Raw genomic sequence first — 72,089 nt, 5'->3', positions numbered from 1 at the left:
TCTTTTATGCATCTTATTTTTCTTAGTACGGTGGTAGCATTATAAGATGATCCCTCACTAAATTTCAAGGTATAAGTGTTCTCCCTAAGTATGCACCGCTGTTACAGTTTGTTGGGCCAAGACACGACATGATGATCGGGTGTGATAAGCTCTACGTTCACATACAACGGGTGCAAGCTAGTTTTGCACATGCAGAATACTCAGGTTAAACTTGACGAGCCTAGCATATGCAGATATGGCCTCGGAACACTTAGACCGAAAGGTCGAACATGAATCATATAGTAGATATGATCAACATAGTGATGTTCACCATTGAAAACTACTCCATCTCACGTGATGATCGGACATGGTTTAGTTGATATGGATCACGTGATCATTTAGATGACTAGAGGGATGTCTATCTAAGTGGGAGCTCTTAAGTAATATGATTAATTGAACTTTAAACTTAGTACCTGATAGTTTTTTGCATGTCTATGTTGTTGTAGATCAATGGCCCATGCTACCGTTCCTTTGAATTTTAATGCGTTCCTAGAGAAAGCTAAGTTGAAAGAGGATGGTAGCAACTACACGGACTGGGTTCGTAACTTGAGGATTATTCTCATTGTTTCACAAAAGAATTACGTCCTGGAAGCACCGCTAGGTGCAAGACCCACTGCAGGAGCAATTCCGGATGCTATGAACGTCTGGCAGTGCAAAGCTGATGACTACTCGATAGTTCAGTGTGCCATGCTTTACGGCTTAGAATCCGGACTTCAAAGACGTTTCGAACGTCATGGAGCATATGAGATGTTCCAGGAGTTGAAGTTAATATTTCAAGCAAATGCCCGAGCTGAGAGATATGAAATCTCCAACAAGTTCTATAGCTGCAAAATGGAGGAGAATAGTTCTGACAGTGAACACATACTCAGAATGTCTGGGTACCACAACCACTTGACTCAGCTGGGAGTTAATCTTCCTAATGATAGTGTCATTGACAGAGTTCATCAATCACTGCCACCATGGTATAAAGGCTTCGTGATGAACTATAATATTGAAGGGACAGAAAAGACAATTCCCGAGCTCTTCGCGGTGCTAAAGGCTGCGGAGGTAGAAATCAAGAAGGAGCATCAAGTGTTGATGGTTAACAAGACCACTAGTTTCAAAAAAAAGGGCAAAGGGAAGAAGGGGAACTTCAAGAAGAACGACAAGCAAGTTGCTGCTCAAGTGAAGAAACCCAAGTCTGGACCTAAGCCTGAAACTGAGTGCTTCTACTGCAAAGTGACTGGCCACTGGAAGCGGAATTGCCCCAAGTATTTGGCGGATAAGAAGGATGGCAAAGTGAAAGGTATATTTGATATACATGTTACTGATGTGTACCTTACTAATGCCCGTAGTAGCGCCTGGGTATTTGATACTGGTTCTGTTGCTCATATTTGCAACTCGAAACAGGGACTACGGATTAAATGAAGATTGGCTAAGGACAAAGTGACGATGCATGTGGGAAATGGTTCCAAAGTCAATTTGATCGCTGTTGGCATGCTACCTCTACATCTACCGTCGGGATTAGTTTTAGACCTAAATAATTGTTATTTGGTGCCAGCGTTGAGCATGAACATTATATCTGGATCTTGTTTAATGTGAAACGGTTATTCATTTAAATCAGAGAATAATGGTTGTTCTATTTATATGAGTAATATCTTTTATGGTCATGCACCCTTGATGAGTGATCTATTTTTGCTGAATCTCGATTGTAGTAATTCACATATTCATAATATTGAAGCCAAAAGATGCAAGGTTAATAATGATAGTGCAACTTATCTGTGGCACTGCCGTTTAGGTCATATTGGTGTAAAGCGCATGAAGAAACTCCATGCTGATAGGCTTTTGGAATCACTTGATTATGAATCACTTGATGCTTGTGAACCATGCCTCATGGGCAAGATGACTAAGACTCTGTTCTCTGGAACAATGGAGCGAGCAACTGACTTATTGGAAATAATACATACTGATGTATGCGGTCCGATGAGTGTTGAGGCTCGCGGCGGGTAGCGTTATTTTTTTTCCTTCACGGATAATTTGAGCAGATATGGGTATATCTACTTGATGAAACATAAGTCTGAAACATTTGAAAAGTTCAAAGAATTTCATAGTGAAGTAGAAAATTATCGTAACAAGAAAATAAAGGTTCTACGATCTAATCATGGAGGTGAATATTTGAGTTATGAGTTTGGTCTTCATTTGAAACAATGTGGAATAGTTTCACAACTCACGCCACCTGGAGCACCACAACGTAATGGTGTGTCCGAACATCGTAACCATACTTTATTAGATATGGTGTGATCTATGATGTCTCTTACTGATTTACCACTATCGTTTTGGGGTTATGCTTTAGAGATTGTTGGATTCAAGTTAAATAGGGCACCATCTGAATCCGTTGAGACGACACCATATGAACTATGGTTTGGCAAGAAACCTAAGATATTGTTTCTTAATGTTTGGGGCTGGGATGCTTGTGTGAAAAAGCTTCAACCTGATAAGCTCGAACCCAAATCGGAGAAATGTGTCTTCATAGGATACCCAAAAGAGACTGTTGGGTACACCTTCTATTACAGATCTGAAGGCGAGATATTTGTTGCTAAGAATGGATCCTTTCTAGAGAAGGAGTTTCTCTCGAAAGAAGTGAGTGGGAGGAAACTAGAACTTGATGAGGTAATTGTACCTTCTCCCGAATTGGAAAGTAGTTCGTCACAGAAATCAGTTCTAGTGATTCTTACACCAATTAGTGAGGAAGCTAATGATGATGATCATGAAACTCCGGATCAAGTTACTACCGAACCTCGTAGGTCAACCAGAGTACGGTCCGCACCAGAGTGGTACGGTAACCCTGTTCTGGAGGTCATGTTACTTGACCATGACAAACGGACGAACTATGAGGAAGCGATGATGAACCAAGATTCCGCGAAATGGCTTGAGGCCATGAAATCTGAGATGGGATCCATGTATGAGAACAAAGTGTGGACCTTTGTTGACTTGCTTGATGATCGGCAAGACATAGAAAATAAATGGACCGGCAAGACATAGAAAATAAATGGATCTTCAAGAAGAAGACTCGCGCTCGCGGTAATGTTACTGTCTAGAAAGCTCGACTTGTTGCAAAAGTTTTTTGACAAGTTCAAGGAGTTGAATACGATGAGACCTTCTTATCCGTAGCGATGCTTAAGTCTGTCCGAATCATGGTAGCAATTGCCGCATTTTATGATTATGAAATTTGGCAAATGGATGTCAAAACTGCATTCCTTAATGGATATCTTAAAGAAGAGTTGTATATGATGCAACCGGAAGGTTTTGTCGATCCTAAAGGTGCTAAAAAGTGTGCAAGATCCAGCGATCCATTTATGGACTGGTGCAAGCCTCTCGGAGTTGAATATACGCTTTGATAGTGTGATCAAAGCATATGGTTTTATACAGACTTTTGGAGAAGCTTGTATTTACAAGAAAGTGAGTGGGAGCTCTAGAGCATTTCTAATATTATATGGGGATGACATATTGTTGATTGGAAATAATACAAAATTTCTGGATAGCATAAAAGGATACTTGAATAAGAATTTTTTAGTGAAAGACCTCGGTGAAGCTGCCTATATATTGGACATCAAGATCTATAGAGATAGATCAAGACGCTTAATTGGACTTTCCCAAAGCACATACCTTGATAAATCTTGAAGAAGTTCAAAATGGATCAGTCAAAGAAAGGGTTCTTTCCTGTGTTACAAGGTGTGAGGTTGAGTCAGACTCAATGCCCGACCACTGCAGAAGATAGAGAGAAAATGAAAGTCATTCCCTATGCCTCAGCCATAGGTTCTATCATGTATGCAATGCTATGTACCAGACCTGATGTGTGCCTTGCTTTAAGTTAAGCATGGAGGTACCAAAGTAATCCAGGAGTGGATCACTGGACAACGGTCAAGAACATCCTGAAATACCTGAAAAGGACTAAGGATATGTTTCTCGTTTATGGAGGTGACAAAGAGCTTGTCGTAAATGGTTACATCGATGCAAGCTTTGACACTGATCTGGATGACTCTAAGTCACAAACCGGATACATATTTATATTGAATGATGGAGCTGTCAGTTGGTGCAGTTCCAAGTAGAGCGTCATGGCGGGATCTACGTGTGAAGCGGAGTACATAGCTGCTTCAAAAGCAGCAAATGAAGGAGTCTCGATGAAGGAGTTCATATCCAATATAGGTGTAATACCTAGTGCATCGGGTCCAATGAAAATCTTTTGTGACAATACTGGAGCAATTGCCTTGGCGAAGGAATCCTGATTTCACAAGAGAACCAAACACATCAAGAGACGCTTCAATTCCATCCGCAATCAAGTCAAGGAGGGAGACATAGAGATTTGCAAGATACATACAGATCTGAATGTTGCAGACCCGTTGACTAAGCCTCTCTCATGAGCAAAACATGACCAGCACCAAGACTCCATTGGTGTTAGAATCATTACTATGTAATCTAGATTATTGACTCTAGTGCAAGTGGGAGACAAAAGGAAATTTGCCCTGGAGGCAATAATAAAGCTGTTATTTATATTTCCTTATATCATGATAAATGTTTATTATTCATGCTAGAACTGTATTAACCGGAAACTTAGTACATGTGTGAATACATAGACAAATAGAGTGTCCCTTGTATGCCTCTACTTGACTAGCTCGTTAATCAAAGATGGTTAAGTTTCCTGACCATAGACATGTGTTGACATTTGATGAATGGTATCACATCATTAGAGAATGATGTGACGGACAAGACCCATCCGTTATCTTAGCATTATGATCGTTTAGTTTTATTGCTATTGCTTTCTTCATGACTTATACATATTCCTCTCACTATGAGATTATGCAACTCCCAAATACCAGAGGAACACCTTGTGTGCTATCAAACGTCACAACGTAACTGGGTGATTATAAATATGCTCTACAGGTGTTTCCGAAGGTGTTTGTTGAGTTGGCATAGATCGAGATTAGGATTTGTCACTCCGAGTATCAGAGAGGTATCTCTGGGCCCTCTCGTTAATGCACATCACTATAAGCCTTGCAAGCAATGTGACTAATGAGTTAGTTGCGGGATGATGCATTACGGAACGAGTAAAGAGATTTGCCGGTAACGAGATTGAACTAGGTATGATGATACCGACGATCGAATCTCGGGCAAGTAACATACCAATGACAAAGGGAATAATGTATGTTGTTATGCGGTTTGACCGATAAAGATCTTCGTAGAATATGTAGGAGCCAATATGAGCATCTAGGTTCCGCTATTGGTTATTGACCGGAGATGTGACTCGGTCATGTCTACATAATTCTCGAACACGTAGGGTCTGCACACTTAACGTTCGATGACTATTTGTATTATGGGTTATGTGTTTTGGTGACCGAAGTTGTTCGGAGTCCCGACTGAGATCACGGACATGACGAGGAGTCGCAAAATGGTCAAGAGGTAAAGATTGATATATTGGACGAAGGTATTCGGACACCGGAAAGGTTTCGGGATGTTTTGGATATTTACTGGGGAACCGAGGGGTTACCGAAACCCCCCAGAGGAGTTATGGGCCTTAATGGCCATAAGGGAGTAGGAGAGGGCAGGCCACAAGGTGGCTCCCCCCTCCCAAGGTAGTCTGAATTGGACTAGGGGGAGGGGGCGCGGCCCCCTCTTTCCTTTCCCTCTCCCTCTCCTTCCCTCCTTCCCCCTCTTGGAATAGGAAAGGGAATCCAACTAGGATTGGGAATCCTAGTTGGACTCCACCCTTGGCGCGCCCTCCTTGGCCGCCGGCCTCTTCCCACTCCTTTATATACGTGGCCAGGGGGCACCCCAAAGGCACAATGGTTGTTTCTTAGCCGTGTGCAGTGCCCCCCTCCACAGTTTACCACCTCGCTCATATTGCCGTAGTGCTTAGGCGAAACCCTACCCAGATCACATCACCAACACCGTCGCCACGCCGTCGTGCTGACAGAAATCTCCCTCAACCCTCTCCTGGATCAAGAGCTCGAGGGACGTCATGCTGAACGTGTGCTGAACACGGAGGTGCCGTACATTCGGTAGTTGGATCGGTTGGATCGTGAAGACGTTCGACTACATCAACCGCGTTACATAACGCTTGCACTTTCGGTCTACGAGGGTACGTTGACACACTCTCCCGTCTCATTGCTATGCTTCTCCTAGATAGGTCTTGCGTGATCGTAGGAATTTTTTTGAATTACTACGTTCCCCAACATAAAATTCACTGCAGGGGTGCACCAACTTACCCAACACGCTTGATTAACTTTGGCCGAACACACTTTTCTAGGTCATGCCCGGCCTCGGCTAATCAACACGTCGTAGTCCTACCTAGGCTCTCGAGATAGGTTACACATAGTCTACATCCTAAATGCGAAGGGGTCATGGGCCAATCATCCTTTGCAATCCTGCGCGTCGCGAGGACGGCCAAGATCAGTGCTGGCTACCACTTTATAGAAGCAGGTCCTTACGTGGACCACCCAGGCGCGTGCCACTCAATTGTGATGTCTGTAGAGCTTTCGGAAGAATCGTATGACGCCGAGTTCCCATACTTATTCCCGTGTGGTGGTTAGTGCCAAAAGCCCAGAGGCCTACTCAGATAACATATCCAAACTCATTAGTGTCTTGGGAGCGTGCAGATATGATCAGTGATCCTGGCCCTTCCCTCTCTAGGGCGGTCTGCCTGCCCGGCTCTGCCTCGTAATTATCTCGCTGGTACCCTCCAGGTCAACCCAACTCACAAGAGACTGTCGGGAACTCAGCTCCACCTCTACCGGGGTAGTATTGCCTGTCCCTTTAGTCCCACAACACCAGTAAAAGGGGCAACAGGTAAAGGTAACAGTGTGTCCGTGTCATCAAGGGGGAAATCCAAGGAATCACCCTCGATGGATTCCCACTCGATGTAACCATGAAGGTGAACTTGTAGGAATCACCCTCGATAGGTTCACACTTGAGGGGCTGCACGATAGAGGCATCATGGAAGGTGGTGAAATAGGAATCACCCTTGGTAACCCACAACCGACTAGCTATGCTATAGACGTATCATCAGGAGTGAGGTAGTGATACGTCTCCATCGTATCTACTTTTCCAAACTCTTTCGTCGTTGTTTTGGACTCTAACTTGCATGATTTGAATGAAACTAACCCGAACTGATGTTGTTTTCAGCATAATTGCCATGGTGTTATTTTTGTGTAGAAATAAAAGTTCTCGGAATGACCTGAAACTTCACGGAGATCAGTTTTGGAATTAATAAAAAATATTGGCGAAAGAATCAAGTGAAGGGGCCCACACCCTAGCCACAAGGGTGGGGGCGTGCGCACCCCCTGGGGCATGGTACCCGTCCTTGTGGGCCCCCTGGACCTCCATCGACCTCAATTCCAACTCCATATATTCACGTTCGGGGAGAAAAAAAATCAGAGAGAAGGATTCATCGTGTTTTACGATACGGAGCCGCCGCCAAGCCTTGTTCTTCCTCGGGAGGGTAGATCTGGAGTCCTTTTGGGGCTCCGAAGAGGGGAATCCGTCTCCATTGTCATCATCAACCATCCTCCATCACCAATTTCATGATGCTCACTGCTACCTCTTAAGCTTGCGTGAAGAGGAAAGGGTGATGCAGCAAAGTAGAGTAAGTATTTCCCTTAGCTTTTGAGAACCAAGGTATCAATCCAGTAGGAGACAACACAACAAGCCACCGAATACCTGCACAAACAAACACAACCATGCACCCAATGCAATAAAGGGGTTGTCAATCCCTTCACGGTTATTTGCAAGGTGAGATATGATATAGATGGATAAACGGTAAAGTACTATTTATGGTATTTTTGGTTTATGGAACGGAAAGTAAAATATTGCAAAGGAAGTAAATATGAAACTAGAATTGTATATCGAAACTTATATGATGGAAAATAGACTCGGGGGCCATAGGTTTCACTAGAGGCTTCTCTCAAGATAGAAATTATTACGGTGGGTGAACAAATTACTGTCGAGCAATTGATAGAAAAGCGCAAAGTTATGACAATGTCTAAGGCAATGATCATGAATATAGGCATCACGTCCGTGTCAAGTAGACCAAAACGATTCTGCATCTACTACTATTACTCCACACATCGACCGCTATCCAGCATGCATCTAGAGTATTATGTTCATAAAGAACAGAGTAACGCCTTAAGCAAGATGACATGATGTAGAGGAATTAACCCAAACAATATGATGAAAACCCCATCTTTTTATCCTCGATGGCAACAATACAATATGTGCCTTGCTGCCCCTACTGTCACTGGGAAAGGACACCGCAAGATTGAACCCAAAGCTAAGCACTTCTCCCATTGCAAGAAAAACCAATCTAGTTGGCCAAACCAAATCGATAGTTCGAAGAGACTTGCAAAGATATCAAACCATGCATATAAGAATTCAGAGGAGATTCAAATAATATTCATATATAAGCTTATCATAAATCCACAATTCATCGGATCTCGGCAAACACACCGCAAAAGAGTATTACATCGAATAGATCTCCAAGAATGTCGAGGAGAACTTTGCATTGAGAATCAAAGAGAGAGAAGAAGCCATCTAGCTACTAACTATGGACTCGTAGGTCTGTGGTAAACTACTTACGCTTCATCAGAGAGGCAATGGTATTGATGTAGAAGCCCTCCATGATTGAATCCCCCTCCGGCAGGACGCCAGAACAGGCCCCTAGATGGGATCTCACGGGTACAGAAGGTTGCAGCGGTGGAAAAGTGGTTTTATGGCTCCCCTGGAGGTTTTGGGGGCAATTGAGAATACATAGAGGAAGATCTAGGTCAGGGGGTCACCGAGGGGCCCACAAGGTCGGGGGTGGGCGCCCTACCCCCCGGCGTGCCCTCCACCCTTGTGGCCGCCTCATGGCTCTTCTGACTTGCACTCCAAGTATCCTGGGTGTCTTCTGGTCCAAGAAAAATCATCGCAAAAGTTTCATTCCGTTTGGTATTCCTTTTCTGCAAAACAGTAAAATAAGGAAAAAAACAGAAACTGTCACAGGGATCTAGGTTAGTAGGTTAGTCCCAAAAATCATATAAAATAGCATTAATGCATATAACATCCAAAACAAATAATATAGTAGCATGGAACAATCAAAAATTATAGATACGTTGGAGACGTATCACTCACCGCCATGCATGAGTAATTCCATTGTAGGCTTGCTGGGCCTTGATGGGTTGGATGAGATTTACCATGTAATCGAGTTAGTTTTGTTAGGGTTTGATCCCTAGTATCCACTATGTTCTAAGATTGATGTTGCTATAACTTTGGTATGCCTAATGCTTGTCACTAGGGCCCGAGTGCCATGATTTCAGATCTGAACCTATTATATTTTCATGAATATATTTGTGTTGTTGGTCCGATATTGCAAGTTATAGTCACCTACTACGTGTTATGGTCCGGCAACCCTGGAGTGACAATAGTCGGGATACTTCCCGGTGATGACCGTAGTTTGAGGAGTTTATGTATTCACTAAGTGCTAATGCTTTGGTCCAGTACTCTATTAAAAGGAGGCTTTAATATTCCTTAGTTTCCAATAGGACCCCGCTGCCACGGGAGGGTAGGACAAAATATGTCATGCATGTTATTTTCCATAAGCACGTACTACTATATTCGGAAATACACACTACTGCAGGATGCTGGTAACGCGACACTATGATCAGAGACCCTTTGACAAAACTGTGTGTGATGCATTAATCACAAACGGGGCTGTAAAAACCTGCCAAAAAGGTGCAAAACGTTTGCGATGGCAGAGCCATCAAACACGGTTCAGATTTTAGTTGCGTGTGTGATTCAGGGCACACGATTAACCCGTTCGAACTGTTTGCGATGAGGCGGAACAACAGAAATGGGCAGCCATATCAATGTGTGTGCGATATATGGCATACAGTTTGCTCTGACGAACTGTTTGCTATTAGGGAGTGCAACAGAAATGGTTAGCCAGATCAAGGTGTGTGTGATATAGGGCATACAGTTCACTTGGACGAACTGTTTTTGATTAGCGAACACAACAGAAATGGTTCAACTTAACTAGATGTGTGTGATACATGGCAAACAGCCGACTCGGATCAACTGTTTGCGATGAGAAATTACAACACAAACGATTAATACAGTTAGTTCGTGTGCGATTCTGTGTGTACAATAAACTTTGAAAAATGCAAATTAGTTGCTTGCGGTGGCTAGGAGTATCGCACACGATGTGTGCGAGTACTCGTCTGCGATGATTAGTAAGTTACACATATGTTTCCTTATGTTAACACTTGTGTGATAAATAACACGTGGCACCGGATACGGTATTCGGGTTGTGTGTGTGCTCCACTTAGTCGTCCCACACTCTAGCGAATGCTTCCCGCGCTCCACATGGGTGAATTGTAAAATCCGCGCCTCTTCCCTCACATGTTTCCCACCACCAGCTAACGGTTTCTGCATATAACCCAGGCGACAATGCACCGCCGCGACACTCTACGCAGATCTAGTCCTCACCCATCTACCATTGGTTATTCCAAGCATGCCAGGCAATGACCAAAGCTTCGACGTCGACGCCTACCTACGTTACATCTTCGACGAGGAGAACGAGCCGGAGCAGATCGGGGAGCAAGAGCTTCATCGGCCGGTGCAGGCACCATGGCCCATCGGCAGCGATATCGGCGTGACAGTCATTGGGAGCACAATCGACATATTGTAGAGGAGGTATGATCAGCAGTTTGCCATCCATCGTGTAGAAGATCCAGAGCTGCTCGGCGGCATGATCGACGACCCACCCGAAGAGCTGCCATCACCAGTGCTCATCAAGAGCCTGATGCCCCGCAAGGAATGGGCAGAGGACCTTTGCGATTCAGTTAAGACAAAGGCAGCCTGCAGCTTCATCATTGCCCGTGTCGGCCATGTCAACCTCGATCCCGATGATGTGGTGGCCAGGCTCGAGCGCATCTTTGGTGGAGTTAACGTCCCCGACGAAGTAGAACATCGCCAACATGATATCTTGAGGATGCAGGTGATGGACGTAATTTGCTACCAGGCCAGAGACATGGAAATGGAGCGGTTCTGCGGAGTTTTCATGCACGCGATTGCACGCTGTCAAGCTCTTCTGGAAGAGGCCCGGCAGCCCCAAGAGCCTCCAAGCGCCAGCAGCTCCGTAGGCGGAGGCGGGTCGAGGCACTTGGAGTGAACGGCCGCAAGGGTGGTATGCTGATCATGGAGTCCGAGAAGACCATCGTCGGAAGGATGTCAGCTCAGCCTTTTAGCTTATATTTTATTATAATTGTATGCATATGTAGGTCATGAGTGTTCTGGGCCTTGCCGCATGTGGCATTTTAAATTATCCGGAATGTGTAAGACAATTATAAAGTGGCCTCAACAGCGAGCAGAGTGCGCGCAGGGATGCCAGAGCGGAGCGCACCGCGGCCGTCTCAACGGCGAGCAACCACGTGGTCAATCTTCTGCCATCAATAAATTTTGACCTTGTTTCTCGTCACATTGCAGATTACAACGCAATAAGTAATTGCAAATCTGCTCACATCTATCAAACTAATATGTGTTCACACTTAGCACCGGGCTATAAAAACTACCCACTTGAAAATTACTTCACAGTTCTCTCCTCATCACCCACAAAACTGGTCTTTCCTGTCAAGTCTTTCTGCCATGACCGGTAGGAGGATTTTAGGGTGTGCATATAACTGTGCAGCAAAGACCAAGGCTGTGGAAGCACTAGAGAGGTTCCGGCGCGAACGAGCTCTCACGGGCACGCGAGGGCTCTCACAAGCGCATTCACGGCGTCGTCCATTGCGACGAGCCGGCGCTCCTGAAGTCCTTAGCCAGCGAGGACGACATTCTTGCTGGCATCAGTATGCAGCAGGAGCTGGTCGACGGCTTGATGAAGCTGCTCAAGATCAGCGATGCCTCGGTTGACAAGGCGACCGGCCTCGTCGAGCAACTCATGGGTGACAATGCGAAGCTCCTCAAGTTTCTCACCGAGAAGGAGGAGGAGGCCGCCGGCTGGAAGATGTTGCATGAGCAGAGCAGTGCCTCAGAGATGACGCTGAAAGCGATCGTCGAGGAACTGATGGGTGGCTTGAGGAAGCTCCAGATCGAGTGTGAGAAGGAGGTGGAGGAATCCATGGCTGCTTTCAAGCAAATTCATGAGGAATTGTAGAAGGAGCTGGAGGATTTCGTCGTCTGGCGATCCATCGACGAGTAGAGATAGTAGCCACCCAGATCGTTGTCTGCAATTTCCTTCTTCTCTTGCCCCCGTGTCTTCCGGGCTTTGCAGCATGTGGCATTTTAAATTATTCGGAATATGTAAGACAATTATTATCTGCGCCATTGTAAATTTGTCATCGTATTATCCATTGCCATTTTATTTGTGGTCGTATTATCTGTTGCACTATGTGGCAATTTAAATTAGGGCAGAATACGAGTTGAAAACACGAACAAAGCAAATGTTGCCATGGGATCACAAGCGAACACCCTTCATCCAGGTGCTTTAATTAACCCATTAATGGAGAAGTTGTGAGCGAGGCGGGCGGCGGCTGGTGCATGGAGGTCAAAGAGCTCGCTTCCCGGTGAGCATGGGCGGCCTTGCTGCTCGCACGTGTCCCGTTGAACCTGCGAGGTGGACAGGATGCACGCGTCCCGTCGAGCCTGCGCGACGGACTGCTCGCACGTGTCCCATCGAGCCTGTATGGCGGACTTCTCGCGCTCGTCCCGTCTAATCAAATAGCTGCACGCATGCCACCGAGTATGGCTAAATTCGACACGATTAATATAATACAACCGTTTGCGATATTAACATGTCAGCTTTTTGTTTCAAAAAGGCCTTCGTTGGCTACTAATGTGTGCGCCTCTTCACAAACTGGACGATTTTTTTACCACGACATATATGTGCCATGTCATGAAACCATGCCAAGTTTCATGTTTTTTGGGTGAATTTTTGATTTACTGGGATTTTAAAACCGAGATTCTCAATGTTTCAGGACGATGACAAGTTTATAATTCATTCTCATTACTTAAATGAGACCTAAACATGCACCCAATGACACATGTACGATTTCCCACCCATTTTGCCTCACTGGAGCAAGTGCTTGTAGTTCCAATTTGAATTATGGACTACATTAAATGCGTATAAAACTTAGTAATTAATAATATATATATATATATATAATGGCCAAACGGACCCTGAAAAGTTTCAAATTTCAGCCCGACACTCCTGTTATTCTATGTTTCCTGTGGAAAACAAAGTTCAAGGCGAGAAGAGGCAACGATTATCATTTCACCCACAAGAGGGGCATGTTTCCCTACTGGAACCACGAGGGTTGCGACAGGCTCCGGTTTGTAAGAGACTTGTAATATAGCTTCGCCCAAATTGGACAATTATATCTACCATGTAGTGGCACCATGCCAAGTTTCATGATTTCCTAGTGAGTTTTGGGTTTACAGATATTTAAAAACCGAGATTCGCAATGTTTGTGACCAAGCCAAGACGGCGAGACGGTTGAATCCGTTCCCATTCGTTCCATGGGACCTAAACATGCACCCCAAGGAAACATGTACGTTTTACTAGCCATTTTGGTGCACTTGAGCATGTATTTATAGTTCGGATTTGAATTATGGACATTAAATTTCCTAGAAAACTCAATTAATGAATAAAAAGGTCAAATGAACCCTGAATAATTTCAAAGTTCAGAGCGAATCTCCCGTTGTTCCATGTCGCGTGTAGAAGAAAATACGAGGCTAAAAGAGGGAGTGATTATCATTTGGCCCACAAGGGGACACGTTTCCCTATCGAAACCATGAAGGTTCTTGCGACAGGCTCCGGTTTGTAAGAGGTTTGTAATAAAGCTTGGCCCAAATTGGTAATGTTTTTAGCACAACATATTTGTGCCGTGACGTGACACCATGCCACCTTTGATGACTTTCTGGTGAGTTTTGGATTAATGGGGACTTAAAAATCGAGATTTGAAATGTTTGAGGACGAGCCAGGACACCGGTACAGTTGTAGTTCGTTCCCATTCCTGGCATGGGACCTAAACATGCACCCAAGGACACATGTATAATTTTTTTAGCCATTTTGGTGAACTGGAGCATGTATTTGTAGTTCAGATTTGAATTATGGACATTAAATGCCTAGGAAACTCAATTAGTGTATATATAAAAAGGCCAAACGAACCCTGAATAAGTTTAAATTTCAGCATGTATATCATGTCGTTCCATGTTGCTCATGGAAGAAAATACAAGGCGAAAAGAGGCATTGATTACGTTTCGCCCACAAGGGGAACATGTTTCCCTATCGGAACCATGAGGCTTCTTTGAGAGAAGCTCCGGTTTTGTAAGAGGTTTCTAATAAATCTTGGCTCAAATTGGACAATTTTTTACCATGACATATATGTGCCTACATGACACCATGCCACCTTTGATAACTTTCTGGTGAGTTTAGGATTTATGAGGATTTAAAAACCAAGATTCCAAATGTTTGAGGACGAGCCAGGACGCGGGTACGGTTGTAATTCGTTCCCATTCCTGGCATGGGACCTAAACATGCACCCAAGGACACATGTATAAATTTTCTAGCCATTTTGGTGAACTGGAGCATGTATTTGAAGTTCAGATTTGAATTATGGACATTAAATGCCTAGGAAATTCAATTCGTGTATAAAAAGGCCAAACGAACCCTGAATAAGTTTAAATTTCAGCACGGATATCCTGTCATTCCATGTTGCCCGTAGAAGAAAATACAAGGAGAAAAGAGGCAGTGATTACGTTACGCCCACAAGGGGGACACCTTTCCCTGTCGAAACCATGAGGCTTCTTTGAGAGAAGCTCCGGTTTGTAAGAGGCTTGTAATAAAACTTGCACCACAATGGACGAAAAATTCCTCGACATATAGGTGCCATGTCATGACACCATGCGAGGTTTCACGATTTTCGGCTTAGTTTGGATTTACGGGGATTTAAAAACTGAGATTCTTCTCACGAAATGTTTTCAAATAGCACGCGGTTCACTCACGAGAGCCAATATTCAATGAAAACTTCATGGAAACCATATTTTAAAGTTTCATAAAAATCTGGAAAAAATGTCGGATGTTAAGAAGGTGATGTTTTATTGCGACACAAAATTTCAAGTTGAAAAACATTACAAGATGTGAACTATGAAAAAGACAATTCGGCCCTGAATAGTGACATTACTATTCGACACTATGCAACGCTAATTTTGTCTTTTTCATAACTCACATCTCGTAATGTGTTTCAACTTGAAATTTTGTGTGGCAATAAAACATCATCCTATTAACATCCCACATTTTTTTCAACTTTTTTTGAACCATTAAAACATCTTTTTCTCATGGTTTTCACCGGTTTCCATCAAATGTTGGTTTCCGTATGATATTCTCCCCCCTGCTGTGCGCGCGATCTGAGTCGTGCGTTCTGATTGGCCAGAACCCAAACCCCATGGATCGTACGTGTGCACCATTGGATGCTCCCGGATCGAACGGCAACCCTGAGCCCTTTCGACATATATAGATGTGTCCCATGCTAGACCAAATAAAGTTTGAGCGCATGCGTGGGACGACCCCCCCCCCCCCCCGCGCGCCACCGCCTCAAAGTTGGGAAACTGACATCATACATATTGAACCAGGCTTGGAGTCGGGTACGGTGTTCGGTTTGTAATGTAGTTGGTGGCCCATCAAAGTTGTGCATTTGGGATTTAAACACATCACACACCACTGTACCCATACATACTTTCGAGCCGCATGCAGTGTATACGGGGTCTTCTGATCGACCATGTCTCCCTTGTGCGATTTTTTGTGACGACACGCATATTTGTGGGCTCCCCGAGTGTATATATATATATATAATCCCTTTGACCGATAATGAGGGGTATGTGTTGGCCATGAATGGATTCCTCCTAGTTCATGTTAGGGCCGGCCACCGTCACATGTTGCTCAAGCAAAGCTCGAGCCCATGCGTTGTCAGGATTCCCTCCCACATGCTCGGCTTGCTGGGTTCGACCTACATCAAACCCTGCGTATCTCGTCCTTAACTACCTTGCCTTCATGGTTGTTGTCTGTATCGAGAGGTAGGCACCACATCTAAATTGTACATTATTCTATATTGAAAACACACATCACCCCTTCCCAACGTACACCATTTTGGGTCGCATGCAAGAGGTGCTGGTTTTGTGGTCCCTGTCGTGCGATTTTTATGATGGTTCAATCTATTGGCCCAAGCGGTTTATCGACAACAACAACTGTCGTTTGACCAAACGATAGATTCATTGGTCCGTCTTATGGTAGGTCATGGCGACATGCATGTATGACCAAAGTATCAATCATTATGTGCATCTGCCCTATCCAAGGGTGCTTTCGGGTTTACGAGGCAGGTGCCACCAAAGTTATGCATTGTGTATTTAAAGTTTTAAACATCCCCAATATTCCTACATATATTTGGCCACTTCCGGGTGGTTCTTGACTTCTGGCCCCTCTCATCAATCTTTGACGACGCGCCCAACCATGGGCCCGCGCGGTCAAAGTTGTGCATTGGAATTTTGAACATCACAGACCATCCTTTTCACTCATATATATTTGGGCCACATGCTGGTGTGGCTGTCTTCTGACCCTCTCTGACGTTATTTTTTGCTGCAAAGACTCTGATGACGCTCAACGGACACGGGTATAATATCTTAACCATGTGCGATACAAGTGCGCTGTGAATCACCACGCCTGCGCAAGCGCGAGCAAAGGTGGAGGTACTGGCTCAACCGTGTGTGATGCAAGTGCGTTGTAAAATCACCACGACCGCGCAAGAGGGATCAAAGGGTGGAGTCGTGGAGGTACTGGCTTAACCGTGTGCGATGCAAGTGGGATGTAAAATCACCACCTGTGCAAGCTAAAGGCGGGTAAGTTTATCTGGAAATTAGGACGAACCGTGTGTGATAGACCAGCTAACTAGAAATATAAAAACAAACTACCCACCTTGAGCATTGCAAAAATCGGTGGTTCCGCGCCACTTTTCCTTATTATCATACACGCATATTGTTATTGGACCGTGCGCGATCTTGGGTACTCCCGCCCCGCATCAACTCCTTTCCCAAATTTTAGTAGCCGTCGTACTTCAACCGTCGCCCACACTCCTCCAGCACTGACCATATAGTAAAATTGTAGTAGCCGAGGCATTTGAACTGTCGCCCTCCCTCGTCCATCACCATCTTCACCCACCATTACTAAAAATTTCAGTATCCACGATGTATCCTCAAACACCAACCCCCACCTCCCTCCACAGTCCCCCACCCGCCCCCTCCCCCCTCGAACCCTAGCTCGCGGCCGCCGCCGGCGCCGCTGCCAACCCCTGTCGGTCTGCCCATTCCTTCTAGCTTAGATAATAAAGTTTAGGTTACCCAGTGATTCCCATACCGTCGCCCACTCCCCTGAGTTTCTAGATGAGGCCTGCGGTGTCCCTCCCCGCCAGATCCACATCCCCTGCTCTAGAATGTCACAGCCTAAGCTCGACCACGTATCCTGGGGAGCCCGACGAGCGTTTGGCGAAGAAGAGGTTTATCATGGCCTCCCTGGCGGACGTTGGCGAGGTGGCCGCCGTTTGCCCTGACCTATCGATCCCGAAGCAATACGTCGATGCGGAAGCCGGCAAAGACGTTGACTATGTTGCCATCCCGAAGGCTTCATGTCAGCGGGCTAGCGTATTACCGTATCTCGGGAAAGCTGGCTATGACATCAAGCTCGTCCACACCGACAGCTTCAGGCGGGCCATGTCACAGGTTAAGTGGTCCATCCCCAACCCCTCTGGTTCAACCGCCATTGATCTCTTCGACGGCCCTTCCGCTGATCTCCTCTGCCAAGCGGTTAAGGATTTGCGATTATACGCCATCGAGCCCATTTTGTCACTTCTGAAGGACATGTTCAACGGCGGCGCTTGGGATCCTCATTTGCAAAGTCAGATCTCATCGACCACGACCATGACCACGAGGAGGGCACCCACGAAGATTCTTCCAAGGTGAAACTGCCCATCTGTGACATCAGAGAGCGCACCATGGGTTCGTGCTCTTCCAACTGGAAGGATCCCGTCCATGAAATGTGAGGCAACATTCTATCAGCAAATCTTACCTTTTCTAGCTTGCCAACTGATACGTCTCCATCGTATCTACTTTTCCAAACACTTTTGCCCTTGTTTTGGACTCTAACTTGCATGATTTGAATGGAACTAACCCGGACTGCCGCTGTTTTCAGCAGAATTGCCATGGTGTTATTTTTGTGCAGAAATAAAAGTTATCGGAATGACTTGAAAATCAACGGATAATATTTTTGGAATATATAAAAAATATTGGCGAAAGAATCAAGGCCAGGGGCCCCACACCCTATCCATGAGGGTGGGGGCGCGCCTACCCCCTGGGCGCACCCCCTGCCTCGTGGGCACCCTGGTGCTCCACCGACCTCAACTCCAACTCTATATATTCATGTTCGGGGAGAAAAAAATCAGAGAGAATGATTCATCACGTTTTACGATACAGAGCCGTTGCCAAGCCCTAATCTCTCTCGGGGGGCTGATCTGGAGTCCGTTCGGGGCTCCGGAGAGGGGAATCCGTTGCCATCATCATCATCAACCTTCCTCCATCACCAATTTCATGATTCTCACTGTCGTGCATGAGTAATTCCATCGTAGGCTTGCTAGACGGTGATGCGTTGGATGAGATTTATCATGTAATCGAGTTAGTTTTCTTAGGGTTTGATTCCTAGCATCCCTTATGTTATGAGATTGATGTTGCTATGACTTTGCTATGCTTAATGCTTGTCACTAGGGCCTGAGTGCCATGATTTCAGATCTGAACCTATTATGTTTTCATGAATATATGTGAGTTCTTGATCCAATCTTGCAAGTCTATAGTTACCTATTATGTGTTATGATCCGTTAACCCCGAAGTGACAATAATCGGCATACTTACCGGTGATGACCGTAGTTTGAGGAGTTCATGTATTCACTAAGTGTTAATGCTTTGGTCCGGTACTCTATTAAAAGGAGGCCTTAATACCCCTTAGTTTCCAATAGGACCTCGCTGCCACGGGAGGGTAGGATAAAAGATGCCATGCAAGTTCTTTTCCATAAGCATGTATGACTATATTCGGAATACATGCCTACATTACATTGATGAACTGGAGCTAGTTCTGTGTCACCCTATGTTATAACCGTTGCATGAGGAATCGCATCCGACATAATTATCCATCACTGATCCATTGCCTATGAGCTTTTCACATATTGATCTTTGCTTAGTTACTTTTCCGTTGCCACTGATACAATTACTACAAAACCAATACTGTTACTTTTGCCACCGTTACAGTAACTTCCATATTACTTTGCTACTAAATACTTTGCTGCAGATATTAAGTTTTCCAGGTGTGGTTGAATTGACAACTCAGCTGCTAATACTTGAGAATATTCTTTGGCTCCCCTTGTGTCGAATCAATAAATTTGGGTTGAATACTCTACCCTCAAAAACTGTTGCGATCCCCTATACTTGTGGGTTATCGAGACTATTTTCTGGCACCATTGCCGGGAAGCATAGCTCTATTCTTTGAGTCACTTGGGATTTATATCTGCTGATCACTATGAGGAACTTGAAAGATGAAAGGACCAAGATTTATCCCTCAACTAGGAGGGGAGGTAAGGAACTGCCATCTAGCTCTGCACTTGATTCACCTTCTGTTATGAGTAAACTTGCGACACCTACTCCTGCTATTCATTCTGATATGTCGCATGTTATTGATGATGACACTTCTACTTTGCATGACACTTATGATGAAACTACTTCTATGCTTGATAATACTGTGCCACTAGGTGAATTTCTTGATGAACAACTTGCTAGGGTTAGAGAGAATGAAATTATTGAAACTGATAATATTGATGAAAGTGATGATGAAGATTCTCCCCCTAGATATGAATTTCCTGATGTGCCTGAGGGCTATGTTATGGATGAAGAAACTGCTAGAGACTTTTTAGCTTGCAATGATAGATATGATCTTAAGAAATTATTAGCTAAGCTGAAAGAAAAGTCTTTGAATGCTAGAATGAAATATGACCATGCTTTTGCTACTTCACCTATCTGTATTTCTGATAAGGATTATGATTTCTCTGTCAATCCTGAGTTAATTACTTTGGTTGAATCTGATCCTTTCTATGGCTATGAATCTGAAACTATTGTGGCACATCTTACTAAATTAAATGACATCGCCACCCTGTTCACTAATGATGAGAAAACTCGCTATTACTTTATCCTTAAGTTATTTCCGTTCTCATTAAAGGGTGATGCTAAAACATGGTTTAATTCTCTTGATCCTGGTTGTGTGCGTAGTCCCCAGGATATGATTTATTACTTCTCTGCTAAATATTTCCCCGCTCATAAGAAACAAGCTGCCTTAAGGGAAATATATAATTTTGTGCAAATTGAAGAAGAGAGTCTCCCACAAGCTTGGGGGAGGCTTCTCCGATTACTTATTGCTTTGCCTCATCATCCTCTCAAGAAAAATGAAATACTTGATATCTTTTATAGTTTACTAACTGATGCTTCCAGAGACCACCTGGATAGTTGTGCTAGTTGTGTTTTCAGGGAAAGAACTATTGATCAAGCTGAATTGCTATGGAATAATATGTTGAGTAATGAAAATGATTGGACACTTCCTGAACCAACTCCTAAGCTAACTTAAAGAAAAGGGGTATTCTATTCCTTAGTCCTAAAGATATGCAAGAGGAAAAGAAATCTATGAAAGAAAAAGGTATTAAAGCTGAAGATGTTAAGAATTTACCACCTATTGAAGAAATACATGGTCTTGATAACCCGACACGGGTAGTAAAGGTAATTTCTCTCTGTAGATTTGATGAAGGTGATATTCCTCGTAATAAGTCTGCTAGCCAATGCTTAGATGAGTTTGATAATTTTATTGTTAAACAAGAAAACTTCAATGCTTATGTTGGTAGACAATTGAAACATAATGCTTATATGATTGAACACTTGAGTGATTATATGTCTAGAGTTAAAGGTTAACTTATACTTATTAGTAAACATGCTTCTATGGTTACCACTCAAGTAGAACAAGTACTTAAGGCTCAAAATGATTTGCTCAATGAATTAAATAATAAGAAAAATGATAATGCTGTTAGAGTTGTGACTAGAGGGGGTAAAATGACTCAGGAACCTTTGTATGCTGAGGGCCACCCTAAGAGAATTGAGCAAGATTCTCAGAGAACTAATGTTGATGTACCTAATTCTTCTAAGAAGAAGGAAAAGAAAAATGATAGGACTTTGCATGCTTCTAGTGAACCTGTTGTAGACACACCTGAGAATCCCAATGATATTTCTATTTTCGATGCTGAAGCACAATCTGGTGATGAACATGAACCTAGTGATAATGTTAATAATGATGTTCATGTTGATGCTCAACCTAGCAATAACAATGATGTAGAGATTGAACCTGATGTTGATCTTGATAACCCACAATCAAAGAATCAACATTTTGATAAGAGAGATTTCGTTGCTAGGAAGCACGGTAAAGAAAGAGAACCATGGGTTCAGAAACCCATGCCTTTTCCTCCTAAACCATCCAAGAAAAAGGATGATGAGGATTTTGAGCGCTTTGCTGAAATGATTAGACCTATCTTTTTGCGTATGCGTTTGACTGATATGCTTAAAATGAACCCTTATGCTAAGTACATGAAGGATATTGTTACTGATAAAAGAAAGATACCGGAATCTGAAATTTCCACCATGCTTGCTAATTACACTTTCAAAGGTGGAATACCAAACAAACTAGGAGATCCAGGAGTACCAACTATACCATGCTCCATTAAGAGAAACTATGTTAAAACTGCTTTATGTGATCTCGGAGCCGGTGTTAGTGTTATGCCTCTCTTTTTATATCGTAGACTTGATTTGAATAAGTAGACACCTACTGAAATATCTTTGCAAATGGCTGATAAATCAACTGCTATACCTGTCGGTATTTGTGAGGATGTGCCTGTTGTGGTTGCAAACGTTACTATTTTAACGGACTTTGTTATTCTTGATATTCCCGAGGACGATAGTATGTCTATTATTCTTGGTTAACCCTTTCTGAACACTGCAAGGGCGGTTATTGATTACAACAAAGGCAATGCCACTTTTCATGTTAATGGTAATGAGCATACGGTACACTTTCCGAGGAAACAACCTCAAGTCCATAGTATCAACTCTATTGGAAAATTTTCAACGATTATTATTGGAGGTTTTGAATTTCCTCTTCCTACTTCAAGAAGAAATATGATATTCTTATTGTTGGGGATGTGCATATCCCCATTGAGGTAACCTAGTGTTATTCGAAAATTCTCCGGTTTCATGCGATTCGGAATGAGTTTGTTAACAAGACTTGATCAACCTTGTTAGTGGATTCCTTTTGATGAGCATGCGATGGATGAAGTTAGAAAACACAACTTTCTGTACCCTCTTTTTACTTTCTGTTATTTAGATTTAATAAAGTAAAAATAGTATTTTCTGTCTGTTTTCTGAATTATCCATGGCATAAAAAAATACCCCTAAAATAAACGTTCTCCAAATGCCTCAAAAATGAAATATGATTTTTTGTACAATATTTAAGAATATTTGGCACTGAGAACACACCAGAGGGGGCAACCACCTGGCCACGAGGGTGCAGGGCGCGCCCTACCCCCCTGGGCGAGCCCCCTGCCTCATGGGCCCCTCATGGCCCCCTCCACTTATTCTTGCACCCACACACTCCTTCTTCCTCAAGAAAAAAATCACCACACAGCTCAAACCCGTGTTCTAGCTCGTTTTGGTGCCATTTTCGATCTCCTTGCTCAAAGCTCCATTCACAAAACTGCTTTGGGGGATTGTTCTTCGGTATGTGACTCCTCCAATGGCCCAATTAGTTTTTGTTCTAGTGCTTTATTTATTGCAAATTTTTGCTGCTTAGGTGACACTATTCTTGAGCTTGCATGTCAAATTTATATGGTCCCAAGTAGTTTTAATGCATGGTATAGTCTCTAGGCACTTGTGGGAGTAGTTGCTATCAAGCTTGTTGAGTTTAGTTCACTTTTATTTTGAGTTACTAAAACTTTCAGAAATTTTTCAGAGGAAGAAATGTATTTAGGAAAATGTACCAAGGTGGTTCCTCAAGGAAGCAAGGACCCAGGCCCGTGATACGTGAGCCGGACTATGAACTACCAAGAGAAGCTCAAGTGCGGCCTTGTGAATGGCCGTCAGAAGATTTTATGGTCCAAGCAGGAATTGAGGAGGAATTTGACGCGTATGTGTGTAATGTTGAACTTGTGGGCTTCATGTCAGATAAGTGCCCCGAATATTATCACCTAACTGATTCCTTTGTGAGAAGGTTTAAATTTACATCATCACAGAATTCTCATGCTGTCCTATTTGATCTCTATGATAAATCTTATACCATGGACTTAGAAGATTTTAATACTGCTTGTAAACTCCCGCAGTGGGGTAATGTTAGTGAACCTCACAAATCTGAATTTAAAGAATTTCTTGCTAGTATCACTGTGGGGGAATCTAGAGAAATAACACAAGCTACCATAAGGAGCATTCATTTTCCTGCCATACATTATTTTTCTCTCTTTATAGGTAGATGCATTAATGGTAAGGATGAGGCATGTCACATTTGTGTTCCCGATCTTAGTGTTCTCAAGAGTGCTATATTAGGAGATAAACAATACAACTTGGGGGCTATTGTTGCACGTAGGTTACATCTTAACGGTTTAAGTGGAGATTTGTTCTGTGGAATTTATGCAACCCGTTTAGCTAATTTTCTTGAGGCAGCCGTACATGAAAATGATATGGAGTTGCCTCCTGCTTATCTAGATTTTAATGCTATGGTTCTCCATCAGTTTATTGAGAGGAATGAACAACCTCTCCAGTATCGACTAATCTTTGACAGGCATCGCACTGTCCATGTTACTCCCCCTGCTCCTAATTTCTTTTACATTCAGGCAAAAGGGAGATATGTCATAACCAGGGAGGAGGCGAACGAGTACGAGAGGAGGACGGAGGCAGCTCGCCTCCAGGCTGCAGCTCGTGAGGCAGTAGCAGCTGCATCTCAGTACGACCCCAGTTACAACTTCGGATATCCGCCAGGCCATCCATGGGCATAGACCAACTTAGGCCAAAAGCCTAAGCTTGGGGGAGTATGTATTTCTCACCGACATTACATTCATGTTCACACACTCAGGCCAGTTGTCGGTGCTCATACTTTTTCATTATATCATCCAGGATAGTTTATTTTCTTTTTAAGCTTTCTTCTTGTGCGTTTGAAAAACCTTAAGAAAAACAAAAAAAATAGTTGTAGCTTTTAGCTAAGTTTACTTTCCATGCCTGTAGTAGTAATAATTAAAGGAAAACCCAAAAAGACTTCTCGTTCTTCTTTTGTTTGTTGGGAGCTTTCCCGTGTAAATAGTTTTATTTCTTTTCTTTGGGGGTCGAGAGGTGAAGACCATAATGAAAATGTTGAGTGGCTCTCATATGCATTATTGTTGATCTAACAAAGAGCCCATATTACCTTGTCTTCTCCCTTGAATTGACTGCTTGCAGATTCCAGCTTAGTCCAATGCACACGCACTATTATTATTATCCACACCGTTCGGTTGTGCAAGTGAAAGGCAATAATGACGATATATGATGAACTGATTGAGATGAGAGAAGCTGGTATGAACTCGACCTATCTTGTTTTTGTAAATATGATTAGTTCATCGTTCCTGATTCAGCCTATTATGAATGAAACATGTTTTCAATGAAATTAGAGATTATAGTTGCTCATGCCATGCTTAATTTGCTAGGAGTTTATAATGGTTTACCTTGTGTGCCAACATGCTATTAAAATGGTTGTGATGTGGTATGATAGGGTGGTATCCTCCTTTGAACGATTCGACTGGCTTGACTTGGCACATGTTCACGCATGTAGTTGAAACAAAATCAACATAGCCTCCATGATATTTATGTTCATGGTGAATTATATCCTACTCATGCTTGCATTCATTGTTGATTAATTTTAATGCATGTTCATGACTGTTGTCGCTCTCTAGCTGGTCGCTTCCCAGTCTCTTTCTAGCCTTCACTTGTACTAAGCGGGAATACTGCTTGTGCATCCACTTCCATAAACCCCAAAAGTTATTCCATATGAGTCTACCATACCTTCCTATATGTGGTATCTACCTGCCGTTCCAAGTAAATTTGTATGTGCCAAACTCTAAACCTTCAAATGAAATTCGGTTTTGTATGTTCGAATAGCTTATGTATCAACTAGGGTTGTCTACATCTTCCATGCTAGGTGAGTTATTCTCAAGAGGAGTGGAACCCGCTCCTCACTCAGGAGAAAATGGCTGGTAACCGGGATGCCCAGTCCCATGCTTAAATAAAATCAAAATAATTACAAACAAAACTCCACCAGGATTGTTGTTAGTTGGAGGCACCCATTGTTTCAGACAAGCCATGGATTGATGTTTGTTGGTGGTAGGGGGAGTATAAACTTTACCATTCTGCTTGGGAACTGCCTATAATGTGTGTAGCATGGAAGATATCAAGATCTCTCAGTTGTTATGTTGACAATGAAAGTATACCGCTCAAAATATTATTTATCTCTCTTTCAAAACCGAGCTCTGGCGCCTCTTCAAATCCCTGCTTCCCTATGCGAAGGGCTTATCTATTTACTTTTATATTGAGTCATCATCCTCTTATTAAAAAGCACCAGTTGGAGAGCACCACTGTCATTTGCATGCATTACTATTAGTTTACATTGAGTATGACTGTGACTGGATCTCTTTTACCATGAATTACAATTTCCAGTCAGCCCTTGATCTTCAGAGGTGATCTGCATTTATGTTTTGCGGTCTCAGAAAGGGCTAGCGAGATACCATCTTGTTATATCATATTATGATTGTTTTGAGAAAGTGTTGTCATCCGAAATTTACTACTATTGTTCGCTAGTTGATTATGTCATTGATATGAGTAAACATGAGACCTAAATGTTATTGTGAATATGGTTAGTTCATAATCTTCGCTGAAAACTTGAATGCTGGCTTTACATATTTACAACAATAAGAGCAAACAGAGTTTGTAAAAGTTTTTCTTTATCACTTTTAGTTTATCAACTGAATTGCTTGAGGACAAGCAAAGGTTTAAGCTTGTGGGAGTTGATACGTCTCCATCGTATCTACTTTTCCAAACACTTTTGCCCTTGTTTTGGACTCTAACTTGCATGATTTGAATGGAACTAACCCGGACCGACGTTGTTTTCAGCAGAATTACCATGGTGTTATTTTTGTGCAGAAATAAAAGTTCTCGGAATGACCTGGAAATCAACGGAGAATATTTTTGGAATATATAAAAAATACTCGCGAAAGAACCAAGGCCGGGGGGCCCACACCCTGTCCACGAGGGTGGGGGCGCGCCTACCCCGTGGGGGCGCGCCTACCCCCTGGGCGCCCCCCAGCCTCGCGGGCCCCCGCTGCTCCACCAACCTCAACTCCAACTCTATATATTCACGTTCGGGGAGAAAAAAATCAGAGAGAAGGATTCATCACGTTTTACGATACGGGGCCACCGCCAAGCCCTAATCTCTCTCGAGAGGGCTGATCTGGAGTCCGTTCGGGGCTCCAGAGAGGGGAATCCGTCGCCATCATCATCATCAACCTTCCTCCATCACCAATTTCATGATGCTCATCGCCGTGCTTGAGTAATTCCATTGTAGGCTTGCTGGACGGTGATGGGTTGGATGAGATTTATCATGTAATCGAGTTAGTTTTGTTAGGGTTTGATCCCTAGTATCCATTATGTTTTGAGATTAATGTTGCTATGACTTTGCCATGCTTAATGCTTGTCACTAGGGCCCGAGTGCCATGATTTCAGATCTAAACCTATTACGTTTTCATGAATATATGTGAGTTCTTGATCCTATCTTGCCAGTCTATAGTTACCTATTATGTTTTATGATCCGTTAACCCCGAAGTGACAATAATCGGGATACTTACCGGTGATGACCGTAGTTTGAGGACTTCATGTATTCACTAAGTGTTAATGCTTTGGTCCGGTACTCTATTAAAAGGAGGCCTTAATATCCCTTAGTTTCCAATAGGACCCCGCTGCCACGGGAGGGTAGGACAAAAGATGTCATGCAAGTTCTTTTCCATAAGCACGTATGACTATATTCGGAATACATGCCTACATTACATTGATGAAGTGGAGCTAGTTCTGTGTCACCCTATGTTATAACCATTGCATGAGGAATTGCATCCGACATAATTATCCATCATTGATCCATTGCCTACGAGCTTTTCACATATTGATCTTTGCTTAGTTACTTTTCCATTGCTACTGTTACAATTACTACAAAACCAATACTGTTACTTTTGCCACCGTTACCATTACTTCCATATTACTTTGCTACTAAATACTTTGCTACAAATATTAAGTTTTCTAGGTGTGGTTGAATTGACAACTCAGCTGCTAATACTTGAGAATATTCTTTGGCTCCCATTGTGTCGAATCAATAAATTTGGGTTTAATACTCTACCCTTGAAAACTGTTGCGATCCCCTATACTAGTTGGTTATCACCAACCCATACCCTTTGTTGTAGTAACATTTGTCGTGTGGTGCTTTAACTGTGTCATGTTTAATTATTTCAGTTATGCAAAAATGTATTTTTCAATAGGTCTATGTGATGTTTAAGTATGAATTGTCCACTTCAGTTTCATGAATGGCTATATTTGGTTGTTTATAGTGAGTAGATGCCTTGTTTATCTGTATTTGGTTGTTAGGTTGGTTGGAGTGAGCATTTTTTTCAGTTATCGAGCACATGCCTTGTTTATCTGTATTTGGTTCTTAGTTTGGTTGTAGTGAGTATTTGTCCAGTTATCAAGCAGATGCCTTTTTATATGTATTTGGTTGTTAGGTTGTTTTTTTAGCATTTTTCCAGTTATCAAGCAGATGCCTTGTGTATCTGTATTTTGTTGTTAGGTTGCTTTTTTAGCATTTGTCCAGTTATCAAGCAGATGCCTTGTTTATCTTTATCTGCTTGTTAGGTTGGTTGCAGTGAGCATTTGTCCAGTTTTCAAGCATACGCCATGTTTATCTGTATTTGCTTGTTAGGTTGGTTGCAGTGAGACTCTGTCCAGTTTTCAATGGCTATATTTGGTTTTTTTTGACAGAAAGACCGTAAGGGAACCCCCTACAGTATAATTGGAGCAACAAACCCAAATTGCAAGTACCATGCCTTGAACCTGGGTGGGTGGGAAGGCATCAGCCCCTTCACACCACTAGGCTATGCCTTAGTCTGCATTGGCTATATTTGGTTGTTATACTGGTCATTTATGCCTTGTCTATTTCAGTCATTCACAATGTGTTGTTCATTATGTGCAAGTCGGAACTGTGCCGCTCGACTACATCAATACCAGTTTGAACAGCTATATTTGGTTCCAGTTATTCCTGGTGTAGTTAGCGCATGTCCTTTATTTCAGTTTTACACATTTATCCAGTGTGATGTTTAAGCATTACCTACGTTCTATTCATTTTCAACAATACCAGTTTGAATTGCAATATTTGATGGCTGTTAAGCCTGTTGTCGGTAACATTACCTTCCATTTTATATCTGCTTTAACAGCATGCTGAAACCAACACATTCAAGCTATCATTTGGAGATGATGTTGTTTACTTTTTCTATATTTGTTTGATGTTAAGATTAATGTACTTATCATGCCTTTCCACCACTTATGCAGGACAACAACGGGAGTGGCCACTATTTTACGCCGAGGTTAGCTTCATCCCTCGGCTTGTACTCCCCCCGTCGTTCCATAATGTAGTGCATATAGATCTAGGTCTGGACACTAGTTTGCTTCTAATATTGACTTGTTGCTTGTAGGTACATATGCCCTTGGCAAGGATCCATGCATCGACCCTTTTTGCGTATGGGGCAATGAGATATTGATGAACAAGCGTCAAGTGAGGAAACTGATAAGGATTATTAGCAAAAAGATACGAATGGTGGCAAGCAAATTATTTGTTTTTGCTCTATCCAACACAACAGTGAGCTGTAGGATGGTAACTACAAACTTCGCAGCCTTCTCTTTTTACTGCCCATAATGAGTTGTTAGACAACAATGTCTGAATCTTTTTCGTTCCTAGTGGTTCCCGAAGCAGTTCACTCAAGATTACCTCGCAAAGTACATGATTGGTGGACACGCAATGAAGGTTAAAGTATTTCATCCAGACTACAATGAGCATCGAGAAGTCGTAATGAAGACAGTGAAGGATGGACAGGCAGCCATCACAAGGGGTTGGCCTAGAGTCGTGCGCGCATTACGCATGGAGGAGGGCACAATATGTGCATTCTGCTCCACCTTCTCCAACAACCAGAATGTCTTTCGCCTCTCTATTTACAGTCGTTAGTACACTTGTGGTTCATCATTCTTTACTTGGTGCTTCTGTAGTTCTTTAGTATATGTACCTGTGCATCGAATTATGCATTTGTGGTTGAACCTATATTTGTAATAAACATGGTTGGATATTAAATAAGTGATTGCCTACTTTCAGATTCAAAACATGTGATTTTAAATTAGGGATTAATTAGGGATTAGACTGCACACGGTTTGCGAAAGCGAAACGTCTGCGATAGACGTGGAGATCAGAAACATTTCTAGGATCCACTACGTGTGTGATCAATCTACACTTCACACAAGACATCCTCTTGAAAACTGTTTGCATCAGGCCACCTTGCGCAAACGTTTATGACATAAAAACTGTGTGTGATGGACAACCTTTGCCACACAGTTTCTTCTACGGACCGTGTATGATGCATTCGATGACGCAAACGATAAAATTATTAATATCGTGTGCAATGGCAACGCTATCACAAACGATTTAACGGGAAAATTGTGTGTGATGTACCTATGAATGGAAACGTTTTCCTTGGAGCGACTATGTGGGATGTACATACGAATGGAAGCGTTTAGCAGGGACAGACTGTGTGGGATGTACTTGCGACCAGAAACAATTTCGCTTGTATAATTGTATTTTTAGCTCTACTTTACGTATCTCCGTATTTGAGCGCTCGCCGGTCGCACACGAACTCATTTTGCCGAGCGTGTGTGCCAGGAGGGCCATATCCCTGATGGTTTCTGGGTCGTGTTGGAAGGACCCCCCTATCGCCCACACTCACTAGGCGGCGGTTCCAAATGCCGTCGCGGAAAGGGGTTTAAAACCTTTTGTATAGCACCGACGCGTACCAGTGACATGCCTACATTATATTGATGAATTGGAGCTAGTTCTGTGTCACCCTATGTTATAACCGTTGCATGATGAATGCCATCTGACATAATTATCCATCATTGATCCATTACCTACGAGCTCATTTCATATTGACCTTTGTTAAGTTACTTTTCCGTTGCCACTGTTACGATTGCTACAATACTGCTACTGTTACTTTTGCCACTACTATCGTTACTTCCATATTACTTTGCTACTAAATACTTTGCTGTAGATATTAAGTCTTTCAGGTGTGGTTGAATTAACAACTCAGCTGCTAATACTTGAGAATATTCTTTGGCTCCCCTTGTGTCGAATCAATAAATTTGGGTTGAATACTCGACCCTCAAAAACTGTTGCGATCCCCCATACTTGTGGGTTATCAAGACCTTTTTCTGGCGCTGTTGCCAGAGAGCATAGCTCTATTCTCTGAGTCACTCGGGATTTATATCTGTTGATCACTATGAGGAATTTGAAAGATCAAAGAACCAAGATATTTCCCTCAACTACGAGGGGAGGTAAGGAACTGCCATCTAGCTCTGCACATGATTCTCCTTCTATTTTGAGTAAACTTGCGACACCTACACCTGCGATTGATTCCGATATGTTGCATGTTATTGATGATGCCACTTCTACTATGCATGCTACTTATGATGAAACTACTTTTCTGATTGATAATACTGTGCCACTAGGTGAATTTCTTGATGAACAACTTGCTAGGGTTAGAGAGAATGAAACTACTGAAACTGATGATTTTATTGAAAGTGAAAATTATGATTCTCCCCCTATATATGAATTGCCTGTTGTACCTGAGGGTTATGTTATGGATGAACAAACTGCTAGAGACTTCTTTGCTTGCAATGATAGGGAGGATCTTAAGACACTGTTAACTGAGCTGGAAGAAAAATCCTTGAATGCTAGAATGAAATATGATCCCAATTTTGCTACTTCACCTATCTTTATTACTGATAAGGATTATGAATTCTCCGTCGATCCTGAGTTAATTACTTTGGTTGAATTTGATCCTTTCTATGGTTATGAATCTGTGGCGCATCTTACTAAATTGAATGATATATCCACCCTATTTGCTCATGAGGAAAAAATTTGCTATTACTATTTTCTTAAGTTGTTTCCTTTCTCATTAAAGGGTGATGCTAAGATGTGGTTTAATTCTCTTGCTCCTGGTTGTGTGTATAGTCCCCAGGATATGGTTTACTACTTCTTTGCAAAACATTTCCCCGCTCATAAGAAACAAGCTGCTTTAAAGGAAATATTTAATTTTGTGCAAATTGAAGAAGAAAGTCTCCCACAAGCTTGGGTGAGGCTTCTCCAATTACTTAATGCTCTGCCTGATCATCCTCTCAAGAAAATGAAATACTTGATATCTTTTATAATGGACTAACCGATGCTTCCAGAGAGCACCTGGATAGTTGTGCTGGTTGTGTTTTCAGGGAAAGAACTATTGAGCATGCTGAATTGCTATTGAATAATATATTGAGTAATCATAATGATTGGACACTTCCTGAACCAACTCCTAAGCCAACTCCGAAGAAAAGGGGCATTCTATTTCTCAGTCCTGAAGATATGCAAGAGGCAAAGAAATCTATGAAAGAAAAAGGTATTAAAGCTGAAGATGTTAAGAATTTACCACCTATTGAAGAAATGCATGGTCTTGATAACCCGACACACGAAACGGGGGCGCCGGTTGATGACGAGCCCGCACATACCCGTGGCGAGGGCGGGGGTGCTCTGTGTAGGCCGGGCGGTGGGTTGATACGTCCATTTTGCATCATGTTTTCTTACTGTTATTTATAATGTTTTTATCCATAATAATGCTTTTTGGAGTAATTCTAATGCCTTTTATCCCATAATATGCAAGGTATACACAAAGAGGGAGAATTCCGGCAGCTGGAAATTTGGACCTGAAAAAGCTACGTCAGGCTACCTATTCTACACAACTCCAAATGATCTGAAACTTCACGAGGATTTTTTATGGAATATTTGAGGATTATTGGAGCAAATAACTACCAGAGGGTACCCACCAGGTGGGCACAACCCACCTGGGCGCGCCAGGGAGCCCAGGCGCGCCCTGGTGGGTTGTGCTCACCCAGGCCCACCTCCGGTGCCCATCTTCTGGTGTATAAGTCATTTTGACCTAGAAAAAATAAGGAAAGGACTTTTGGGACGGAGCGCCGCCGCCTCGAGGCGAAACTTGGGCAGGAGCACTTTTGCCCTCCGGTGGAGCGATTCCGCTGGGGGAACTTCCCTCCCGGAGGGGGAAATCATCGTCGTCATCATCACCAATAACTCTCCCATCTTGGGGAGGGCAATCTCCATCAACATCTTCAACAACACCATCTCATCTCAAACCCTAGTTCATCTCTTGTGTTCAATCTTGTTACCGGAACTATATATTGGTGCTTGTGGGTGACTAGTAGTGTTGATTACATCTTGTAGTTGATTACTATATGGTTTATTTGGTGGAAGATTATATGTTCAGATCCAATATGCTATTTAATACTCCTCTGATCATGAGCATGTTGATCATTTGTGAGTAGTTACTTTTGTTCTTGAGCTCACGGGAGAAATCATGTTGCAAGTAATCATGTGAACTTAATATGTGTTCGATATTTTGATAGTATGTATGTTGTGATTCCCTTAGTGGTGTCATGTGAACGTCAACTGCATGACACTTCACACCATATTTGGGCCTAACGGAACACATTGTGGAGTAGAAATTAGATGATGGGTTACGAGAGTGACAGAAGCTTAAACCCCAGTTTATGCGTTATTCCGTAAGGGACCGATTGGATCCAAAAGTTTAATGCTATGGTTAGAATTTATTCTTAATACTTCTCTCGTAGTTGCGGATGATTGCGGGAGGGTTAATCATAAGTAGGAGGTTTGTTCAAGTAAGAACATCACCTAAGCACCAGTCCAGCCACATATCAAATGATCAAACTAGCGAACACAAATCGAACCAACATGATGAAAGTGACTAGATGAAATTCCCGTGTACCCTCAAGAACACTTTGCTTATCATAAGAGACCATTTTGGCTTGTCCTTTGCCTCAAAAGGATTGGGCTACCTTGCTGCACTTTTGCTACTACTATCGTTACTTGCTCGTTACAAATTATCTTGTCATCAAACTACTCTGCTACTTACAATTTCAGCACTTGCAGACATTACCTTGTTGAAAACCACTTGTCATTTCCTTCTGCTCCTCATTGGGTTCGATACTCTTACTTATCGAAAAGAGCTACAATTGATCCCCTATACTTGTGGGTCATCAAGGCTATTTTCTGGCGCCATTGCCCGGGAGTGAAGCGCTTTTGGTAAGGAAACATTTATATAGTGTGCTGAAATTTATTGTCACTCATTACTATGGAAAACAATCCTTTAAGGTGTTTGTTCAGGGTATCTTCACCTCAATCGGAACCACAATTAGCTACCACTCAACCTACTGCACCTACTGAAAATATTGAATATGAAATTCCTTCGGGTATGATAGAACAACTGCTAGCTAATCCTTATGCAGGAGTTGGAGCCGAACATCCTGATATGCACTTGATATATGTAGAAGAAATTTGTGGATTGTTCAAGCTTGCAGGTTTACCCAGGGATGAAGTTATGAAAAAGGTTTTCCCTTTATCTTTGAAGGGAAAAGCATTGGAATGGTATAGGCTATGCGATGATATTGGATCTTGGAATTGGAATCATTTGAAATTAGAGTTCCACCAAAAAATTTATCCTATGCATCTAGTTCATCATGATTGGAATTATATATATAATTTTTGGTCTCGTAAAGGAGAAAGTGTCGCTCTAGCTTGGGGGAGGCTTAAGTTAATGTTATATTCATGCCCCAATCTTGAGCTCTCAAGAGAAATTATTATCCAGAATTTTTATGCTCGGCTTTCTCGTAATGATCAAACCATGCTTGATACTTCTTGTGCTGGTTCTTTTATAAAGAAGACTATTGAATTCCGGTGGTGTCTTTTGGAAAGAATTAAACGCAACTCTGAAGATTGGGAACTTGACGAAGGTAAAGAGTCAGGTATTAAATTTAAATATGATTGTTTTAAATCTTTTATGGATACCAATGCTTTTCAAAAGTTCAGCACTAAATATGGACTTGACTCTGAGATAGTAGCCTCCTTTTGTGAATCATTTGCTACTCATGTTGAACTCCCTAAAGAGAAGTGGTTTAAATATCACCCACCTATTAAAGAATAAATCAAAGAACCGGTACCAGTTAAAGAAGAGACTATACTTTATAATGTTGATCCAATTATTCCTTCTGCTTGTATTGAGAAACCACCTTTCCCTGTTAGGATAAAGGAACATGCTAAAGTTTCAACTGTGGTTAACAAAAGCTATATTAGAACACCTAAACCTAGTGAACGAATTAAAGTTGAACCTAGTATTGCTATGGTTAAAGATCTCTTGGAAGAAGATATGGATGGGCATGTTATTTACTTCTATGAAGAAGCTCTAGAATTGCCAAACCTGATAAAAAGGATAAACATAGACCTGTTGTTGGCATGCTCGTCATCTCAGTTAAAATAAGAGATCACTGTTACCCTGGTCTATGTGACATAGGTGCTAGTGTGAGTGCTATTCCTTACACTTTATATCAAGAAATTATGAAAGACATAGCACCCGCGGAGATAGAAGACATAGATGTTACTATTAAACTTGCTAATAGAGACATTATATCACCAATTGGGATTGTTAGAGATGTTGAAGTCTTGTGTGGGAAAATAAAATACCCTACTGATTTTCTTGTTCTTGGTTCCCCACAAGATTACTTTTATCCCATTATCTTTGGTAGACCTTTCTTGAACACCGTTAATGTTAAGATAGATTGTGAGAAACAAACTGTCGGTGTTAGTTTTGGTGATGAGTCTCATGAGTTTAATTTTTCCAAGTTTAGTAGAAAGCTTCATGAAAAAGAATTGCCTAGTAAGGATGACCTACTGATCCTTTAGAACAATACTTACAACATCATGAAAATGATTTTCATATGCATGAAAGAAAAGAAATAGATAAGATTTTCTTTGAACAACGTCCTCTGCTTAAACACAACTTGCCTATTGAAACTCTAGGAGGTCCTCCTCCACCTAAAGGTGATCCTGTGTTTGAATTAAAACAATTGCCAGATGCTTTGAAATATGCATATCTTGATGAAAAGAAGATATATCATGTTATTATCAGTGCTAACCTTTCAGAACATGAAGAAGAAAGATTATTGAAAGTTCTAAGGAAGCACCGAGCTGCTATTGGATATACTCTTGATGATTTAAAGGGCATTAGTCCCACTTTATGTCAGCACAAAATTAATATGGAACCTGATGCTAAACCCGTTGTTGATCACCAACGTCGGTTAAATCCGAAGATGAAGGAAGTGGTAAGAACGGAAATCTTAAAGCTTCTGGAAGCAGGTATAATCTATCCTATAGCTGATAGTAGATGGTAAGTCATGTTCATTGTGTCCCTAAGAAAGGAGGTATAATTGTTGTTCCTAATGATAAGAATGAACTTATTCCATAAAGAATTGTTACAGGCTATAGAATGGTAATTCATTTTAGAAAATTAAACAAAGCAACTAGAAAAGATCATTACCCTCTGCCTTTTATTGATCAAATGCTTGAAAGATTATCTAAGCACACAAACTTTTGCTTCCTTGATGGATATTCTGGTTTTTCACAAATACATGTTTCTCAACCTGATCAAGAAAAGACCACTTTTACTTGTCCCTTTGGAACCTATGCTTATAGACGTATGCCCTTCGGTTTATGTAATGCACTTCCTACCTTTCAAAGATGTATGACTGCTGTATTCTCTGACTTTTGTGAAAATATTGTTGAGGTTTTCATGGATGATTTCTCTATTTATGGGAAGTCTTTTGATGATTGTTTAAGCAATCTAGATCGAGTTTTGCAGAGATGTGAACAAACAAATCTTGTCTTGAATTGGGAGAAGTGACACTTTATGGTTAATGAAGGCATTGTCTTGGGTCAAAAAATTTCTGAAAGAGGTATTGAAGTGGACCAAGCTAAATTTGATGCAATTGAGAAAATGCCATATCCTAAAGATATAAAAGGTATTCGTAGTTTCTTAGGTCATGCTGGTTTCTATAGGAGATTTATCAAAGAATTTTCTAAAATTTCTAGGCCTCTTGCGAATGTTTTGCAAAAGGATATCCCTTTTATTTTTCATGATGATTGTTCAGAAGCCTTTGAAACACTTAAGAAAGCCTTAATTTCTGCACCTATTGTTCAACCACCTGATTGGAACTTGCCTTTTAAATTATGTGTGATGCTAGTGATTATGTTGTTGGTGTTGTTCTAGGACAAAGAGTTGATAAGAAACTGAATGTTATTCATTATGCTAGTAAAACTCTAGACGATGCTCAAAGAAATTATGCTACTACTGAAAAAGAATTCTTAGCAGTTGTGTTTGCTTGTGATAAATTTAAACCTTATATTGTTGATTCCAAAGTAACTGTTCACACAGACCATGCTGCTATTAAATTATCTTATGGAAAAGAAAGATACTAAACCTAGACTCATTCGATGGGTTCTATTGTTACAAGAATTTGATTTATATATCATTGATAGAAAAGGAGCTGAGAACCCAGTAACTGATAATTTGTCTACGCTTGAAAATTTGTCTGATGACCCACTACCTATTGATGATAGTTTTCCTGATGAGTAGTTAGCTACAATAAATGTTGCTCATAATACTCCTTGGTATGTTGATTATGCTAATTACATTATTGCTAAATATTTACCACCTAGCTTTACATACCAACAAAAGAAAAAAATTCTTCTATGATTGAAGACATTACTTTTGGGATGGCCCACATCTTTATAAAGGAGTAGATGGTATTATTAGACGTTGTGTACCTAAGCATGAACAGGGACAAATCGTACGGAAATGTCACTCCGAAGCTTATGGAGGACATCATGCTGGAGATAGAACTGCCCACAAGGTATTGCAATCTGGATTTTATTGGCCTACTCTCTTCAAGGATGCACGTAAGTTCGTATTATCTTGTGATGAATGCCAAAGAATAGGTAATATCGGTATGCGTCAAGAAATGCCTATGAATTACTCACTTGCTGTTGAACCATTTGATGTTTGGGGATTTGATTATATGGGACCTTTTCCTTCCTCTAATGGGTATACACATATTTTGGTTGTTGTTGATTATGTTACTAAATGGGCAGAAGCTATTCCAACCAGTAGTGCTGATCACAACACCTCTATTAAAATGCTTAAGGAAGTTATTTTCCCAAGGTTTGGAGTCCCTAGATATTTAGTGATTGATGGTGGTTCACACTTTATTCATGGTGCTTTCCGTAAAATGCTTGCCAAGTATGATGTTAACCATAGAATTGCGTCACCTTATCATCCTCAGTCAAGTGGGCAAGTTGAACTTAGCAATAGAGAAATAAAATTAATTTTGTAAAAGACTGTCAATAGGTCCAGGAAGAATTGGTCTAAGAAATTAGATGATGCACTTTGGGCTTATAGAACAGCATATAAAAATCCTATGGGTATGTCTCCATATAAAATGGTTTATGGAAAAGCTTGTCATTTTCCTCTTGAGTTAGAATATAAAGCATATTCGGCCGACAAAGAGCTCAATTATGATTTCAAACTTGCTGGTGCAAAGAGGTTATTTGATATCAACTCTTTAGATGAATGGAGAACCCAAGCTTATGAAAATGCAAAATTATTCAAAGAAAAAGTAAAAAGATAGCATGACAAAAGAATCCAAAAGCGTGAGTTTAAAGTAGGAGAATATGTTCTTTTGTACAACTCTCGTTTCAGATTCTTTGCAGGAAAACTCCTCTCAAAATGGGAACCCCCTATGTTATCGAGGAGGTTTACCGGTCTAGAGCCATCAAAATAAATAACTCTGAAAGTACTAACCCGAAGGTTGTCAATGGGCAACGAATAAAACATTATATCTCAGGTACGCCCATTAATGTTGAAAGTAATGTTATCCAAACTTTGACACCGAAAGAACACATAAAAGAGTCCTTCCAGAACACTCCAGAATCATGAAAATAAGGAGGTACGTGATATGATAAGTAAACGGACTCCGAAAAATCCGCAAAACTATTTTTATCAGTTTTGGAATATTTAAAAAAATTGGAAATAAAGAAATTTCCAAGAAGCGTCCTATATATACTTCCTGAACCTATTGATCACCGTATCACGGAGAAAATCCTCTGTTCTCCTTTCTCGTTGTTTTCTGCGATGTTCTAGAAATATTTCGTCCCAAAACTCCGACGGAGAGAGCTATGTCTCACATCTCATTGCTGACCCAAAGACCTACGGGGACCTATCCCCTTATGGTCGAACTACAGATGACGAAGAGGATGCTCACTTGATGAAGATCGATGATTCAAGCTCGGAGGAGGAGGATGTCCCTCTACCTCAACCTGGGGATATGCATGTGGAATTCAAGAAGTCAAGTCTTTCCAAGAGAGCTAACCGGTCTAAAAAACAATCTATTCCTTTTCATTTTAGGTAGAAAAGCAAAGGGGATTCATGTGACAAGATCTTGAAGCTGGAGTTGGAAGTAGATGATTTAAAGGAGGAAATCGCTCTCCTGAACTATAATATGAAAAAGTTGAAGGCACAATTGTCATCACCAACATCATCTTCTCCACCACCAAAGAAGAATTGAGTATCAGGTATGGGCACTCCTCTTGGCTTCCGCCAAGCTTGGGGGAGGTGCCCCGGTATCGTATCATCCCACTATCTTTTTGCCTTTATTTATTTTAGTTTGATCTTTTGTTTTAGATGAATAAAAGTTTAGTTCGATCCTTTCTTCTTTGAGAGTTTGCTTAGTGTTCTATCCTTGTAACCGTGTGCAAGTTATATAATAAAGTTTAGTTTGAGTTTATGTTTTCTCCACTTTCATGTTGAAAATAAAAGAAAAAGAAATAATAAAGAATAAAAGAAAGGAAATAAATAAGTGAAGAAAAGATCATATGCTAATCCTATGGTAGGTGATGACACCACATAAGGAAAAGTATAAGTAGAAAATTTTATTAGAGATTGACAGACATAACATTAGTCAATGATGCAACTCATGAAAGAATTAATAAGGGAAGAGAAGATTCACATATAAGTATACTATCCTAGAAATCTTTTGTGATTGTGAGCCCTCATCAAAAAATTATATGCCAAAATTGTTGACGTTGGACAAGGAAGACAACGTAATGGTTTATGTTTGTTTATATTCACATAGAAGTCATATTGTCATAGATCCTTCAACATGTGGTGCTTTCCCCCTATCTTTGCTAGCCAAAAATTCCGCACTAAGTAGAGATACTACTTGTGCATCCAAAACCCCTTAAACCCAAATCTTATTTTCAAGAGTCCACCATACCTACCTAGGGATTGAGCAAGGTCCCTCAAGTAAGTTGTCATCGGTGCAAAAGGCAATAAAAATTGCTTCTAAATGTGTGTGATCATTTAGTGTAAGAGAAAATTGAGCGTTGCACGAACTTGTGATGGTGAAGAATAAAAGCGACAGACTGCATAATAGAGGTCGCTATCACAAAGGGCAATGTAACGTGACGTTCTTTTGCATTAAGGGATTGAGCATACAAACAAATAAGCGCATGACAACCTCTGCTTCCCTCTGCGAAGGGCCTATCTTTTACTTTTATGTATTTACTTTTATGCAAAGAGTCAAAGTTTTCCTTCTTTTCCTTTTTATTTTTCTCCTTTGGCAGGCATCATGTGGTGAGGAAAGATCTAGGCACATATGTCAGTTTGAATATAGATAGCATGAGTTATTATTGTTGACATCACCCTTGAGGTGAATACGTTGGGAGGCGAAACTATAAGCCCCTATCTTTATATGTGTCTAGTTGAAACGTTTTGCTCATGTGTACGAGGTGAGTGTTACCAATCATAAAAGACTATATGTTGGTTGAGTATGTGGACTTGCCTAAAGCTTCCGATACGTGACCCTTCCTAGAAAGATGATGAATTATAGTTGCAAAGTTGATTGAGAACATAGTTTGTTGGTTTTTAATAGAGTTTTTGCTTCATACTTCGATTGTGTGATAAATTTTTACTTATTCATGAGAAGTATATGATAAAAGTTCTATGATAAAAGTCTTACGTTTAATTTTATTGTTGTTATAATAATCAACATGATGCTTCTATGTCCGTATTTTGTTTTTATCGACACTTCCTCTCAAAGCATGTGGACATGTTTTTCGATTTCGGTTTTCGCTTGAGGACAAGCGAGGTCTAAGCTTGCGGGAGTTGATACGTCCATTTTTCATCATGTTTTTACTGTTATTTATAATGTTTTATCTATAATAATGCTTTTTGGAGTAATTCAAATGCCTTTTATCTCATAATATGCAAGGTATACACAAAGAGGGAGAATTTCGGCAGCTGGAAATCTGGACCAGAAAATGCTACGTCAGGCTACCTATTCTGCACAACTCCAAATGAGCTGAAACTTCACAAGGATTTTTTATGAAATATTCGAGAATTATTGGAGCAAATAACTACCAAATGGGGCCCACCAGGTGGGCACAACCCACCTAAGCGCGCCAGGGAGCCCAGGCGCGCCCTGGTGGGTTGTGCTCACCCAGGCCCACCTCCGGTGCCCATCTTCTGGTATATAAGTCATTTTGACCTAGAAAAAATAAGGAGAGGACTTTCGGGACGGAGTGCCGCCGCCTCGAGGCGGAACTTGGGCAGGAGCACTTTTGCCTCCGGCGGAGCGATTCCGCCGGGGGAACTTCCCTCCCAGAGGGGGGAATCATCGTCATCAGCATCACCAACAACTCTCCCATCTTGGGGAGGGCAATCTCCATCAACATCTTCAACAACACCATCTCATCTCAAACCCTAGTTCATCTCTTGTGTTCAATCTTGTTACCGGAACTATATATTGGTGCTTGTGGGTGACTAGTAGTGTTGATTACATCTTGTAGTTGATTACTATATGGTTTATTTGGTGGAAGATTATATGTTCAGATCCAAAATGCTATTTAATAATCCTCTGATCATGAGCATGTTTATCATTTGTGAGTAGTTACTTTTGTTCTTGAGGTCACGGGAGAAATCATGTTGCAAGTAATCATGTGAACTTGATATGTGTTCGATATTTTGATAGTATGTATGTTGTGATTGCCTTAGTGGTGTCATGTGAACGTTGACTACATGACACTTCACCATATTTGGGCCTAAGGGAATGCATTGTGGAGTACCAATTAGATGATGGGTTGCGAGAGTGATAGAAGCTTAAACCCTATTTTATGCGCTACTCCGTAAGGGACCGATTGGGTCCAAAATTTTAATGCTATGGTTAGAATTTATTCTTAATACTTTTCTCGTAGTTGCGGATGCTTGCGGGAGGGTTAATCATAAGTAGGAGGTTTGTTCAAGTAAGAACAGCACCTAAGCACCGGTCCACCCACATATCAAATTATCAAAGTAGCGAACACAAATTGAACCAACATGATGAAAGTGACTAGATGAAATTCCCGTGTACCCTCAAGAACACTTTTCTTATCATAAGAGACCGTTTTGGCCTGTCCTTTGCCTCAAATGGATTGGGCTACCTTGCTGCACTTTTGCTACTACTGTCGTTACTTGCTCGTTACAAATTATCTTGCTATCAAACTACTCTGCTACTTACAATTCCAGCACTTGCAGACATTACCTTGTTGAAAACCACTTGTCATTTCCTTCTGCTCCTCGTTGGGTTCGACACTCTTACTTATCGAAAAGAGCTACAATTGATCCCCTATACTTGTGGGTCATCACGGGTGGGGCGGAGCACGGAGTCGGGTGGAGATGGAGTGGAGAGGGCAGGCTGCCGGCGAGGGAAATGAGGCGTGTAGGGGCCTCTGGATGGTGGTGGTGGCTGGTTAGGGAGGTGAATTGGAGTATGGGAGGGTGGAGGTGCTCAAATCGATCTAGGCCAAGGCGGAGGCGATGGTGGCCGTGCAACAAAATTGGAGAGGGAGAGGGCGAGAGCTTCGGCTAGGAGGGAGCTGGGAGGGAAAGTGAGATGGTGCAAGTTTGAGAGGAGCCCTAGGGGTCCTTATACAGGCCGGAGGCGAGGCCAGGGATAAGTAAGCTGCCGACCATGGCCGGGGTCTAGACTAGCTCTGGCAAGCGATGGGGCAAGTCGGCGCGGGCTACTCGTCACGAACTCGTAGGGATGCAGATGTCGGCCGCTAGAGGCTGTGAAGAGCGAAGGGAGGGGCTCGGCCGCGAGGGCACGAGCGAACTTGAGCTCGGTTGGATTCTGCAGGCGATGATGGCGATGCGATAGTGAGCTCCGGTGGATTCTAGGAAAGGTAAGGGGTCCGGGGAGGCATAGGGTATTAGGCCAGCGCAATCGCTTGGCTGGACGCGCCGAGGGCCGGCTGTGGCAGCGGACGGGGACGAGCGCGGCACTGCTCGTGTCCAGAGTGTGTTGGCAGCATGCCAAACACGTGGCCACCACTGGCATTAGGGGCTCCGGGAAAAATTGGTAGAGCTTGCCTTGTCTGGTGTGTAGGGCATAGGTGGAAGGTTCTAGGGGTGCAGAGGTAGGGACCTAGATTGACGGGATAACGACTAGAGATTCTAGAAGATGTTTCTTCTACCAAGTGTTTGTAATTTGCCATTTGAATTTTGTGTAGCTAATGGACAAGTGTAGCTAGCACTTCCTCTGTAAGCTTCATTTCTGGACAGAAACTTTGGGAAGTTGCTGGGTTCAAATGGTGTGGTAGGAAATGCTGAAAATGAGGTGGTAGTGGTGATTTGTCATGGTTGAGCATCATGACAAATTTTAGCTCATTTGGGTGCATGCGAAATATACTTCCTTCACAATGTCATTATCTGGATGCAAACTTTGGAAAATTGTGAAGGGAGTTGTGGTGGGTGTATGCTGCTCAAATTTGGTGGATGGTCATGAGGTGCATGTATGTTTGTGCATGCAAAATTTCAGCTTCAGTGGACAATGGCAAAATACACTTGCTTCACAACTTGGTAGAGTTGGCAAAAACCCTAACTGGATGCTCTAGTCAAGGCTAGGATTGGATTTAGGCATTAGTGGATGGAAATGGTGAAGGTATGGGTAGGAGGAGATCCAAAAATAATTTGGTGGTTTGTGGTGCAAGGCAAATGGGTCTTGCAGTGCAATGGTGGCTTATAGGGTTTAAAATACTACGGAGGGCAATTAGGGTTTTGGGGCTAAACCCTAATTCCAAGTAACTAGGCAAGTCAATACTCTAACATAAACACAAGAGTGGAAATAAAACCCAAGAACACCAAAAGAAAATGACAAGTGTCAGCTCTGGAAAAGGAATTCTCCGGGACTGAAAACCGGGGTGTTACAAACCTACCCCTCTTAAGAAAATCTCGTCCTCAAGATTTCCGGGTTTACCTTTCCCGGAAGGAAACATACCTTGGGGGTTTCTATGGATGTTGGATGTCTTGCTCCTTTGTGAATACTGACAATTTCTAACTGCCTTGATTCATACCGCAATGTTGGATCTCGAGAATTATTGGGGTTGAGTTCTGATCATCTGACACCAATCCTTTCTGATATCATCTTTTATGTATCCTGTCCTATTGATGATTTGATATCAAGCCTTGCTACTGGGATTGTCCCTCTGGTATTGACATGATTTTCTGTGTTGATCCTATGCATTGAATCGTCCTTGTGACGGTTGTGTCGGTGTCTTCCCACTTGTTGAAATAACTGTTTACCCTGCCAACGTCCATGTGTCAATAGTGGCTTGTCGGGCTCATACTGCCATTGTGGTGTCGTATCCGGTTGGCCCAGTTTACTGATAGTGTCATGTGTTGTCCGGTGATTCGTGTATCGAGTTTTTAGCGGCTTGGTCTGTGACGGGTTTTGGCTATATATCCGGCTTCTTCAACCATGCCCACAAGGTGTTCGACATTTCTCCGCAAGGTACAAATGGACAGTGGCGACGAGTACTTTTTCAACAATTTCATTTGCGATTCAGATGACTCGTTGTCCGGCGGTGAGGAGATGGTGGTTGCTGTTTGGGCGTCCATGACCACATTAGTAGGTAGCGGCCGGTGTTTCGGGCCTCGATTATGGGGCATACTCCGGCGTTGAATCACAACAGAGAGAGCGGTTATTGCCTACTCTGGCGGGACTACTTCCAGTCCCCTGGCCCGCTCTTCAAACACAACCTATTCCGGTGCCGCTTTCGGACAGCTAGACATTTGTTCAACCGTATCCGGGAGGGTTGGTGGCGTACGATAACTATTTCGAGCATAAGGAGGATGCTCTGGGAAAGGTTGGCTTCTACTTAGTGGACTACTCTTGTGAAGACAATCCCCAACCCAATAGGAGAGAAGAGGAAGGGATTTGCCCAAGCACAAGGGAGTGCTAGAAAGGATGTGGAGCGTGCTTTCGGTGTTTTTCAATCTAGATCGGTGTCCTGCTAGAACATGGACCACAAAGAAATTATGGGAGAGGATGATTGCTTGTGTGATCATGCACAACGTGATCGTAGAGGATGAGAGCGAGGATGAAATCTATGATCAAGGGTTTCAATTTCAGGGTGAAAATGTTGTGCCTATGCATGGAGGAGCGACAACGTTTGCACGCACAGTTCACCGAATTTTATCATCAAATGCGTGATTGGAAAACTCACATTTAACTACAAGATGATTTGGTTTAGCATATGTAGGCTCACGTCGGGAACCAATAGATGTATCAAGTTTTCTTTTCAAATGTATTTGTGACCATTTTGGCTTGTAAGCCATGCAATATTGTTCGGTTGTGAAACTATGAAATATCTGTATTTGTTCGTATTATGTGAACTTTGATTGTGAAACTATGAAATATTTGTACTTGTTTAAATTATGTGAACTTTGGTTATAAAACTTTGAGTATATAAGCGCGTTGGGAGCACCGTCAACCCAAACACGAAAGAAGCCGTACACACCGACCCAAACAAACAAACCGCGTGTTGGTTTAGATCGACACGTTGGAGCTGCTCTAACAGCCTATCCTAGCATGAAACGGTGCAAAATAAGTGCTACTCCTTGCATTGGACTGCAACGCCGTCCTCTCTGATGAGCTATATAGGCTTGTGTTTGGTTGAGTTGGTAAAAAGAAGCAGTTGAGTTGGGTTATGGCAATTGGCAATTGGCAAGGCAGTGGAGTGGAGTCACACTGTGTGCGTGGGCGTGCGTCGTGCGGAGCCGTATCCGATTCTTATTCCCGCCTGCCTGGTAAACCGGTCAGGAGAAAAGCAGGCCCGCCCTTTTGCTTGGATACGTGGTACTCTCATTAGCCCAACCCCAACGGAAATGAGCACTGTGCTAGACAGGTAGGGTGCACATTTTCGTGCTGGGAGAAAATGAAGTTGCACGTTTTTTGTACGTCCTAGTACTCCATCCATACCTACATGCCTTTCTTTTGTCACTGGCAATTACACCTAGTGTATCCATAATGTAGCGTATACAGATTTTCTGAAAAGTCAAACATTACAAACTCTAGAGTTTCCACGTGTGACGTGGGAGGAGAGGTTGTCCTCTTGATGTATCTAAGAAGTAAGAATATGTATTTAATATTCTACTAGATGTATAAGTTTTTCTCTACAAACTTGATCAAAGTTTATGAAGTTTGATTTATTTATTTTTTTAAAATGCACTGAACAATGGCTACTGCCTGCCTACTGGTAAGGAGCACAGGGGGGAAGAAGAAACAAGGGGAGGTAAAGAAAAGAAGAAGAAAAATGGTCGTCCTGCTCCCTCCCTCCCTCCCTCTCTCTTAACGGTATGATTAGGATTAGGGTGGTGCCCGACAGCGAGTCATGGAGTTAAACAAGAGGAGAGGTCTCGCTCGCGCGCCTTTATAACTCTCTCCCCCTCGCCATCCATTACTCACCATCACCACCACCCTCTTCATCCTCCTCCAACCGGAACCTCACCAACTCCACCTCCTCCTCCTGCTGCTGCCGCTGTCTCTCTCGCGCGCGCGCCACAGCTGAAGCCAGAATGCAGTCCAGGCACCGGGTGTTCGCCGAGGACCTGCTCCTGGCGCAGCTGCAGGGGGAGGACCACTTCGACAGCGTGCCGGACTCGCTGGTGCTCCTCATCTTCAACAAGCTCGCCGACGCGCGCTCGCTCGGCCGCTGCTCCGCCGTCTCGCGCCGCTTCAACGCGCTCGTCCCGCTCGTCGACGACGCCTGCCTCCGCATCGACCGCGTCATCGCCGCCGCCGACGCCGACGACGCGCTCGCCCTCCCGCGCCAGCGCGGCGTCCTCTCCGGCCTCCTCAAGACCGTGCTCCTCGCCGTGCTCAAGCCCTTCGGCGGACACTGCGACGCCGGGGCCAGGCCCGCCGGCCACGCGGCCGCCAAGCACGCGCCGCACCACTCGCCCGCGCAGGTGCTCAAGAACTTCAGCAGCATCCGCAACCTCCGCATGGAGCTCCCAGTCTCCGACGTCGGCACCGACGACGGCGTCCTCCTCAGGTGGAAGGCCGTCTTCGGCACCACGCTCCAGAGCTGCGTCATCCTGGGCGGGACAAGGCTGGAGCACGCCTCGCACCCGCCCTCCGCCTCCGCCTCCGCCTCCGGGGCCCCGGACGAGCACGACGCCTCGCAGGGGGACGACGACAATGGGAGCATACCCGAGTCCTTCTACACCAACGGCGGGCTGAAGCTGCGCGTGGTGTGGACCATCAGCTCGCTCATCGCCGCGGCCACCAGGCACTACCTCCTCCGCGAGATCGTCAAGGAGCACCCCACCCTGGAGCGCGTGGAGCTGACGGACGCGCACGGCCAGGGCACGCTGTGCATGGAGCGCCCGCAGCTCAAGGAGTTCACCGACAAGCCGCTCGCCGCCGCCGCCGCCGCCAACCGCACGCAGGTGCCGGCCTGCAACATGAAGCTCCGGTACGCGCCCATGCTGGAGCTGTCGGACGGGACGAGGATCCAGGGCGCGACGCTGGTGGTGATCAAGCCCGTGGGCGAGGCCGGCGGCATCGGCGGTGGGCGCAAGGAGCTGGACGAGTTCGTGGCCGGCGCCTTCGACGGGCCCTTCAGGGAGGCCGTGGCGATGCTCAGCAAGCGCCGCACCTACCTGCTAGAGATGAACGGATTCTAATCCTTGCGCGATGGCGATGGCCACCGGATAGATTGCTCTGCTCTGTTGGCTTCAGCTCTGCTCAGTGGCAGGCAGGCAGGCAGGCAGGCACACCGAGGTGTTACTTGTTGTTTGTAACAGCAGCGATCATGTCTCATACTACGTAGTATCTCATTTCTTCGCTACTGCCTTAGCATCATTTCGTTGCGGTGATGTGATGTGATCGATTAATGGATGAATGAAATGAAGTGATACGACATTACCACATAGTACTTACTATATCATTGTTCTCAATATAAAATTGTCTGCAATTTATACTACAGTAGTGAATAAGAAGTTGAGCTTTCCTCATCAACATGAAAAGGAGGAGACTGCATATCTAAACCGAGGTAGTGTGAGTTTGTGACCAGGAAACTAAACCACTGGTGCTTCAGGATAAGCTCCCACGTTGGTGCGGCCCTGAATTTGCATTTGCTCCTATCCTAATCCAATTGTCAAGAATGGTAATCCTATTGCTTCTCTCTTGCACTCTCTAACCCTTGTTCCTAGCCGGACTGAGATGAGAGTTACTTAGTGTTGGGGATAAGCTTTCCGCGATGCACACAATATCCATCCATACAGCAATTCGGATCGGCTTACTTACTTGATCTGCACTGCACATTCTTGTGCCAGACTAGGCAGATCTATTCCGGAGTGCATATGCTACTACTACTTTTTCTTTGTGTTGTACTAGCAGTAATGTAATCCACGCACGCATTATTGACCGGGAATTGGACGAGATGGACATTGTCAAAATGCTTGCTGTGTGGGAGGCAGATGAGATGCCTTGATCTTTATTATTATGTGATAATCATCCTTGACTTGCGGGAGGAGGAAGGCACCAAAACTGTGTAAGGATGGAGATAATGGCATGCTTTGCTGGGTTTGCATTGTGAGCTGCTGTGGATGACATGTGTGTGTCGCGATTACAGAGGGGGTTAGGCTAGACATAGCATGTTTTCCAGCTGTTTGATTCCTTGGGCTATCCATGAGTTCCTGTTGGTTACCAACCACCGGTGCTAGTGATTGTTGGTTGGATGAGCATGCGTTTTGGTAGTACTATATATATTTTTTGGCGTTAGGTTAGTGACTGCGTAAAACAAAACCCATTTTCTTGTGTTGATGTAATGTAATGGAGCAGCTGTGCTGTGATCCTGGATTTGATTGATTAATCTGGTCTGTCTGTTGTGGAGGAGCTGGTGGAGGAGTGCGCTGCGAAGTTAGAGGAAGAAGAAGAAAAGGTAAGCGAGGGAGAGTACGCTCTGTTGCTGCTACTCCAATAAGGATTAGTTTTTGCACAAGTGTACTAAAATGAAATGAAATGGATGAAAAGGAAACATTCTAGGGCTTTTGGACGGTGGTTGGGTTAAAGGCCAATCGCTTTGCTCATGTCCTTCTCCGTCCGTCTGTCTGTCTGTCTGACTGTGTAATGGGTTATGGCCACTGATGTGTGTGATCCTTGATGGACTCCATCTAATCTAATGGGTAATGACAAAAACTGGAGCAATGAGCCGGCACAGGCACAGCAAACAGTGCCAGAATCATGATGGGCATGAATGCTACTTAACACTTAACAGCACACCCATCATCATCAGCTAAAATCACCAACATTAAGACCATGCATCGTCTCAACTGTCTTGAGCAACAAGCACTCAGCAAGCCATCTATCTCAAATTCTCAAGGATGGATGGATAGACACCCGGATCGTTCTCGCCATGTATGCATGTGAGCATTATCCAGACGGACAGACATGTTGAGGCCTGAAACCACATCCAGCCAGGTCAACCTTCATCTCATTTCCCGTGGCTAATTAAACCAACGGCCGCATATGCATTTGCATTTGCATTGGTGGTGTGGTGTGCAGGACGAGGGAATATTAGTCCCGCTCGCCACATGGGCTAATAAACTACTACTAGTACTAGTACATTGCGGTTAGTCTCTAATCCGTATCTTCAAAAACTATTAGCCTCCAGCGTGGCGTCGCTGGCCTTCTCTTGTCTTGCCGCTGGTTGGTTGGCACTACGTGCTTGTGTGCGTCTGCCGTTGAAATGTTGTCGTGCCAGCTAGCTTTGAGTTTGAGTGTGCCCTCAACAAAATTCGTTCGTTCCGTCGGATTGGGTTTGAGTGTGCTTTGTTTTGTTGAAAGGGTCGGGGCCTGTCTTAGGGAGTAATCAATATTTCGTCCTGTTTTCTTTTCTTTCAACGCAAGAATCGGATTACTTTGCTCCTGACTTCACATGGACTGATGGACAAATGCGAAAAAGAGGGAAGAGAAGCGCTCGTGCTAAGCTATGAATATGAACGACGACTTGAGCAACATGCGGATTGCTTGGCAACACAAAAAAGGAACAAATTGACAACAACAGCAACAGCAACATATGATGAATCTTGAAAGTTGACAAGATATGGTGGAATGCAAATCTTGAATGGACTACTTTGCCGAATCCTTTGCGTTTCTTTCCTTTTATTTTCTTTTCTTTTCTTTTCGAGGAGTGGTAGTAAACCGTGTTCTTCTCAAGAGAAGAAGAAGAAGAAGAAGAAGAAGAAGAAGAAGAAAAAAAGAGAGAATGTATTCGGCTATCCAGAAAGGCTACTTCATCGGCTTTATTATACTAATGATGAAAAGAATAACATATGGTGTCTATATTTTTCATCCACCAACATAGCTCTCCCTTTCTAACTAGCGGCAGGAAACTAGATAGATATATGCTACACATATTGCATACAAGTTTAAAGAAACAGAAGGATAAATCATACTACTACTACTGGTTGCGTCTGAACCTGTCGTGATCACAGCTTGTCTATTCGCTGAAGGAACTCTAGTAGCAGTGGCAGAGAATATATGTCCACTAAGGAACGGGGACAGGAACATGGGCCACAATGGCAATTCCCGGGCCTGCTCGACCATATTGAGTTTTTATATGTAAGCTTGTAAAGCAACAGCATCATCACCTAATAAATCAATCCATCTCTCGTACCACCACCGGTGGTATTTAAACAACAGCTGTTGTCCTGAAGCGAAGCGGTGGAAAGGAGCTGTTTCCCTGTAGATTAATGAATGAATGGATGAGTGAGCTAACCCTAACTCCAGCCGTCTCGTCTGGAGCAAACAATCACAGTCGGAGAGGGACACACACACACACACACACACACTTGAGGATCTTCAGACGGGAATAATTAAATTATTATTTATATTTCACGCCCGCCCATATCGTCGACGTATCACATCGCAATGGTGGTTTTAAAACTGTGCGCGTTTAATGTGCTCCGATGCTCTTAAATTGGAATAGATAGTTGTTGTTTTTTTCGAAGAAGGCGTGGAGCGGAAGAGATGGTGACAGGGGGCCAATTTCGTACGCAGCACTGCTACATTTGGTGCCACGCTCGCGTCCTGAGGGCGCATCGTTTATACGATGGTCGATGATACTACGTACATACGCTTTTCCCATTGAAACTTTTTTGCTCCACTGAGTGCTTGTTCCTAGCATTGAAATTGAAATTGAAATTGAAACTCCACCATTGATTGATTGATCCGACCGGGACACTCCACCCACGCTACACTGGGCTGCGTCGTCGGAGTCGGAGGGAGGGAGAGAGAGCACAGCAGTTGCTCCGACAGAGCGATCACTCTCGCATCATTTGATGGATGGATGGATCCAACTTTGGTGATATATTCCTCCTGTCCGGGCCTTTGGCGGCCAGGAACATGAGCACATTCCCCCACTCCGATCGCTCTCACGCAATTAAGCCCGATGCCCGCCTGCTTGTTCCCCTCCGCCTCCGTGTCCCTCCCTTGTTCCATTCGTCTCCTCCCGCTTTCTGCTCTCTTTCTTTCTTTTGATGATCCTCTTCATCTGACAAGGAAAAAGGCAAGGATGATGATGTGATGGGGGGCTTTCCCTGCCGGCGATGACCGTGCGTGGGATTGGGATTGGGATTGGGATTGGGATTGGGGATTGGGAGGGGATCGGCCACGTGAAAAGGCCCCGCATGAGCCCATGATACGTCCTTCTCCGCGGTGATGGCACCGCCGCGCCGGGGGAAGGCGACGAATCCACAAGCCCACTGCGCGCGCACCACACGACACTCGTGCCTATTTTCGCACGTTTCACGCAAGCCGCCACCAAATATACCGGCAAATGTACTGTATTTGGTCAAGTTTTCATAAGGCGGCGGCCTGACACAAGTAATAGTATTGCCAATCTATCATCTATATCGTACCATGACATACGGCGGAACAGATCAAAATGGAGTTTTCAGCAACGTTGAGTTGAGGGTTTTGAGTATGTAAAATGTTGTTACACAAGACTTTGATGACCTATAACACAAACACTGCGATCCGACTGCTTACACAAGAAAGAAACAAGAAACCTCTATGTTCTGGGATCAAATAATTAGCAAAAGTCGACCAACTAGGAACTGTATTATAATAATATAATATTGACCAAAATTCCTCCTGAGCTCTCTGCTCGCCTTTCCAGGGCTACCGTCCTACTGGCTGCCTGCCTGCCTAGATGCTGCTCAACTTGGATTTACCCCAGCTTTCCGATCTCCATCTTCTTCTTGATCGCACGATGACCATGGTACACAAAAGAATCTATGATGCCTGCCACGGTGAATATGCCTGCCACCAGAGTGAAGATCAACCATGGGTTAGAAATTTCTATCACCTCTGCCATGCGGATATATTTTGGAAGGAAAGCACCAACGTATGGTTACAAGTGTATCACACACCTCCAACAATAGCACATATGTTTGTCAGGAAGTGAAGAAGCGATGTGTTCTCTTCAGTAAAATCAACCTGTCAAAGTGCCACCTCATGATAAGAAACAAACGAACCTAATGGATTAAATGCAGTGTATGCTTCTTTTCGAGCATACAGCACTATATATAGTCATGATATAGGTCTCTTTTTTCGGGGGCGGACAAGCTTTGTTTCTATACAAAGTTGCAGACTATCAGTAGATGAACTCTCAAGTGCAGCTCAAGCTTCAACAGTAACAACATAAAATAAAAGAGATCCTTTCTAACCTGAATCGGTGAAAATTCATAGAAGAAATATACACCGGGCGGGGGCCTCGGGAGGCCAATTGCTTCTCTAAAGTGCTCCGTCACAGAAAACTGCACGTGGAAGTTAAGTATTGGCCAGAAACTTTGGCTTGGTAATAAAAAGTAAACATTAAAAAAAACCATGATGTTTACCTGATTTGAGTGAATCTTTCGCCCCCTAATATCTGTATAGATAGTAGGAACAACCTGTATAAAAAAGAGATGATTAGCAAACTGACGCAGAAGGTCGGCATCTCTTCATAAACATAGCAGTGTAATAGTGAACAGAACAATCGACTAGTTGTACTGAACTGGGTTTTCCCCTTTTATTTTCTAATTTGTAAGACTCTGTTCCGTTAACCCGGCTTCCCGTTTGGGAGGCATGTGCAGACCAATTGAGGAATATGATAGCTTGATCAGTGTCTAACATCTTACCTTCACAAAATACTGGTACATCCCTGTTAATCCAGTTGTCTGCTCCTGTTTCCACTCTACACTGAAATACTCGAGAGAATCAGGGACATGGAAAATTGTGAACCAAAGAGAGACAAAAAAAAGTTGTTCGGCTTCATGAATTGAGAAACTGATCAGTAAGCACAGAATCGTACCCATCAAGAGGATTGATAACACCAGGAAACTCTTTCCCAAAGGACAGTTTGTTTATCTTGTGGCTTATCTGTTTCAGGGAAAGGGGGTAGTCGGCCATTAAAGGTCCATGTTTATGTTCAATACAATAATTGGACTGTAAATAGAAGGAAATAATTCTACTTGCATTGTAATTTTCTGGCTGGAAGTTCAACATATCTTGAAGGAAGTTGAATGCATGGTCCAAGCTTTTTCCTGGGGCAAAGTGAAAATTTCCAGCAACTTTATTGACATCTACAAACCCATGAATGTTGCAACCTTCGCCTTGTTCGTCTTTTAACCTTTGAACGAAGCCCTCTCTCTTGCACTGAAGAGCATGTAAAGAAAGGAAAATAACAATAAGCAAAATACCAAAAGGCAGTCCACACTGATCAGTGGCAGACAGCAGCGACAGTAAACTAACTTCATAAAAGAACGGAACAGAATGCAATAATAAGCTAAAGGGATTTATATATTCATGTGACTTTCAAAAAAATTAATCAATGTGTTCTAAATAGAAGCTAATGAGAAGTGTGATATTTACCTAACAATAACACAAAAACAGTTGTATTATAAAATTCTTCTTTTGATGAACGCACACTTCATAGCCAATGGGAATGCTTACTAGCATATCACTAGATGAAGACCAAGTTGCTACTAGCATATGACAACATCAGGATGAATCTGTTAAGTATGAAGATACATGACTTAACGTATGTCGCAGGTACAAATTAGTCAGCTTGTGCTCTACCACATGTGGTTTACTGAGTTTATAATTAACTGTTGTAAGCTATTGCTTTAATAACTTCCTTTTTAGTAGATAAACAGACAGAGGACCCAAGGAATACATCACATGTCACTATGGGGAACTACAGAGATAGTATTTGCTAAGAACAATGTACAGGAACAAGATTATGCTATCAAATAGAAGTGGAGGAACATGAATGTCCAATACCTGATCAATTGATTCTACGTTAGTGAGTGCCCAACCTTTCTTCCGATAGGAATCACGAACTTCTTCACAGGAGTTACAACACTGGTCATCTGACTGGTATAATTGTAAGTGCAATATTAATGATATTTTCAATCTAAATGAAATTATTGCAGTAATAAGCTTAAGTATATGGTCAGGGTCATAAGAATGACATAAACACATGATATCATTGCACTAGAGATACCTACCTCTTCGGAACCATAACAAGACCCACAGTAAACCTCATTGTGGTCAAGCCTTCCACCATGATTCTGCAATGGTCTTTCAATCTAGAAGAGGATCCAGAAGTTAGCTCAAAGTCAAGGAAGAATGATACCCCATTACATGCATATGTTGTGCACATATATTTAATCTTTAATAGGAAAAACATATCAGTCACTTCAAGGCACCACCCACCAGGCCACCATGCTCTGAATATGCACGAATTGTAATTGGTTTCTCAATTGTGTTTTTTTTTGAGAATCACAGTACAGACGCACGCTCACAAATATTTACATACACTCACCCCTATGAACGCACACATGCACACCCTACCCCTATGAAAACCTCTGAAAGACTGAGCCGGCGGGTCTTGAGATTGACAAAGCGTCAAACCTCCTAACCATCCAACCACAGGTTGGTTCTGTGTTGTGGTTTCCAATATATAACATGAAGAGTTACTCCCTGTGTTTCAAATATACGGCCTATTCTTGTGGTTTGCTATTAACAAATACTATAACATGCATGCAAATTTAAGATTTTGTTTTCTTTTATTTAATCATATTCCCTCCTCCTTTAACATCAATGAGTAAACAACCATAATAACACCATGAATAGCATGGCCCTTCAAATATTATTTCAGTTGCGTGGCCTACTTGTTGGTCCCCGTACTTGAAAAAAATATGCATTATAAGCACAAACAAAGGGAGTAATACAGTAATACTTTATATTTCAACCCTAGGTGGTTCTCAAAAGGCATAACATGAACAGTCACTATCAACTGCAAGGCAGCTAGCGAGCTTACAATACAACCATTCAAAATCCATGGAGGCAAAACTCATCAGCGATAGTATCGGCTATCTTGAGAGTAAAGAAAAAGATTCACAAATTCAAGATCTGGTTATACTATGATTGATCAATTGCAATGGATCTTGAATTAGCCATGCTAAAACACACAAGCAGTTCAAGTTATCATAAATTGTTAGATAAAAATACAATAGTTTCAATAACACACTACTTCAGTTTGGGAAAACGTACCTTAGGGGAACCAACTCCATCTTTTCTCGATTCAATTACATTACCAAGATGATCAATTCTTTTCTTCATTATGTCATGTCTCTGCAAAGTAGTCATTCAGCATCTCAAACAAGATAACAAATATATGCAGTAGAGCTCGGCAAACATTTTACATGATGATAAAAATAGAAAAGAGGGAAACTGTTGAAAAGTGTATCACATACTATATCATAATGTTGCTCTCCACTGACATCCATAGTATCAATAGCAACAAGAGAACAGGGAAGAGCGGGGAATGTAACATCAAACTGCAAAAACAAACATGTTTATTAGCAATGTGAAAAGAATGGAAAGTGTCTCACCAGGAATGGCATATATGGTCTGGGCTTTGACGGCTTGGCAAATATTTTCAGCTAGCTGGCTATCACTAGTTATTTAAGGTTCTTATGACAGATCGCCCATACAACATCTAAGAATATCAAGCTCATTATTTCCCAACCTGTGGAGGTCTGGACTAGAAAATGAAGGCTGTCTAAGTCTAACAAGCAAATCAGTTCCAGACATTGTCAGAACGGAAGGTAAATAGAGTTTTAGAATATACAAAAAATGAAGCCAAACTGATAAAAATGCGCAATTGAGTATAATAAGATCTTAGTTACATGCTTTCAAAACGTCTAACAAGCATGGAAGGACCAACATTAAACACCAAAGAAATAGACGAAACTCGCTAGAAGTACCAGACAAATGGAAAGTTTGGAATGACAGAATGAGCATCTGCACTAACATTGATATGTAACCTTTCCCCTCTTGAGGTATCAACTGTGAGCTTACTCTCTGTAGCAGCATATAGATACAACCCTGCATATAAGTTAACACAGCAATAAGTTAATGCATAATGTGACCAAAGGGAAGCACCGCATTTCAGGAAAATATAGTTGCAACATGTAACAAGACCACCCCCCTTTACAGTTTTAGCATGCCAAATTAATTTATGAGCATAGTAAGATGGTAAGACACTGCATCGCTGCACCTTATATTGATCCTAAAAATCCTGAAACCTGTAGTGAGAACAAAATTATAGGTGCCCCCAATCTAATTCAACTCCAATTGGTTACATCAAAGTATATCAAATAAGTAATGGAACTCCATTTCTAGTACTCCCTCCGTCCCACGATGGTAGCTTATATGTTAACTAAACAAAGAAAAGAACTTCACCATGGTAGCAGCATAGCCAATCTAATGGATGCAAGATTAACCACATCAGCACATCGACACACAAATGTGCACGCACACACCATCCCGGGACTCTGATGTCATCAACTCATAAATAGCATCAAAATAGAACAAACAGCACCACTGGTAGAACTAGTCTAGTCCAAATGCATCTACCATGATAGTAATAGAATTGCGATTTTTTCATCCACTATTTTAATTTCTCAATTCAAACCAACAACATGGCCAACAAGCATACGTCTCAACCGCATCAAACATGCTCGATTTTCGCACCGAAACGCATGTAATTATCGGAAGGCAAGCAAAGCCATCGGGGACGGGACGGCGTGATCGAACTATGTCGGTGACAGAGTAAACGAAATTAAAAGGGATCTGGGACGGCGATGCGGGAGAAGGGGGGATGGTACGTACGGATCTCTGAGAAGAAGAGGAGGAGGATAGCGAGGGAGGAGACGATGGTGATGAGTCCCCCGGAGAGGGTGCGGCTGTAGAAGTCCTCGTTCACCTTGGGGTAGGCGTCGAGGCTCCTCAGCTTGCTCCACAGCTCCATCTCTCCCGCTCACACAGCCAGAGAGATCGCCGGAGCCTTGGGACGAGAGGAGATCTGCGTTGTCGCCGTCGCCGCCGCGACAAAACGGAGAGGGTGTTTCTGCAATTTGTCCGGGAGCAAAGGGGGGTAATTTCGTTTTGCGAGGCTTTTGTCTGGATTCGTATAGAAATGCTCCCCGCTGGGGCCTCGGGCGTAATTGCCCCGCGACCGTTTGCTTTTTTTTTTCCTTTTCTTTTACTTTACTAGTAAGTATGCACGTGCAATGCACGTATAATTATTGGTTGCATTTCAAGTAGATGCCAACATGTGGTAGATAAAAGATTGCTTTGCGTCTCGTGGTGTATAGGAAAGCTTGACAACGCATGAAACGATGAATGTTCATGTCTGATACACACAGTCACAAATATACATAAAACTGGAGAGTATAAATCAACTCATACAACTCGGTATTTCATGCCTCCGTTTACTCTTTATATGCATCAAGATGCTCTTGACATGTAAATGTTTAGTTCATTCTGCACGAAGTGTCAAAGCATTAAAAATTCAAAGCTAAACTTGGCAAGCAACATACACAATTCTACAATGTTTCCCCTCTTTCATCTGTGTTCATCCTCCTCCAAGCCAGCAAGCTTTCATGCCAAAATGCGAAAAGAACAATGCGCTGAATAAATACAAGGGTAGACATAGGAAAACAATAGTACAAAATAATATCCCGAAACACAATGGGGACATATGGAGAAGCACCAGTTGTAGAAAATAAGAAAAAATGCAAGTCATGACCATTTTTGATAGTTTTTCTTTACACCCACTTATGTGTAATACTATCAAACAATAAAAATAATTTGATGGTCATTAGTTCCTAACCATTAACCGAATGAACAGCGAAAGGACCTCAAAGTATTTATACGTAGAAGAATAGTAAAAAATATATTTATTTATAGATGGTTCATGTGAGAAAAAAAATCACATCTTGCAATTTAGACCATCCAACCCCTTTATAAAGTGAAAGGAGTTCCAAATGTAACAACTTAAAATAAACCAACTCCAGTAGTACAAGTGTTACAAATTAAGAAAAAACAAATAATGTGTTGATGACACATGTAAACGACATCTGCTAAGAAACACCCAAGATATAAAGATAGCACACTCTGGTTAGTAATGCATAGAAACCTTATTTTGAAAAATACAAGTCAGTACAGGCACGTCGTGTAAGTTCGCAAGAAACCATAAATGCTGGCTGGGCAGTTGTCTTACAAGCAACATAAATTACCGGCACTCCAACGGCATCCCCTGAGAAGGGGCGACCGGTGCGGCACCCTCGGCGGTTCACGAATTACCGGCACTCCGGCAGCATCCCCTGAGAAGGAGTTGTTGGTCCTTGGCTCCTTGTCACCGCCGAGTGGAGTCCGGTTGTGGTGGTTTTTCTTGGGAGAGATAGGATCGTGATCCAGGAGGTCGAGGTGATGGACGTGTCAATGTGTGCGAATATACCCGATTAGTTTCCTAATAAAATGCGATCGTGATCAGTTTCCTAATAAAACGTGATCATGATTAGTTTCATAAGAAGATGTGATCGTGATTAGTTTTCTAAGAAAACGCGATCATGATTATAGTTTCCTAATTGATCGGACGTGGAGTTTCATATGGTGAAGCACGGTCAGTCAATGTAAATTGTTAAGTGCACACAAAGAATGGATTAGGTTAAGGCTAGCCGTTAGATTGAGTTTACTGGGCTTAATCATGCGGTCATAATGAATCCGTGTATGTTTTACGGGGTGCACGTAAGAAAGTTCTTGTTTGATTGTTTAATAGTAGTGGAGATACTCCCTCCGTCCGAATTACTTGTCTTAGATTTGTTTAGATACGGAGGTATCTAGCACTAAAATGAGTCTAGATACATCCGTATCTAGAAAAATCCAAGACAGGTAATTCGGAACGGAGGAAGTATATCTCTACTCCTAATGTTTTAGTTGGTTGAATAGTACCACGGTTTATTTTCTTCTGGTTATATTTCGTCTGATTTATTTTCATTCAGTTTATCTTCGTCTTACATCCCACCATCATATCTCCTCACGTTGATTTTTTCACCCTCACAATAAAAACTTTCCTAACTTTTTTAAAGTTTCCTAACTAGACATGTTATAAACGGGCAGAAACCGATAGCACGTTACCAATAAAAACTTTCCTAACCTTTTCATCTTTCCTAACTAGCCACGTTACGAACCAGCAGGAACCAATAGCACGTTACCAAACAATAAAATCCAGTTTTCTGGTAATTAATTCTTAATATCAACTTTCCTAACGCAACGATCCGTACTTTCCTAATAATTAAATAAAGTATGCGGTGACAATTTGTCTCATTTGTTCCTATCCATCCAAAAAACGCCATTCAACCTACCGTGTTTCTGTATGGAAGATATCCTAGATTAATAGGACGTGATCGTGGTCTGGTTTGATCGCACATGACGCGACGCACTTCGTAAAAGGAGCGTCGCACGCATTCCTCGCCAGACTTCACGGCGCCTTCCATCCTCCATGTCTACTGTCAGACCACGCAATACCTTCTCCCATTCTCCAGCGGTTCCGCATCTGAAAGAACATGCAGTGCCCCCATGTTTGGTTTTGGTAATTGATGGCAATCTCGATGGACTAATGGTTGCCTTGAGTTATATTTGAAGATTTTGTCCATAGACTTTTCTTGGAGTACATGTGTTGGTTTCAAAAAGAGTTTGTGTCGACCAAGGTGTTATTCAAGGAATTATCCAAAGATTGGTCATGTGAGAGTTGAGCTTATTGCAAGCATGTCTTGAAGAAGAAGATTGTGTGATCATTCATGTCTACCTTCAAGACATCATCCAAATGAAGAAAATTGGAAAGGTTCAAGGTTGATCAAGACTAAGTCAAGAGTGAATCAAGTTGATCAACTCACAAAGCGCAGAAGATGTACCGAGAGGGATCAAGTGATCCCATGGTATGGTAAGCATTGTCAATTACGCTTTGTGTACTAACCCATGGTCTTCGTGAGAGTTCTGTGTGGGATTAGGTTGCCGTGTGCAAGTTCAAGTGATGCATCACGAAGAGATCAAATGCTTGAAGCTTGCCGTCCATTGTGGTGACAATGGACTTGTGAAGATGTGCGGAAGAGTGGCTCACCCATATTGGAGTATGGGGAGCAATCTACTAGTCTTCATCGAGCCAACACAATCAAGAAAGGTGGTCCAACTTGAGGGAGTCAAGATCGTCATCATCTAGCTAAAGTGGACTATGTGCAAGACAAAGGTTTGCCCTTGATAGGTTTTCTATTTTACCGGTCTCATAGTGGTAGTTGGGAGACCGGGTTACAGGATCGATTGTCGTACTATCAAGGGGGGCTCTCGATGAGTAGCTTGATCGTATCGTTCGTTGAGAGCTCAAACAATTGCATCCTTACATAATCTTTCTTGTTTCTTGTTTGGTTCTCTTTGTGAGTCTTAGAGCTTATGGTCATCTTGATGACAAGCTCAAGTTCATCAAAAACGGAGTTCACTCGCATCTTCTATGATGTTTTCGATGTTGGAGGTTTTGCCGGTTCTTCTCGGTTGGAGGTTTCACTCCTCTTTTTGTTAGGCATACCTCCCCTGCCTCGTTGCTTTGATGCTACTTGTCGTCTTGTTTCCAACAAGCTTGAGTTTGCTCAATTCGGAGCTCATATGCAGAAGTTATGGCAGTTCTTGTTTTCTTGGAAGTGGCTTTTGTCTGGTCCCAGCGGTAGTACTGCGAGCCCAAGCGGTGCTACCGCTTGGAGCTCTTAGCCGTAGTACCGCTGCAGTGCCGCTCTTCTACCACCTCGATTTTGGGTTCTGCTCTTTTCGTGTCGGGTTTAGCAGTAGTTGCACGACGGTAAGGCACGGTATTACCACCTAAGCGGTAGTACCTCTCCGGTCGGGCGGTAGTACCGTTACTGCATTACTGCCGTTGTACACTACTCTGCCCTGCCTCTTTTGGTCCCGTGTTCTGCTCCTCCAGCGGTAGTACCGCTGGGGTGAGCGGTAGTACCGCTCATATGCGGTACTACCGCCCCAAGGTTCATGTTGTGTTGCTCCTTTTCCCTGCTTCTTCCGCCCGAGCGATAGTACCGCTCGTGTGCGGGCTGAGCACATAATGGGTGGATTTTTTTCCCTCCTATAAAAGGGGGTCTTCTTCCCCAATGAACCTCATTCTTCGAGCTCGTGTTTTCCCCCCATTGTTGACCTTCTTCAAGCTTGCTAACTCTCAATCCCTCCATGGATTCTTGCTAGTTTTTGAGGGAAAAGAGAGAGAGGAGATCTAGATCCACATTTCCACCAATCACTTTATCCTCTATGTGAGGGGAACCCCTTGGATCTAGATCTTGGAGTTCTTGGTGTTCTCCTTCTTGTTCTTCCTCTCATTTTCCTCCCTAGAATTAGTTGCTTCGGTGGAATTTGAGAGAGAAGGACTTGGGAACTCCGTGTGCCCTTGCCATTGCATTTGGTGCATCGGTTTGAGTTCTCCACGGTGATACGTGGAAGTGAAGTTTGAGAAGCTTATTACTCTTGGGTGTTTGGGAACCCTAGAGCTTGTTCCTCTTGGGTGCCTTGGCGCCCTAGACGGTTGGTGTTGTTCGGAGCTCAATCATTGTGGTGTAAAGCTCCGGGCAAGCGTCGGGGTCTCCAATTAGGTTGTGGAGATCACCCCGAGCAATTTGACGGGTACCGGTGACCGCCCCCCAAGGGTTGCCAAAGTGTACGGGTTCGGTGACCGCCCCCAAGGGTTGCCATTTGTACGGGTTCGGTGACCGCCCTCAAGGGTCCCTTAGTGGAATCACGGCATCTTGCATTGTGCAAGGGCGTGAGGAGATTACAGTGGCCCTAGTGTCTTCTTGGGGAGCATTGTGCCTCCACACCGCTCCAAACAGAGATTAGCATCCGCAAGGGTGTGAACTTCGGGATACATCATCGTCTCCGCGTGCCTCGATTATCTCTTACCCGAGCCCTTTACTTATGCACTTTACTTTGTGATAGCCATATTGTTTCTTGTCATATATCTTGCTATCACTTTAGTTGCTTGTCTTGCTTAGCGTTAGTTGTTGGTGCACATAGGTGAGCCTAGTTGTTTTAGGTTTTGTGCTTGTCAAATGAACCGCTAGGTTTATTCCGCATTTGTTCAAGCCTAAACCGTAATTATTTTAAAGGGATTTTTGTATTCGTGACACTAGTTGGGTCACGCTGGACTGATTTGCCCCTATTTTTTCAACAATTACGGTTTTGCCCATCTCACTTCACTCGCCTTGTGTTTTTGCCCTTCCGGGGCGGTTCCGACCAGTGAGCAATCGCCACGTGGTGAACCGTGATTGGTTGGAACTGCCCCGAAAGGGCAAAAACACAAGGCGAGTGAAGTGAGTTGGGCAAAACCACAATTGTTGAAAAAATAGGGGCAAATCAGTCGAGCGTGACCCAACTAGGGGCACGAATACAATTGTTCCTATTTTAAAACGCCTATTCACCCCCCTCTAGGCGACATCCACGATCTTTCAATTGGTATCAGAGCCTCGTCTCTCTTTATTAGGCTTTACCGCCTAGAGAGTAAAGATGTCGACTAGGGGATTAGGATTGTCTGACACTCTTAGTTTCAATGGCACAAATTTTGATGTTTGGGTAATTCGCATGCTTAATCTCTTTAGGGTCATGGACCCAAAATTAGAGCGAATTGTAGATATGAGTTTTTCTCCTCCAAAGGATCCCAAAAGATTATCTTTAGAGGATGAGAAAAACTCTTATCTCAATGCTCAAGCTTCTAATGTGCTTTTCGATGCTTTGATAAATGTAGTTATATTTCAACTCATGCCATTTCGGGATGCTCATGAGTTGTGGACAAAGCTTCAAGATAAATATGGCGTGCCCAAGTTTTATGGGGATGATTGTTCTCCCTCCACCTCCGGCCGTGTTGAGTTCTCAACTTCTTCTACTTCACCTACATATGGTTTGCCACAAGGTAATGAAATGGTGAGTAGTGTTGGTCATTGCAATGATGATAGTATGCTTATTGTGGATGATACTTCATCACTATCTTATTGCAATGCATCTTCTTTGGACTTTAACACTTCGAGCACCATACATGTTTCACACGCTTGTGTTGATAGTCCTTGCATATCATGTAAAAATTGCTTGACTAAATCTCATGATGATATGCTTGCTATATCTTGTTGCCATGATAAAAATGCATGTATTTCCTCAAGTTGTTGTGCTAACAATGTAAAGGAAACCCAACACTCCATGGAACAAGATGTGGTCTTGGATGGTCCTTCAAGGGATCCTACATCATCATCTATTGCATTTTTCCTTATGGCCAAGGCTTCAAAGGTATCTCCCACTTTGAATCCCAATATATCTTGTGATGATATTGATGATGGCAAGAATGATGATGATGTTGGTTATGATGAAGAGAATAATGATGTTGCCTCCTTAAAAATTAAGGGGGAAATGATTTTTAAAGCTCTTCTTAAGAATAAAATTGCTCGTTCTAACTTCATGGAAATCATGTCTATTGCTATTGAGGGCAAGAAGTATATTGATGAGTTGGAATCTCGTCTTGAGGAACATGAGGTCACCATTGATAAAATGGAAGGTTATGAGCGTGATTACGCTAATAAAATTGCGGACCTATCTCAAGCTCTTGAACTTGAACAAACCACCAAGGAATCTCTTGAGGAGACTTTTGCTCTAGAATTATCTAGAGTGAGGGAATCTCGTGATAGAGCTCTTGAGGTGGCCAATGATTTTGAAACTAAAAATGAGGAGCTTGAAGTTGCGCATGCTAAACTCCTTGAGGATTTTGAGCACCTCGAAAATGGCTCAAGGGTCATTAAGAGTGAGCTCATCGAACTCACCGAGTCCCATGCTCAACTTAAAGCTTCATATTCTAAAAAGCTTGCCAAGTTGTATTTCTCCTCTTGTTGCTAATGATGATACTTGTGCTACTAACTCTATCTCTTGTGAAGCATCCATATTGAAGGAGAATGTTGAGCTAAGGGCTCAACTTGAGTTCTAGCAATTTTGGAATGTTGGAAGAAAATCATGTAAAGCTCACAAGCTCTCATGATGATCCTCTAGTATCCCATAATGTGCTAAAATTAGCTCATGAGGCCATGCTTGCTAAGGTAACATCTAGTGAGCCTCGTGTGGATACTAGCACTACTTCTAGTCAAAATGCTATATTGCCATGTGCTAGTCCTTGTAATTCATCTACTCACAATGTTGGTACATCTTGTGATGAATTGCTTTCCTTGCCGTGTTGCTCTAATGATAAAGCTTATACTTTCTCTAGTACTTGTGTTGAGACTAACCATGTAGAGGAAATCAAAGAGCTCAAGGCCCAAGTCACTTCTTTGAAGAAAGACTTGGAAAAGAGTCATGAAGGGAAATCCACACTCAACAATATCTTGAGTGTGCAAAAATCCCCCAATGACAAAGGTGGACTTGGATTCGACTCCAATAAGAAGAAGAAGTCCAACATGATCAAGAAGAAGGGCCAAGAACAAGTCAAGAATTCGGCCAAGATTATTTGCTTCAAGTGCAAAATTGAAGGGCATCATGTTAGATCTTGCCCATTGAAGAAGAAGTCTATTAATGACAAGCAACAAGGGAAGAGGCCACAAGTTCATTCTCATGCTAAACCTCAAGTTGAAGAAAGGCCTCTTCCCAAGAAGACTCAAGCTAATGCTTCTCAAGTTGAGAAATCAAGTGAGAAGAAAGTGAAGAGTAGACATTGCTACCTATGTCGTGAGAAAGGTCACCTCGCTTCTTCATGCACTAGTGGTAACTTATCCAACCCAATTATTATTGATGATGTCTATTCTCTTGGGAAGGATAAGGTTGGCAATGTGGTTGCCAAGTTTGTTGGTACTCAAAGTGGTGTCAAGAAAAGAACCATTTGGGTAGCCAAGCCTATTGTGACTAACCTCTTAGGACCCAACTTGGTTGGGGACCAACTAGCTCATACTTGATCAATAGGTGTTGATGGAGGTCATTGGAGACTTGGCTACATTATGAAGAATTAAGGGGACTTCATTATTCTTATTGTCTCAAGCCAAGTCATTCGGATTATCAAGTTTCTATCTTATATCCAACGTTCCTCCTTGCGGTAACTCATGCTTAAATTGTTTACATTGAAAGTTACTTGCCCCTTTGCATGTGTTTGTATATGTTGTGCTTCCAACTTGATTATGTTGAGCAATCAAGTATGTGTGTGTTGGTTTGCACATCATGTACATGTGTGTCGTTCATTGAGCCTTTGTGCTTCTTGGTCATATCTTAGTTGGCTCTTTTGAGAGATTAATGGAATATCCCATTATGGGGGAGTGATGTGCTTTGTGCACTTCACAATCCTATAAAGGTGGGTACATGGGGAATACCACTTAGTATTAATATTGCAAGCTTATCTAGTCACTATGTGGTATGTCTTCTCATGAGAAACTCAAATTCTAAATAGTCCATTAATTATCTCTTGTTTGGATCCTTTTTTTGCCTCTTGTTCATCCTTTTTGGTAACACATTATGGGGGAGTAATATGCTATGTGTATATTACTAGCCTAGAAAATGTGTACATTTGAGATTTTGTCACCTAGAGTTGATATTGTTAATTATCTTGTTCCTAGGTGGCATGTTAGCTCTACAAGTTGCAATTTGCTTTTTGTTTGGTGTGAAGATGATGTCGGATATCCTTGCTATCTACCACCGGGAATTATTTCCATTTACTTCTTGTCTTTTGACAATTGGTACTCACTTGTGTGGTAGACATTATTGATCATCTTTGCATTGGCGTTTGCTTTTTTTTCCCTTCCCTTTGCCAAGGTTAGTATCAACTCCCTTTGTCTTCCATACCACTTGTGGATCTTGTTTATTTCTTAATCTTGTCTAGTGTTTTCTAGATATAGTGAAAGTGGTGATCCCACCTTGTGCATTTTGTATTCAAATGCAAATTCTCTCTAATGCACTAGTCATGGGGGAGCTATCCTATTTTTCTATAAAACACTCGTCTTGTGATCCTTATCAAGTGTGTGTTGGTGGAAGGCAAGCCGTTTTCGTTTTGGTACTTTGTGCCATCATGAAACTTTGTTTGGATCCATCCTCTCTTTTAGGAGTTTGATATCTTTTATTTTGAGTGTGCCAATGGTCTCATTCCTTGATGTATCTTTCATTGGATATCCTCCAAGTAATGATTTATTCATTTGGTATCTTTTCTTCTCTTGGCATTTCTTTGTCATTTGGTTTCGGTTCTTGAAAGTCTTGAGCATGCATTTTAAATTCTTGTAGTATCTTTGGCATGCTTTCTTTCTTTGACCCAATATATAGGGAAACTCCACCAAGTCTCAAAATGCATGAGATGTGTATGAAATTCATTTCCTTCTCTTTTTGCACATATCTATGTGGAGTTTGTCCTATGTATTGTTGGTTCTCTAACTCTTTGGTCCCAATGATTTTGGGCACCATTTTGTTTGTGTTGTTGTTCTAGGAACAATTGGAGATGCATTGGACGCCCGGCTCACTCACAAGGAAGGTGGTGTCACCATGTACTTATTGGAGTCAAGCTAGGATGATCAATGAACTACTATCTACCTTTAATTGGTATCTAGTACATCATTCCAATGACATCTCGGTAACAAGTATCTCTTCATGCACTCTTCCTTGCTTTCAACCTTGTGTAGGTTGCATCTTAGCATGATATTCATTCCATCTTATGATACTTGTTTCCTTTCTCAAAGCATCTCAACGATGATCTCATGTTTCTAGTTGTGATGTCTTTGATGGTTGTGTAGTAGGAATTCATTTATATACCATAAGACCATATCTAGCCATGTGCTATGCTTTCAAGCAAATATCTTATTGGTATATTTATGATTTCCTTGTGGATATCTTGTTCTTTCCTTTTTGTAACTATTTTGTGTGTATATCCTTCTTTGTAGATATATATCATCATGATTTCGTCTACCTAGAATCTTATACACCTGAGAGAAGTCGCATATCTAGTTGATATCCTTTCTTTCACGTCCACCTTGTCTTTCTTATGTTATTTCTTTTGTGGCTCCATGAAAGCTTTTGCCTTGATTGCGCGTCTTCTATCGTTGCATCTTGATGCACTCTTGTGTGGTGAAGTTTTTTCCTCATGCTTATCTTTACGAGGCTTTTGCCATCTTAATTGGTATCCCTTGTCTTGATGAGGCTTTCATCTTCTATCTTCACCACGGGTTGTCACAAGCATAGGTTCTTTATTTGCTTATTAGTAAGCTTGTGAACCCATTTGCTAGTGGTGTGTGGGAATGATAGGCCTTGCACCGTGTGCCTCATTCTTTCAAGACTTTATTAATGCTTAATGCTCATCCGTACATTAGTCTTCTCAAGTGCATTGCCTTGACTCACACACATCATTTTGGTTGAGCCCATTCTTAAGTTGCCTCTTTCACTTGTTGCTCAACCATGTGTTTGTTGCAAGTACTAGGCTTAGTTTCCTATATGCTCACTTGCACTTGTTGTTAGTTTCTATTGATTTTGGGGGAGCTATGATCCTATTTTGTGCACTTTGTATCCAAATACAAATATTCTTATGTGTGCACAAATCATGGGGAGCTTCTCTAGTTTCTTTAGAACATTTCTTTGCTCATATCATAATATCTTCTATTCTTGTGGCTCGTAGGATCATTGGTCTAGTTGGTTCAATTGGTATCTTTTGATAGCTTGCTTCAATTGGTATCTTTTGATTGCTTGATTCTCTCTTTGTTATGTCTTTGTGGCATATCCTTCTTTTGCAATCTTTGGGCCTCAATATAGTTTGTCTTTCTCCAAGTATTTACCGTTGGATATGTGTATTGCATTCCACTCTCTTGTTGAGAAATACACAACTTATGGAGGAACTCAATCTATATTGGCCTTCGAAGCATTTCGCCCATTTTGGCAGTGGATGCCAATGGGGGAGAAGTTTCAGAGAGTTTTGTGGAGGTTTCAGAGAGTTTTGTGGAGAAGTATTTAGAGTTTTCTCCTTGCTTTGGTTTTGTTCCTAAGCATTTGCATCTCATACACATGCATCATTGGTTGTTGCATTGCATGGTGATGCATTATTCCTTATATAAACTCTCTTGAAAGTGATTGTCATCAATTACCAAAATGGGGGAGATTGAAAGAACATGTGGTGCCCCCATGTTTGGTTTTGGTAATTGATGACAATCTCGATGGACTAATGGTTGCCTTGAGTTATATTTGAAGGTTTTGTCCATAGGCTTTTCTTGGAGTACATGTGTTGGTTTCAAGGAGAGTTTATGTCAACCAAGGTGTTATTCAAGGAATTATCCAAAGATTGGTCATGTGAGAGTTGAGCTTATTGCAAGCATGTCTTGAAGAAGAAGATTGTGTGATCATTCATGTCTACCTTCAAGACATCATCCAAATGAAGAGAATTGGAAAGGTTCAAGGTTGATCAAGACTAAGTCAAGAGTGAATCAAGTTGATCAACTCACAAAGCGCAGAAGATGTACCAAGAGGGATCAAGTGATCCCATGGTATGGTAAGCATTGTCAATTACGCTTTGTGTACTAACCCATGGTCTTCGTGAGAGTTCTGTGTGGGGTTAGGTTGCCGTGTGCAAGTTCAAGTGATGCATCACGAAGAGATCACATGCTTGAAGCTTTTCGTCCATTGTGGTGACAATGGACTTGTGAAGATGTGCGGAAGAGTGGCTCACCCATATTGGAGTATGGGGGAGCAATCTACTAGTCTTCATCGAGCCAACACAATCAAGAAAGGTGGTCCAACTTGAGGGAGTCAAGATCGTCATCATCTAGCTCAAGTGGACTATGTGCAAGACAAAGGTTTTCCCTTGATAGGTTTTCCATTTTACCGGTCTCATAGTGGTAGTTGGGAGACCGGGTTATAGGATCGATTGTCGTACTATCAAGGGGGGATCTCAATGAGTAGCTTGATCGTATCGTTCGTTGAGAGCTCAAACCATTGCATCCTTGCATCATCTTTCTTGGTTTTTGTTTGGTTCTCTTTGTGAGTCTTAGAGCTTGTGGTCATCTTGATGACAAGCTCAAGTTCATCGAAAACAGAGTTCACTCGCATCTTCTATGATGTTTTCGATGTCGGAGGTTTTGCCGGTTCTTCTCGGTTGGAGGTTTCACTCCTTTTTTTATTAGGCATACCTTCCCTGCCTCGTTGTTTTGATGCTACTTGTCGTCTTGTTTCCAACAAGCTTGAGTTTGCTCAATTCGGAGCTCATATGCAAAAGTTATGGCAGTTCTTCTTTTCTTGGAAGTGGCTTTTGTCTGGTCCCAGCGGTAGTACCGCGAGCCCAAGCGGTGCTACCGCTTGGAGCTCTCAGCCGTAGTACCGCTGCAGTGCCGCTCTTCTACCACCTCGATTTTGGGTTTTGCTCTTTTCGTGTCGGGTTTAGCAGTAGTTGCATGGCAGTAAGGCACGGTAGTACCGCCTAAGCGGTAGTACCGCTCTGGTCGGGCGGTAGTACCGCTACTGCATTACTGCCATTGTACACTACTCTGCCCTGCCTCTTTTGGTCCCGTGTTCTGCTCCTCCAGCGGTAGTACCGCTGGGGTGAGCGGTAGTACCGCTCATATGCGGTACTACCGCCCCAAGGTTCATGTTGTGTTGCTCCTTTTCCCTGCTTCTTCCGCCCAAGTGTTCTTCCCCCATTGTTGACCTTCTTCGAGCTTGCTAACTCTCAATCCCTCCATGGATTCTTGCTAGTTTTTGAGGGAAAAGAGAGAGGAGATCTAGATCCACATTTCCACCAATCACTTTCTCCTCTATGTGAGGGGAACCCCTTGGATCTAGATCTTGGAGTTCTTGGTGTTCTCCTTCTTGTTCTTCCTCTCATTTTCCTCCCTAGCATTAGTTGCTTCGGTGGGATTTGAGAGAGAAGGACTTGGGCACTCCGTGTGCCCTTGCCATTGCATTTGGTGCATCGGTTTGAGTTCTCCATGGTGATACGTGGAAGTGAAGTTTGAGAAGCTTATTACTCTTGGGTGTTTGGGCACCCTAGAGCTTGTTCCTCTTGGGTGCCTTGGCGCCCTAGACGGTTGGTGTTGTTCGGAGCTCAATCATTGTGGTGTAAAACTCTGGGCAAGCGTCGAGGTCTCCAATTAGGTTGTGGAGATCACCCCGAGCAATTTGACGGGTACCGGTAACCGCCCCCAAGGGTTGCCAAAGTGTACGGGTTCGGTGACCGCCCCCAAGGGTTGCCATTTGTATGGGTTCGGTGACCGCCCTCAAGGGTCCCTTAGTGGAATCACGGCATCTTGCATTGTGCGAGGGCGTGAGGAGATTACGGTGGCCCTAGTGGCTTCTTGGGGAGCATTGTACCTCCACACTGCTCCAAACGGAGATTAGCATCCGCAAGGGTGTGAACTTCGGGATACATCATCGTCTCCACGTGCCTCGGTTATCTCTTACCCGAGCCCTTTACTTATGCACTTTAATTTGTGATAGCCATATTGTTTCTTGTCATATATCTTGCTATCACTTAGTTGCTTATCTTGCTTAGCGTAAGTTGTTGGTGCACATAGGTGAGCCTAGTTGTTTTAGGTTTTGTGCTTGTCAAATTAACCGCTAGGTTTATTCCGCATTTGTTCAAGCCTAAACCGTAATTATTTTAAAACGCCTATTCACCCCCCTCTAGGTGACATCCACGATCTTTCAGCATCCCTGTAACACCAACAGGCTCGCAGCCTCCCGGCCGCTGATCCTCCGTCATAGTCTTCGACCCCTTCCCGCACCCCGCCAGCGCGACATCCGCTGCCCCGCTCGCACATGTCGGTGTTGGTCAGTGTCTATCTCGCTTATCCCGCGGCGGAGCTCTCCCCATCGTTGTCGGTGCCATGGCCATCTTGCACATGGAGCCACCTCCGCCAGCATCAACGACGAGCGCGACCCCGAGTACTGAGAGGCTATGCGAGGGCGATGAGGCCGAAGAGTCCAAGTTTGTCCCTTGGCCACCACCCTTCGTCTCGCACGCGACCACTGCACCATCTCGCTCGCACCGGCACGACACCCCCGCTACCATCCCTCGAACGACGCCCTATCCTCGCCTCCGGCTGCCTCCTGAATCCCCCCACCATCCTGCCTCACCTCGCCGACTCACTTGCACCTGGCAACCGCCGATGCCGGATCCCGTCTCCATGGTCAGTGTGGTCGGTCGCCTCCCGCTGTCTGGCCACTTCCATCTTCTCAAAGAAGCCGCCAGTCCTCCATCCTCTCAAAGAAGCCGACGACACTGGGCTCTTGTTGCCGAGTACGCACCTCCCCGTGTCCGGCCGGTGGCAGCATGTCGCATTGGTCGCCATACCACCCAGTAGACAACAGTAACTGCCTGGAGTGCCTTTCTCTGCCCGAAGATCTCATTTCCGATCTGGATTCCAGCAACTATGGGGCACAATAATCGCCACTTTTGTCTGCATAACCTTGCCATTAATTAATCCAAGTAAGCACTCCTTTTTTGCTTGTTGTATGTACCATGTGATAGTTGCTTGATTGCTTTTGTTGTTGTTGTCACTGGTTATCATGGGAGAGTTGGAGAGAGCACATGGATAAGCAGCTCGCCCGCTTCCTGAACCAAAATTTTGATTTTTGCATGAACGGTTGTTCTCTGTTCTCAGACTTTGTTTTGATTTTAGGTCTGTATGTATGAATGGTAGTGTTTGCTCGATGCTGATTGGTATAAGGACTAAAGGATGTATGTAGCCTTTTTATCTGTTGGACAATTGGATGTTTCACACTAACGTAATTGAGTGAGGCTTGATATTCAGGACAAAGTTATTAAGAAGGTTGACTTAGCTAGGTCCTGCAGATGCAAAATACAGTATGTGAGACGATTGGATTATCATTTGCGACAATGTTATTGTCATTAATGT

The 72,089-nt window shown here is 42.8% G+C and overlaps 1 protein-coding gene and 1 pseudogene across 2 annotated transcripts; one reads left to right on the top strand and one right to left on the bottom strand.

The window, feature by feature from the left end:
- The first annotated feature begins 46,249 nt into the window (after nt 1–46,249).
- On the top strand, nt 46,250–47,740 carry LOC125551852 (F-box protein At5g46170 pseudogene; annotated as a pseudogene).
- Nucleotides 47,741–51,745: 4,005 nt separating this feature from the next.
- LOC125551853 (uncharacterized) lies at nt 51,746–57,321 on the bottom strand. Of its 2 annotated transcripts, XM_048715222.2 has the most exons (13): nt 57,037–57,321; nt 56,177–56,250; nt 55,617–55,700; nt 55,414–55,494; nt 54,366–54,446; nt 54,139–54,231; nt 53,332–53,511; nt 53,168–53,235; nt 52,995–53,055; nt 52,713–52,766; nt 52,542–52,631; nt 52,245–52,311; nt 51,746–52,134 (listed from the first exon to the last, which is right to left on the bottom strand). In XM_048715222.2, exons 1-13 carry the CDS (start codon nt 57,173–57,175, stop codon nt 52,043–52,045), a joined length of 1,164 nt encoding a protein of 387 aa, XP_048571179.1. In that variant the 5' UTR covers nt 57,176–57,321; the 3' UTR covers nt 51,746–52,042. The 2 variants fall into 2 exon arrangements, with proteins under 2 accessions (XP_048571179.1, XP_087374622.1); XM_087518496.1 differs by having other exon boundaries at nt 52,542–52,766.
- Nucleotides 57,322–72,089: the final 14,768 nt, after the last annotated feature.

This window comes from Triticum urartu, chromosome 4A (genome assembly GCF_056163025.1).
Source record: "Triticum urartu cultivar PI428250 chromosome 4A, HENAU_Tu73, whole genome shotgun sequence".
Classification (NCBI taxonomy): domain Eukaryota; kingdom Viridiplantae; phylum Streptophyta; class Magnoliopsida; order Poales; family Poaceae; genus Triticum; species Triticum urartu.
This window is presented reverse-complemented; position numbering and strand designations above follow the sequence as displayed.

Coding starts and splice junctions, on each gene's coding strand:
- LOC125551853 (XM_087518496.1), bottom strand. CDS start 57,175: ATGGAGCTGTGGAGCAAGCTGAGGAGCCTCGACGCCTACCCCAAGGTG. Junction 56,251..57,036: donor CCTCTTCTTCTCAGAGATCC/GTACGTACCATC, acceptor ACTTATATGCAG/GGTTGTATCTATATGCTGCT. Junction 52,312..52,541: donor ATGAATTTTCACCGATTCAG/GTTAGAAAGGAT, acceptor GCACTTTGACAG/GTTGATTTTACTGAAGAGAA.